The following is a 72,089-nucleotide window of genomic DNA, read 5'->3' on the forward strand; positions in this document are numbered from 1 at the left end:
TCACCATGAGATCGCTGGAGCGTCCTGTCTTTGACTGCGTGGACACGGGAGGAGGATTAGTGGCAGTGGTACCTTGCTGGCGTTGTGCCGTCACATCACCCTTAAAGGCATTGTAAAGCATAGTTGACAGCTGGTTCTGCATGTGCTGCATCCTTTCCACCTTCCGGTGAGTTGGTAACAGGTCCGCCACTTTGTGCCTGTACCGAGGGTCTAGTAGTGTGGCCACCCAGTACAGCTCATTCCCCTTGAGGTTTTTTATACGGGGGTCCCTCAACAGGCAGGACAGCATAAAAGACGACATCTGCACAAAGTCGGATCCAGTACCCTCCATCTCCTCTTGCTCTTCCTCAGTGACGTCAGGTAAGTCAACCTCCTCCCCCCAGCCGCGAACAATACCACGGGAAGGTTGCGCAGCACAAGCCCCCTGCGACGCCTGCTGCGGTTGTTCTCCTGCCGCTGTCCCCTCCTCCTCCTCCTCCTCCCCCAAAGAAACACCTTGCTCATCATCCTCTGAGTCTGACTCATCTTCTGCACATGACCTCTCTTCTTCCTCCTCCTCCCCCCTCTGTGCTGCTGCAGGTGTTGAGGAAACAGCTGGGTCTGATGAAAATTGGTCCCATGCCTGTTCCTGCCGTAACGGTTCCTGGTCACGCTCATTCGCAGCTTCATCCGCCACTCTACGCACAGCACGCTCCAAGAAGTACGCGTAGGGAATTAAGTCGCTGATGGTGCCCTCACTGCGGCTCACCAGGTTGGTCACCTCCTCAAACGGCCGCATGAGCCTGCATGCATTTTTCATCATTGTCCAGTTGTCGGGCCAGAACATCCCCATCTTCCCAGACTGTTTCGTTCTACTCCAGTTGTAGAGGTACTGGGTGACGGCTTTCTTCTGTTCTAGCAGGCGGGAGAACATGAGGAGGGTCGAGTTCCAGCGAGTGGGGCTATCGCAAATGAGGCGTCTCACCGGCATGTTGTTTTTACGCTGAATTTCTGCAAATCGTGCCATGGCTGTGTAAGAGCGCCTCAAATGCCCACAGAACTTCCTGGCCTGCTTCAGGACATCCGCTAAGCCAGGGTACTTTGCCACAAATCTTTGAACCACCAGATTCATGACATGTGCCATGCAGGGTATGTGTGTCAGCTTCCCCATATGCAAAGCGGCAAGCAGATTGCTGCCGTTGTCGCACACCACGTTGCCTATCTCCAGGTGGTGCGGGGTCAGCCACTCATCCACCTGTTTCTTAAGAGCAGCCAGGAGAGCTGCTCCAGTGTGACTCTCCGCTTTGAGACAAGCCATGTCTAAGATGGCGTGACACCGTCGTACCTGGCATGCAGCATAGGCCCTGCGGAGCTGGGGCTGTGTAGCTGGAGAGGAGAACTGCCACTCAGCCAAGGAGGAGGAGGAGGACAGCGAAGAGCATGTAGCAGGAGGAGAGGAGGTGGCAGGAGGCCTGCCTGCAAGCCGTGGAGGTGTCACAATTTGGTCCGCCGCTTTCTGCTTGCCATCGTTCACCACCAGGTTCACCCAATGGGCTGTGTAGGTAATGTAGCGGCCCTGCCCGTGCTTGGCAGACCAGGCATCCGTGGTCAGGTGTACCCTTGACCCAACGCTCTTCGCAAGAGATGACACCACTTGCCTCTCAACTTCACGGTGCAGTTGGGGTATGGCCTTTCTGGAAAAATAAGTGCGGCCTGGCATCTTCCACTGCGGTGTTCCGATGGCCACAAATTTACGGAAGGCCTCAGAGTCCACCAGCCGGTATGGTAACAGCTGGCGAGCTAACAGTTCCGCCACGCCAGCTGTCAGACGCCGGGCAAGGGGGTGACTGGCCAAAAGTGGCTTCTTCCGCTCAAACATTTCCTTCACGGACACCTGACTGCTGCTGTGGGCAGAGGAGCAGGAACCGCTCAAGGGCAGAGGCGGAGTGGAGGAGGGTGCCTGTGAAGGTGCAAGGGAGAGAGCGGCATAAGCAGATGATGCACCTAAAGGAGGAAGAGGAGAAGGAGGGTGACTTTGCTTTTGTGTGCTGCTGCTGCTTTTGCTCAGGTGGCCATCCCATTGCTGTTTGTGCCTTTTCTCCAGGTGCCTTCGTAAGGCACTTGTCCCTACGTGAGTGTTGGCCTTTCCACGGCTCAATTTTTGTTGGCAGAGCGAACAGATGGCTTTGGTCCGATCTGAGGCACACACATTAAAAAATTTCCACACCGCTGAGCCACCCTGGGATGTGGGCACTATGGGGACCTCAGCAGCTGATGCTGAAGGGCAAGTTGGCTGGCTGTACATAGGTGGCGAATCTGGCGATACATGGTGCCGGACTCTGCCACCAGCTGTTTCTGACGAAGAGCTGCCCCAGCTTCTTTCAGCAACTTCTATCCTCCTACTACTCTCTGACTCCCCCTCTGAACTGTCCCCCTCTTCATCTCCTCTATTGGGAACATACAGAGGATCCCTATCATCGTCATCATCGTAATCATCCTGCCCAGCTTCGCTTGCCTCAGAAAAATCCAAATGTGTAGGTCCTTCATCCTCCTTACACGTTACATCCATAGTGTTGTCGCGTAACGCAGACATATGAGCTGGTGAAAATTCATCTGGCTGTAACAATGGCTGTGCATCAGTGATTTCACCACCACTAAATAATTCTTGCGAAGTGTCAAATGCAGCGGAAGTGGTGCTAGTAGTAGCGCTGGTGGCTGAGCAAGATGAGGTGTTCTGTGTCGCTAAATACTCAACCACGTCCTGACAATCTTGGGAGGTGATGGGACGTGCCTTCTTCCGAGCACTGTACTGTGGGCCAGGTCCACACGAAATTACATTTACACGACCTCGCGCAGACCTGCCGGGTGGCCTTCCTCTGCCTCTGCCACTACCTCTTCCTCTTCCTCTACCTGTTTTGTCCATATCGGGTATGCACGGAGTGGTATATCACACTGCGTGCACTCACGTAGGTAGGTGGGTTCACTTAACTGCACAGGTATGCGCACTGATGCGGTGGGTTCACTGAACAGTACAGGTATACAGTGGCGGGTTCACTGAACACAACAGGTATGCAGTGGCGTGTTCACTAAACAGGTATACAGTGGCAGGTCCACTGAACAGAACAGGTATACAGTGGCAGGTCCACTGAACAGAACAGGTATACAGTGGCGGGTCCACTGAACAGAACAGGTATACAGTGGCGGGTCCACTGAACAGAACAGGTATACAGTGGCGGGTTCACAGAACAGGTATGCAGTGGCAGGTTCACTGAACACAACAGGTATGCAGTGGCGTGTTCACTAAACAGGTATACAGTGGCAGGTCCACTGAACAGAACAGGTATACAGTGGCGGGTTCACAGAACAGGTATACAGTGGCGGGTCCACTGAACAGAACAGGTATACAGTGGCGGGTTCACAGAACAGGTATACAGTGGCGGGTCCACTGAACAGAACAGGTATACAGTGGCGGGTTCACAGAACAGGTATACAGTGGCAGGATCACTGAACAGGTATGCAGTGGCAGGATCACAGTACAGGTATGCAGTGGGCTGAGGGCTCACTGAACAGAACAGGTATGCTGTGGCAGGATCACTGAACAGCTATGCAGTGGCAGGATCACAGTACAGGTATGCAGTGGGCTGAGGGCTCACTGAACAGAACAGGTATGCTGTGGCAGGATCACTGAACAGGTATGCAGTGGCAGGATCACAGTACAGGTATGCAGTGGGCTGGGGGCTCACTGAACAGAACAGGTATGCTGTGGCAGGATCACTGAACAGCTATGCAGTGGCAGGATCACAGTACAGGTATGCAGTGGGCTGAGGGCTCACTGAACAGAACAGGTATGCTGTGGCAGGATCACTGAACAGCTATGCAGTGGCAGGATCACAGTACAGGTATGCAGTGGGCTGAGGGCTCACTGAACAGAACAGGTATGCTGTGGCAGGATCACTGAACAGGTATGCAGTGGCAGTATCACAGTACAGGTATGCAGTGGGCTGAGGGCTCACTGAACAGAACAGGTATGCTGTGGCAGGATCACTGAACAGCTATGCAGTGGCAGGATCACGGTACAGGTATGCAGTGGGCTGAGGGCTCACTGAACAGAACAGGTATGCTGTGGCAGGATCACTGAACAGGTATGCAGTGGCAGGATCACAGTACAGGTATGCAGTGGGCTGAGAGCTCACTGAACAGAACAGGTATGCTGTGGCAGGATCACTGAACAGGTATGCAGTGGCAGGATCACAGTACAGGTATGCAGTGGGCTGAGGGCTCACTGAACAGAACAGGTATGCTGTGGCAGGATCACTGAACAGCTATGCAGTGGCAGGATCACAGTACAGGTATGCAGTGGGCTGAGGGCTCACTGAACAGAACAGGTATGCTGTGGCAGGATCACTGAACAGCTATGCAGTGGCAGGATCACAGTACAGGTATGCAGTGGGCTGAGGGCTCACTGAACAGAACAGGTATGCTGTGGCAGGATCACTGAACAGGTATGCAGTGGCAGGATCACAGTACAGGTATGCAGTGGGCTGAGGGCTCACTGAACAGAACAGGTATGCTGTGGCAGGATCACTGAACAGGTATGCAGTGGCAGGATCACAGTACAGGTATGCAGTGGGCTGGGGGCTCACTGAACAGAACAGGTATGCTGTGGCAGGATCACTGAACAGCTATGCAGTGGCAGGATCACAGTACAGGTATGCAGTGGGCTGAGGGCTCACTGAACAGAACAGGTATGCTGTGGCAGGATCACTGAACAGCTATGCAGTGGCAGGATCACAGTACAGGTATGCAGTGGGCTGAGGGCTCACTGAACAGAACAGGTATGCTGTGGCAGGATCACTGAACAGGTATGCAGTGGCAGTATCACAGTACAGGTATGCAGTGGGCTGAGGGCTCACTGAACAGAACAGGTATGCTGTGGCAGGATCACTGAACAGGTATGCAGTGGCAGGATCACAGTACAGGTATGCAGTGGGCTGAGGGCTCACTGAACAGAACAGGTATGCTGTGGCAGGATCACTGAACAGCTATGCAGTGGCAGGATCACAGTACAGGTATGCAGTGGGCTGAGGGCTCACTGAACAGAACAGGTATGCTGTGGCAGGATCACTGAACAGGTATGCAGTGGCAGGATCACAGTACAGGTATGCAGTGGGCTGGGGGCTCACTGAACAGAACAGGTATGCTGTGGCAGGATCACTGAACAGCTATGCAGTGGCAGGATCACAGTACAGGTATGCAGTGGGCTGAGGGCTCACTGAACAGAACAGGTATGCTGTGGCAGGATCACTGAACAGCTATGCAGTGGCAGGATCACAGTACAGGTATGCAGTGGGCTGAGGGCTCACTGAACAGAACAGGTATGCTGTGGCAGGATCACTGAACAGGTATGCAGTGGCAGTATCACAGTACAGGTATGCAGTGGGCTGAGGGCTCACTGAACAGAACAGGTATGCTGTGGCAGGATCACTGAACAGGTATGCAGTGGCAGGATCACAGTACAGGTATGCAGTGGGCTGAGGGCTCACTGAACAGAACAGGTATGCAGCCAGGAAGAAGTTAAGCCTAACTAATCTTTCCCTGAGAGACAGTCTGCAGCAGCTCGCCCTACTCTGACTAATGCAGGCACACGAGTGGCCGTAATGGCCGCCGCTGCCTGCCTTATATAAGGGGGGGTGGGGCTCCAGGGGCTAGTGTAGCCTAATTGGCTACACTGGGCCTGCTGACTGTGATGTAGAGGGTCAAAGTTGACCCTCAGGTGCATTATGGGGCGAACCGAACTTCTTCCGCAAAAGGTTCGCGTGCGGTACCCGCACGCGAACCACCTAAGTTCGCGCGAACCCCGTTCGCCGGCGAACCGTTCGGCCCAACTCTAGTGATCAGGGGGATCAGAAGTAATCAGGGGGATGCCGGCCACCACTACTAGCTAGCCTAGTGCTAGCTGAAGCTATTACAGGTATGCGATCGCTTAAAATTATACTGGGAGACTCTTGGCTGCAAACCCTCCGGTGTGCGTAACGCTCAGGAGGTTAAAGAAGATCTGTAAAGAAAAAAAGACCCCTCTGAGGGATACTTACCTCGGGAGGGGGAAGCCTCTGGATCCTAACAAGGCTTCCCCCATCCGGCAATCCAGCATGGCTGCCCCCAGAACAGCGGCGAGGTAAATATTTACCTACATCGATTCTGCGCAGGTGCAATAGCGGCTCTCCGTTTGGATTAAGGCAGAAATAGCCAAACCCGCTACACGGCACTGGCGCGAGTCCTTTGCGTCTGTGCAGTAGACGAACTTAACTCGAATAGAGAGCTGCTAGTGTGCCTGAGCAGGATCGCAGTGCGTAAATATTGCCTGCACTGTATTTGTCAGGTTTGCCGAGGCAGTTGCGGGGGGGGGGGGGGGGGGCAACGCTGGATTCCCCCAAGCTACAGAGGAGGGGGAAACCTCATTGGGACCCTGAGGCTTCCCCCTCCTGAGGTAAGTATCCCCCAGAGGGTTTTTTTTTCTTGCTACAGGGTCTCTTTAATTACAGCAGATTTTCTGCATTGTCTACACAGCTTCAAATTAGCTGAATACAATCTGATCATTTCAGTATGGCAACATATTTTCAATTAGCTTCTGAATGAAGTAAAAGTTTGACTATGAACTCTTCCTGTAGTTCAAAATCATCTATATCTTTTTTCCCCTCTATTATTTTTATGCTATAGACCATAGATGGAATTTGAGTTTCATCTCACTTTAAAGTGAATGGGAACCGCATTTTTAAAAAAATGAAGCAAATACTTACCTAAGGAGAGGGAACGCTCTGGGTCATATAGAGCCTTCCGTCTCCTCTCTCAGTGCTCTCTATCCTGTGCTGACTCCCCCCCCCCCCCCCCGTTTCAATCCCCCGATGAAAGGGTATTTGGAACTCTTCTGGAGCCGTGTCCCCCCGAAGACGTGCGGCTCCATACTGCACAGGCGTGAGTGTGCAAGAGAGTGTGCTTGTGCAGGCGCAGTACAGGGCCGCCCTTCTTCAGGAGCACTCGGGCTCCCTGAAGACTTCTGAAGCCTATTCGGCCGGGTAAAGCAGTATTTGACTAAATTAGTCAAATACTGCTACCGGGAGAGCCAGCACTGGAACGAGGGGACCAGAAGAGGAGCAGGGAGGCTCTATAGGACCCAGAGCCTTCCCTCTCCTTGGGTAAGTATCTGTCTCAATTTTTTAAATGCGGTTCCCATTCACTTTAAGTCATAACTGAGGCAAAACAAAACAAACAAAAAAAAAAAGATATTTACTTGACTTTCCTCCTTTTACTTTTCTCTAGCAAAATTTAAAGGTCAACCCCAAGGGGAAAAAAAAGTCTATTTTCATTTAAAGTGTACACGAGGTGAATCTCAGGTCAAAAAACACATACTTACCTAGGAAGAAGGAATCCTCTGGATCCTGTAGACCTGTAGACGCTTCCTGTGTCCTCCCTGCCCCTACTGCTGCCTGGGACCCTGTGTAGATCCACAAGGTGCTCTTCTTCATGCACGAGCGCGGCCGTGCTGCATTCACGTGAGCATGGCCATGCCTGCACAGCAGCATGGAGCAGCTGGTGCCCATGCAGCTTCAGCTTACTGCCATAGTCATGCAAGCACAGTATAGCACCTCTTGTACATGAAGAGGACTGTGACCCAATCTATAATCTGGCAAGCTCTTGTTGGATTTCTTTGAGGGGTCCATGAGAGGCAACTGAGGTCCGGAGTGTTAGAATGTAAGTATACTTGAATTCTAGGCCTCAGGTACTAAAGTCTAGTAAAGACTTGAGATGCAGGGTCTCTCATAGTATCTCGGAGAGAAATTAGGCAGTCATTTACATGAAGCATGTTCCTCTACAAGGACACATAATATGTTTTCAGGTCTGAATGTTCCAACGAAATGGTAAACAAAGCCAATATTTGGAAAACATTGCATTTCTTGCATCTAGGGCATAAAGCGCATCATTCCAGATGATGATGTGGGTCACATGCCCATGCCCGCCAATTACAGGCTTGGGGGGTATGGCTCGGGTGATGTCAGAATTTAACTCTTTGATGTTCATATAAAAGAGGGAGACAGGATGGCAGAGTTTTTACTTTACTTTGTCTTCTGCATGCTATCCTGCTCTCTCCGCTTGCTATTTAGAATAATAGCTTCATGCAGGGGCGTAGGAATAGGCCCTGCAGCCCCTGCGCCCGTGGGGGGGCCCGGCCCCCCCCCTGGGGCCCGCTCGGGGCCGTTTTGTGGGTGCTGGAGAGGTGGCAGCATGAGGGGAAAGCCTTGCCCACAGTCGGCGGGGAGAGGGGTAGTTCCCCCCTCTCCCTCACCTCAGGGCTCTCCCCTCTGCGCTCCCCTCCAGCTCGTAAGTGTCTGTGGGGCTGTGGTGGGCAGCGAGCGGCGGGCAGATACATACCTGCTTCCGTGTGTTCCATCGGAAACTTCTCCCTCTAGCGGCTGACGTCACTTCCGGAAGTGACCATCGGAGACTTCTCCCTCTAGCGGCTGACGTCACTTCCGGAAGTGACGTCAGCCGCTAGAGGGAGAAGTCTCCGATGGAACGCACGGAAGCAGGTACGATGCGTTCCATCGGAGACTTCTCCCTCTAGCGGCTGACGTCACTTCCGGAAGTGACGTCAGCCGCTAGAGGGAGAAGTCTCCGATGGAACGCACGGAAGCAGGTATGTATCTGCCCGCCGCTCGCTGCCCACCACAGCCCCACAGACACTTACGAGCTGGAGGGGAGCGCAGAGGGGAGAGCCCCGAGGTGAGGGAGAGGGGGGAAATACCCCTCTCCCCGCCGACTGTGGGCAAGGCTTTCCCCTCATGCTGCCACCCCTCCAGCACCCACAAAACGGCCGCGAGCGGGCCCCGGGGGGGGGGGGGGGGCCCGCTCAGAAAATCTGCAGGGGGGCCCGGTGGGGCCTAGTTACGCCCCTGGCTTCATGTCTGTATGCTGTAAATATATGGGCAGTACATAGGACATAGGAAAGACTGTTTATACTCTGAAGAAATCAACATGTAACAAAGATGCCCGATTGCTGAATAAACCCCTTTGAAAGGTGAAGGTGGCTGTCTCCGCTCTATCTCCTGTATGCTGTCGCTGTGAGTTGCAGCTCTTATGAGTTGCTGGTGCCGGAGTAAAAGGTGTGTTGTGCTGTAGCCAATAGCAACCAACGTATAGATTCTTGCACAGAGGACAGTGTGAGAAGTATCTACAGGATCTAGAAGCTTCCCTCCTCTGAGGTAAGTTTGTGTTTTTTGACCCGACGTTTGCCTTGAGTGCACTTTCACTCAACCAACTTCATCTGTTTCCTCAAATGAATTCTTGTTATACATTTAACCTTATATCATGTTGCACTTCTGAAAAAGTCTTACGGTTACATAATACTTACAGGATCTGTTTTCCACTCGAGGCGTAATGGCTGCAGTCTATGCCCCTGACAACGGGAAGCAAGAACAAAATATAAGCTATATTTAACATCTGTATATTCCTGCTAAACCAGTTATTTTAAAGAGACTCTGTAACATCAAAAACGTCCCCTGGGGGGTACTCACCTCGGGTGGGGGAAGCCTCAGGATCCTAATGAGGCTTCCCACGCCGTCCTCTGTCCCACGGAGGTCTCGCTGCAGCCCTCCGAACAGCCGGCGACAGGCCCGACTGTTCAATTCAATATTTACCTTTGCTGGCTCCAGCGGGGGCGCTGTGGCTGCTTTCGCTCCGAAGGAGGCGGAAATACCCGATCTCAGTCGGGTCCGCTCTACTGCGCAGGCGCCGGAGACTTGTGCCTGCGCAGTAGAGCGGACCCGACGACGATCGGGTATTTCCGCCTCCTTCGGAGCCGCCAGCTGCTAGAGCGCCTGCACAGGAGCCAGGAAGGTAAATATTACGTCACCGCTGTACGGAGGGCTACAGCGAGACCCCCGAGGGACGGCAGATGGCGTGGGAAGCCTCATTAGGATCCTGAGGCTTCCCCCATCCGAGGTGAGTACCCCCCAGGGGACGTTTTGTCGTTACAGATTCTCTTTATTTTAAATCCTCTTTACAGGGGCAGATGTAGTAATATCATCTAACTATAATCACAGTGCTCAAACCTTGCTGTGTAAAATGCCACTCCTGCCGTGTAAAATCATGTATTGAAATTTGATCATATGACCACAAGCGGCAGAGCTGAGTGAGTCAGCTTTAGGGCCGGCGCACACCGACGCCTGGCGGGTGTTTACCACCAGCGCCTGGGACTCATTGTTAAACACTCCCATTCAAGGGAATAGGAGTGTTTGTATTGGGCGGCGTGTATCGTTTACCGGCATTTGCACGAACGCTGTGTTCTGATCCTGATTTTTCCCCATCATTCCAGGCGACCCTGGGCGCTACATGCGGCATCCAGGGTCAATTATCGCCATGTCCTCATGTCTCCCTGCGTGGATGAAAAATGCCGATCACGACAGGAAGCTGCCGAAAGCCCCCAAACAAGACGCCAAGGAACAGGAGCCGCTGGAAGCCAGGCAGGAGCCCATGGGAACCGGTCCTTAGGAGGGACTGATGATAACTTCTGGATTGCATCATCCTGCTGTTCAGACTGAATAGGGGTAGGCAGTCTTTTTTTTAGCTGGAGGTGGTCTTTAAAGTTGTTTGAAACTCAGCAATTCTTTTTCGCTCTAAAAGATTCCTTACAGCCCACTAGCACAAATGAAATTTGTAGCAGAACAGCATTCAAACAGTTAAACGCAGCACTTTTTTCTGCAGTAGAAAGCTTCTTCAGCTTGTGATCAGTGTTGGAAGTGGAGATAACATTATCTTTTGTTAACATTCCTCTGTTGCTACATTCCTAGCCTATGAGCTCCCTCTGATTCTTCTAGTATGCACACAGTTTAGATGAGCTCACTCGAAGATGCTATCATATAATAAAAGAAAAAAATGAATTAAATGTAATGGCAGCTTTATAGAGCAGATGAACTGTTCTTTGGTAATTTGTAGACAGACAGTATTATTTGTGCACAAAAGCAAATATGATAACTGTATGAATAATAAAAAGTAGGAAAACATTTTCATTGATTGTTATGTCAGTTTCAGACCATTTTAAACTCAGATAAATGTCATTTTCCTGATTGATTTTTTTTTAAATCAATTGTTTCAAAAACTACAAGGTCCTTTTGAAAAATATTTATTTGTTTTCAAAACATTTTATTGGATGGTATAGCAGTTTACAATGTTATGCAATAAACTGCATGGTATCACAAAATTATTTATTTGACTTGTTCCCACTATTCCCCGTAAAATACATAGCAACGATGATAGAATGTACACGGGCTTTGCTATTAACCACTAAATTATGCAAAATTAAGTATATTTGTAAATGACAGTTCCTGATTACAGTCAGTGATGCTCGGATGCACCCAATCCTGCATTCGAGTGGTTTTGATCAAGTCTCCACCCACTTCCGGATCAGCCGTGATCATAATTATGGATGGAAATGAAGTTCCAAATTCGAATGCGGTCACGAGTCAAAATTACGCATTACATCCGTAAATACATCTGTGATCACGATTTGGAAGCCGCTGACTCTAACGGTAAATAGCCCCCATAGAAACACCAAATTTACATGGTATGGTAAAAAGAATCGCGGAACATGAGGGGAAAAATCGAAAAGACCAAGTTTGGTGTTTCTAGCCCATACAGGGACTTTGCTATTAACTGCTAAAGTCGGCAGCCAGGGAAACATTTCCCACACACTGCACTAAAACTTTAAAATCGATTTTTCAAAAACTATAAGATCTTTTTGAAAAAAAAATGTCCTCTTGTTCTCACTGTTCTTAACATACCCTGTAAATCTGGTGTTTCTAGCATGTACCAGGTCTTTTGCTATTAACCGCTAAATTAATCACAGATTTCCAGCTCATGATTACGGCCGTAAGCCAGGAATACAGGTCGAATGCGGATGAAATTACGGATGCATTTGAAATCACCACCCGTGATCACGGCTGATCATGAATTATGATTGTGAGCCCGCTATTGCTCAAATTGGCCCATAATTACAGGTTACCCATGATTCCCGAGGTCATGATGAGCATTAAAATTTCACATTATAATTGTAAATTATGATACAAAATTAAAATTATGGGAAACTTGCGCTCATCACTACTTACCAGCAGCCAATGTTATAAGGGAGAGCACCACACTATTCATCATCATTTCCATACTGGACATTATGTGTGCCGCTTAGAGTCAGTACTTGTATATATAGACTGTAGGCTAACAATCACTTCTGCATGACTGAAATAATTGCTGGTCTTCTATCTCCCTGTCTATACCTGTCATATTCAGTGTCACGCATCTCTATCACTACAATATGCAAGAATGAGGAACAGAGATGAAGGAAACTGGAAAACCCCCTTTGTTAAAACAATGGGATGGGACAACAATGGTTAATTTGCATATATTCAGCAGTGATGCACTGGGAGACATCCCGGAGCTCACTCCAACCTGAATTATTGCAATTTAAAATACTTTTAGTTTTAAGAGCGTTAACCACCAGCTTTTGGGACTCCTTGTTAAACACTACCATTCAAATGAATTGGAGCGGTATCAGGCGTTGTGTATCATTTACCGGTGTGCACGAACACGGCACTCCGATCCCGATTTCCCCCATTGTTCCTGGCGACCCTGGGTGCACCATGTGGCATCCAGGGTCGATTACCGCTGTGTCCTCGTGTCCCCCTGCAGGGACGAAGAATGCTGATCGCGATGGGAAGCTACCAAAAGCCCCCAAACAAGTCACCAAGGAATGGGACCCGCTGGGAGCCCGGCAGAAGCCCGTGTGAACCGGCCTTTAGGAAAGAGCGATGATAATTTCTAGATTGCATCATCCTGCTGTTCAGACTGAATAGGGGGTAGGCACAGTTTTGTTTTTTAGCTGGAGGTGGTCTTTAAAGTTGTTTGAAACTCAGCATTTCTTTTTTGCTCTAGTGTCCTTACAGCCTTAAACCTACTAGCACAAATGAAATTTGAAGCAGAACAGCATTCAAACAGTTAAACACAGCACTTTTGTTCTGCAGTGGAAAGCTTCTTCAGCTTATGATCAGTGTTGGAAGTGGAGATAACATTCTCTTTTGTTAACATTCCTCTGTTGCTACATTCCTAGAATTTTCTAGCTGTGCTAAATATGAGCTCTCTCTGATTCTTCTAGTATGCACACAGTTTAGCTGAGCTCACTAGAAGATGTTATCACATAGTAAAAGTAAAAATGAATTAAATGTAATGGCAGCTTTTAGAGCAGATAAACTGTACTTTGGTAATTTGTCATTTGTAGACAGACAGTATTACTTGTGCACAAAAGCAAATATGATAACTATGAATAATAAAAAGTAGGAAAAATTTTTCATTAAATGTTATGTCAGAGTTTCAGACCACTTTAAACTTAAAATGTAATTTTCTTTTGATTTTTTTTAAATCAATTGTTTCAAAAACTACAAGGTCTTTTTGAAAAATGATTTTTTTGTTGTTGGAAGGTATAGCAGTTTACAATGTTATGCAATACACTGCATGGTATCACAAAACCTTCCATTTAAAAAAAAAAAAATATTTATTTGACTTGTTCCCACTATTCCCCGTAAAATAGTTACATAGTTACATAGTTACATAGTTATTTTGATTGAAAAAAGACATACGTCCATCGAGTTCAACCAGTATAAAGTACAACACCAGCCTGCTCCCTCACATATCCCTGTTGATCCAGAGGAAGGCGAAAAAACCCTTACAAGGCATGGTCCAATTAGCCCCTAAAGGGAAAAATTCCTTCCCGACTCCAGATGGCAATCAGATAAAATCCCTGGATCAACATCATTAGGCATTACCTAGTAATTGTAGCCATGGATGTCTTTCAACGCAAGGAAAGCATCTAAGCCCCCTTTAAATGCAGGTATAGAGTTTGCCATAACGACTTCCTGTGGCAATGCATTCCACATCTTAATCACTCTTACTGTAAAGAACCCTTTCCTAAATAAATGGTTAAAACGTTTTTCCTCCATGCGCAGATCATGTCCTCTAGTCCTTTGAGAAGGCCTAGGGACAAAAAGCTCATCCGCCAAGGTATTATATTGCCCTCTGATGTATTTATACATGTTAATTAGATCCCCTCTAAGGCGTCTTTTCTCTAGACTAAATAAACCCAGTTTATCTAACCTTTCTCGATAATACATAGCAACGATGATAGAATGTACACGGGCTTTGCTATTAACCACAAAATTATACAAAATTAAGTGTATTTGTAAATGACAGTTCCTGATTACAGTCAGGCAGGGCCGGGCCGAGGCATAGGCTGGAGAGGCTCCAGCCTCAGGGCGCAGTGTAGGAGGGGGCGCACAATTGATTCAGCTGTCATTCCTAATTGTGTATGAAGCAGAAAGAAATAAGAAAAGGGTATACATAGCAGTGACTGCAAGCCAGATAACTAGATATTAAGGTGTTGGGGAGGTTGTGGGCCCTGTGGCGCCTTTTAGTCTAATAGCAATCAGTGTGTGACGGCTGGGGTGGGAGGGATGGAGGGGCGCACTTTGGTGTCTCAGCCTTGGGTGCTGGAGAACCTTGTCCCTGCTCTGCAGTCAGTGATGCTCTGATGCAATCAATCCTGCATTCGAGTGGTTTCGATCAAGTCTCCACCCACTTCCGGATCAGCCGAGATCATAATTACGGATGAAAACGAAGTTCCACATTCTAATGCGGTCACGAGTCAAAATTATGCATTACATACGTAAATACATCTGTGATAAGGAATTGGAAGCCGCTGACTCTAACGGCTAATAGCAAAGACCCCATAGAAACACCAAGTTGACATGGTATGGTAAAAAGAACAGTAGAACATGAGGGGAAAAAAATCAAAAAGACTAAGTTTGGCATTTCTAGCCCATACAGGGGCTTTGCTATTAAAGAGACACTGAAGCGAAAAAAAATATATGATATAGTGAATTGGTTGTGTACTATGAATAATTACTAGAAGTTTAGCAGCAAAGAAAATATTCTCATACTTTTATTTTCAGGTATATAGTGTTTTTTTCTAACATTGCATCATGCTATATTATGTGCAGATTACACAACACTCAGCATTCAAAATGAGTCTTTCAGAGCAGTCTGTGAAGTAATGACCTCTCCTCTAGCAGAGGAAGAGTAAATAGTCCAGGAACAGTTGAGATATTAAAAGTCAGATAACGGCCCTCTCCACGACTAACTTGGTCAGAGAGCTTAATGGCTTGTTTGCATAGAGATAACAACTGGAGTTTCTCAACTCTTCCTGTACTGGAAACAATTAGACTGATGTATCTGATCTTAATGTTTTATTTCTTAGCTGTGCTACACATACAAATCATAATATCATCATTTTTTTTTCGCTTCAGTGTCTCTTTAACTGCTAAAGTCGGCAGCCAGGGAAATATTTCCCACATACTGCACTAAAACTTTAAAATCGATTTTTCTAAAACTATAAGGTCTTTTGGGAAAAAAATGTCCTCTTGTTCTCACTTTTCTTAACATACCCTGTAAATCTGGTGCGTCTAGCATGTACGGGGTCTTTTGCTATTAACCGCTAAATTAATCACGGATTTCCAGCTCATGATTACGGCCGTAAGCCAGGAATACAGGTCGAATGCGGATGAAATTACGGATGCATTTGAAATCACCACCCGCGATCACGGCTGATCATGAATTACGATTGTGAGCCCGCAATTGCTCAAATTGGCCCATAATCACAGGTTACCCATAATTCCCGAGGTCATGATGAGCATCCCTGATTACAGTTAATAACAAAATTAATAGTGATTTTCTTTCTAAAATTTTACATTAAAATTTCACATTATAATTGTAAATTATGATACAAAATTAAAATTATGGGAAACTTGCGCTCATCACTACTTACCAGCAGCCAATGTAATAAGGCAGAGCACCACACTATTCATCATCATTTCCATACTGGACATTATGTGTGCCGCTTAGAGTCAGTGCTTGTATATATAGACTGTAGGCTAACAATCACTTCTGCATGACTGAAATAATTGCTGGTCTTCTACCTCCCTGTCTATACCTGTCATATTCAGTGTCAGGCATCTTTATCACTACAATATGCAAGAATGAGGAACGGAGATGAAGGAAACTGAACCCCCCCCTTTGTTAAAACAATTTAGAAAGGATGCCTGGGAAAGCCTCCTCAGTAACAGTTAAGGCATCTGATTACATTTATGTTTGCTAAAGAATGTTTCTCCTCTGTATGTTAGTGTATATAAGCTGTGTTTTTCAGTTCTGGTCAGGAACCAGTCCGACGAAGGCTTTTTATAAGTCGAAAGCTCACTGTTTATCCATCTCTAAGTTAGCCAATAAATGGTATCATCCTGATTCAAAACTTCTTGTTAAAACAATGGGATAGGACGACAATGGGTAATTTGCATATATTCAGCAGTGATGCACTGGGAGACATCCCGAGCTCACTTCAACCTGAATTATTGCAAATACTTTCAGTTTTAAGAAAGCAAACTTTTGTTTATTAAAAGCCAACAGGAGCACATATTAAAGGGATACTTAAAGAGTACCAGAGCTGAAATAAATAAAAAAAATGTATACATACGTGTGGCTTCCTCCAGCCCCATCTGCTTGGATTGCCCCCACGCCACTGTCCTCCGCTGCCCGCAGCTTCGGGAACCGGGTCCCATCACTTATGTCAGTCGGCTCCAGTCTACGCAGGAGAAGTGCGCCCTCTACGTATCTCTATAGCAGCCGCTGGAGAGATACACAAACAGCGCACTTCTCTTACGTTAGACTGGCTCCAACTGACGGAAGTTTGTGGACCCGGTTCCCGAAGCTGCAGGTAGCGGAGGACAGCGGCTTGGCAGCGATCCGGGCGGATGGGGCTGGAGGAAGCCCCAGGTATGTACAATACTTTTTATTTATTTCAACTCTGAGTCACTTTAAGTGAGTAAATTAAAAGTGGGTTTTACTTACCTGGGGCTTCTATCAGCCCCCTGCAGATGCTTTGTGCTCGCGCCAGTACTCTATGATCCTCTGGTCCCCCGCTGCGGCTCAGCTTTGCTTTCGGCTATTGAGCCTATCGCCAGCCATTGCCAGGGCCAGTTCTAGATTTTTTGCTGCCTGAGGCAAACTTGTGAGGATGTCTCCCCCCATCCCACCCCCCGGCATTGGAATGATCGCACAGCACCCGACAATGTGCACCACATGTTATAGCTGTGGTGAGCCCCCCAAAAAACACCCTCAGTATAGGTAGGGAGCCAGGTATAGGTGCCGCCAGTGTTGGTAGCTAGGTACAGTTGCCCCCAGTATAGGCTAGCCAGGTACAATTACCCCCAGTATAGGCTGGCCAGGCACTCTTTTCACTTCCTGGTGCTGCCCCCAGACTTCTGCAGCCAGAGGAAGTCGCCCTCACTTGGTATCATGGGCGGACCGGGCCTGGCCATTGCTCCTGAGCGGCCCTGGCTGCACGCGCCCTCATTCACGCTCCCATAGTTGTACTTTTACACATTGCCATCTAAACTTTCTTGTGGCCAGTGCACGTGCAAATGCATTTAGTTGAGGTTTGCTGTAAAGCAGGAGCGTTGCTAGGATCCTAAGAGATCCGGGGAACTTTTGGGCACTCCAGCCGGAAATGGGTGTGACCATGTACCAGAATGTGGGTGTGGCCATGGGTGGAGCCAAATTTACATGAACTTAACAGCGGTCTAATTAGGCCTGCTCAGAAAAATGTTGGATAAAGCCCCCTCTACATTAATAAAAAATCTCCCACCCACCCAAAAATGCAGTGTATCACATAAACAGGCAGTATCACTTAAAGAGAAACCATAACCAAGAATTGAACTTCATCACCATCAGTAGCTGATACCCCCTTTCCCATGAGAAATCTTTACCTTTTCGTAAACGGATCATCAGGGGGTTCTGTATGGCTGATATTGTGGTGATAGCCCTCCCACAAGAAACTCTGAGGACCATGGTCCTGGCAGTTTCCTGTCTGTGAACCTTGTTGAATTGGCCTCAATTTACTAAGCAGTTTAGACTAGTCTACAGATGGTTTTTAGTCTACTCATGGTTTGGTGTAATGTTTTAGACCTGTTTTTAGACCAGGTCTAACATTCAGTAAATACACAATTCACAAAAGCAAGCAAGGAGTAACCACGCCCAATTCTTCTGACAGAGATTAGACCAGCTGATTTATGTCGGTAAAGTCATTCTGTGAGGTATTTTAGATGTGAGGATGGAACCTTTTGAATTTATGCAGGAGTTCATTTGCATGTAGAGGAGAGCTCATCAAAGGAGAAGGATGTCAGTCATAGCTACTCATTTGTGAATTGCATCTTTTGATCTTTTCCCCTGTTTTACTGACCTAATTACCAAATGGTTTAGACCAGGTCTAAAAACAGGTCTAAAACATTTGGTAATAGTGAATTCCCCTTTGATGCAACTGACCAAACCATCAGTAGACTAAAAACCATCAGTAGACTAGTCTAAACTGCTTAGTGAATTGAGGCCATTGTGGGAAATAGCTGTTTACAGCTGTTTTCAACTGCCAAAAAAGCAAGCAGCAGCTACATCACCTGCCAGCAGTAAAAATGTCACCATGTGATAAAAGTCAGAATGTAAAGCAGGGAGAGGGAAGCTTTTACAATGGGCAAACACTGATTAAATCATTTATACAAAATTATTGTAAAAATGAAGCACTTTTGTTTTACATTATTTTTACTGGAGTTCCTCTTTAAACATAACTAGGCAGAGTTACCTGAATTCTGTGCTGGCTAGTTTGGCTTTCTACTGGGTGGGCGGGCCTGCTGCCAAGTTATCTGACAGTTCCCCCATTGAGGCACCACAACTCCCAGCATGCCCCATAGAAGAACCACAGCTTCCTGCATGCCCCCATGAAGACATCACAGCACTCAGCATGGAACCACAGCACCCAATATGCCCACATAGAAGCACCACAGCACCCAGCATACCCCCGACTGATGCACCACAACTCCCAGCATGCCCCCATAGAAGAACCACAGCTTCCTGCATGCCCCCATAAAGACATCACAGCACTCAGCATGGAGCCACAGCACCCAGTAGGCCTACATAGAGTCACCACAGCACCCAGCATACACCCGATTGATGCACCACAGCTCCTAGCATGCCCACCATTGAGGCACCACAGGTGACTCTGCCTGGGGGGACATCTGGGGTACCCCAGAATAGATCCGGGGCACGTGCCACTGGTCTTTAGTGCTAGCAACACCCATGCTTTAAAGCAAACCTTGAAGAAAACATTAAAGCAAAAAGTTAGATACTTACCTATAGTGAAAGCTCTGGATCCCATAGACAACTGGCTGAGACTAAATGCAGATAAAACTGAAGTCCTTCTGATTGGAGGGCAGAGCATGACAACAAAACAACTTAACTTGCAGTCTTCACCACTGGGAATAGGAGGCACGGATCTACGCAGCTCTGATCATGTGCGTAGCCTGGGAGTTCTAATTGATGGGGATTTAAACTTCAGAACTCAAATCTCTGCTGTGGTGAAATCATCGTATTTTCACCCAGTGGCGTAGCTAAAGAGTTATGGGCCCCCGGTGCAAGTTTTACATAGGGCCTCCAAAGCACTCTCTATATAACAATTGACACGGCGCACCAAAACCAGCCAAGGTTTTCCAGTGTCAGAGGTGCAATTAGGGGATAGGGAACAGTTTGTTAATGATTACTACTATTTAAAGCATCTATAGAAGTAATTATATTAGCAGCACAGGGCCAATAGAGAGCTAATATTGTGCTTGAGGGAAGGCCCCTTGGGGGAAAGCAGTAAAAAAATTCACACAATAAAGCAATTACTAAGGATGGTCTTAGGGTTAGCACCACCAGGGGGATTTAGTATTAGGCACCACCAGGGGAGATTTAGGGTTAGGCACCAGTGCTGCTCGGATACCCCTTTTCAAAATCCGGATGAGATTCGGATCTGGATACCCCGCTATCCGATCCAGGTCAGATATCTGAGTTCAAAATTTCCCAAATCCGAATGGGATATCCGACCCTAGTATCCGGCGGATTCGGATATCGGGGTAGAAAACCGGAAGTGGCCTTTAAATTGCTTTAAAAACGTTTTTTAGGGTATATGAGGCACGTAGCTCATTATTTTGTAAAGAGGAACACTAATTGATGATGTGGGGACTTAAAATCCCCCCCCTTCCCCCCAAAAAAATGGCTGTCAATTAACATTAGGCCTAGGTTCCAAACAGCGGTCGTGCAGCCCACATTGTGTCCAAAATCCAACCGCACAACTTGGACATGGCAGTTTTCAGCCAAGACACCTCCAAAAAATTACGCAGCACCCTGGCCTGGCGGTGGGAGCTGCACAGGCAGCAGGAGCAGGGCAGTGCAGCAGCAGCAGGTGTAATGTGTGCCAGGAGCATGCCGGACGTGGCACGTTGCAATTGGCACTTCGCACGTGTCACGTGGCACTTGGCACACATCACAGGAAACGTGCAAAGTGCCATGTGACATGTGCCACGTGACACGTGCCAAGTGCCGAGTGACAGTCATACAGCAGAGGAGAAGACACTAGTGCACACTAACTGTCACACTGCCATTGCTCACAGCACAGCAGTTCTGTAGAAAGTAGTACTACTACTCTAACAACTACTAGCACACTGACTGCAGGACTACAGTACTAACTACACAATAACACAGTAATCCTATCCCCTAATCCCTAACCTAACCTATACCTAAGGCTAATAGCTGGCCAGCAGGCAGCAGCTGGCCTGGTCTGTGCAGAGCACACACACAGACACATAGCAGCTGCCTGCAGCACACACTCTGTCACACAAATGACAGCAAGCAAATTAATGATTTAACAATAGTGTAGTGATAGTGAAGGGGTTAATCACTGAACAGCTTTCGGTTTATCACTGCTAGGCCAGCAGCACTGGAGCACACACTCTGACTGTCATACAATGACATCAATTAAGCTAATTAACGATTTAACAATAGTGTATGCCTGTTGCATGTACGCCCCTTGGGGCCCCTCTTACCCAAGGGCCCCATTGCAGTCACTACCTCTGCAACCCCTATTGCTACGCTACTGCTTTCACCTGAAGAACATCACAAAAATCAAGCACCTCATCCCCCTAGAAGATCTGCCAACCTTAGTTCATGCCTTCATTTCATCCCGACTGGACTACTGTCCAGCCTTCTAGCCTACAGCTTATGCAGAATACTGCTGCCAGACTGTTAACCAACCAGCTCTGTCACTGCCACATAACACCAGTCCTGCACTCCCTTCACTGGCTACCTATAAAATGTACAATCCTATTCAAGATTCGCCTACAGACTGACATTTAAATCACTTCATAATCAGGGCCCTGGATACATGAAGGAAATGTTGCAGCTACGTAGCAATCCCCGCAATCTCAGATCCACAGGTTCTAATAATCTAGTCATACCCAGAGTCCACCTGGAAACTTTTGGTTCCAGAGCCTTCTGTCATGCCGCTCCTACATTATGGAACTCCCTACCTCAGCAGATCAGGACAGCTCCACCTCTAGAGGTGTTTAAATCCAGACTGAAAACCCACCTTTTCAGTTTGGCATTTGTAGAAATATATTTTTATTGTGTTAATAATTCTTCATTTGCGTGCATGAAAAAAGGGCGCAGTGAAAAAAGGGCCCAGCTGGATAACGAAATGGCGTCGGTGGATAACGAAATCTGACAAAGATAAACATTGTTGTCAAACTTGGTTAACGATAAATACTGTTGTAAAAACAGACAGGTAATAATAACCAAAAGATATTAATGTTAAAAATCTTTACATAATTCAACAATACAGCTTAACCCAACGCTACTCTCACACAGAACCCTCCCCTGGTGGAGTCTAAAACGAGCCACTCCCTTGATGGTGCCTAACCCTAACCACCCCCCTGGTGTTGCCTAACCCTAACCACTCCCTCTGCAGAAACATGCTTTTCCACATAGAAAGGATAATATCTTTGACAATGTAAAATCTGTACATACAAATGAAATAATATGATAAAAACTATAATGTTGCAAGCTTCTAAAATGATAACATACTTAAAAACTTTAATGTTCTGATGTTGTTAACGATATTTATTGTGTTGCCCTTTTTTCTGCTTTTTTCGCCGTATTAATGTTGATAATTGCATTAGAGTTTATGGCGGCGCCATTTTTGTCCACCCTCAGCCGGCGCCCTTTTTTCCTGCTACCCTTCATCCTACTACCAATTACTGAATCTCAAAGAGCCTTAGCGCTTTGAGTCCTATGGGAGAAAATTGCTATAGAAATGTTATTGTTATTGTTGAATCAAATTTGCATTTTACTTCATATGCTCTGTCCTCGTCTCCTATGGTTTCCAGGGGCGTAACTACAAATCATGAGGCCCCCTAAAAAAACATTGATGGGTCCCCCATGTTCACATCACCTTCCCCCTGCTTGGGAGGAATGGCTTCCTGTGGGAAGGAGAATAGAAAGTTAAGCTGCTGGGGCCCCTTAGAGCCCTAAGCTTTGCTCTAGGTGCAGGAAGTACTCCCCCTATAGTTATGCCTCTCAGAGGGGCGACCAGGGTACAAGCAAGGCAAGCCACTGCTTGGGGTCTCCCTTTAGCGGCAGCCTCACTGTCCTTGGCGGACTGCCCTGTGCTCCCCCACCCCTTCTGCTGCCTGTGACTTACATACCCTGATCTAGCACCGAATCTTACCGCTCTCCTGCCACCGGCATCACATCCCATCACCATGGTTACTTCCGGCCAGAGCCTTTCATGATGTCAGAGGCAATGGACGGAAGTAACCATGGTGACTGGAGCTAAGTGGCTGGCAGTGGAGCGGTGAGTTTCAACGCTGGAGCAGGCCATGTGAGTTAGAGCAGGGGAACCAGAGGAGACACACAGGGGGACCAAAGGTGACACTGACACAGGGGGACACAAATTACTTGTCACTTGGGGACAAAAAAACCTCAACAGCACCACTGATGCCTCTGATATGGGCCTTAAGAACTGGCATGGTAAAAGTTCTCCACCTGTATGCCCAAGCTTGAATACCTGATAAATAGCACAGTTCCCATTCATCACTTTATGACCATTGTCGTCCTCTAGTATCAGTTACTCAGCAGCCACCATTTTTCCCAAAAAGCTCCCCTGCCCTTCACGAGTATATGACCCCCAACAATGTTACCACAGATACACGGTTTAGTAAGGATGGGAAAGGGTAGAATGCAGTATTTAAAAGATAAAGGCATTTCCTGCCATCTGTACCTCTTCTCTTCTTCCTCCTCTTCCTCACTTTTGGCATCCTTTTCCCAAAAACACGCCCTCTGCATTGTGACCTTCATTTGGACCTCAAAAGCAGAGCATACAGTGCTGCACAAACAAAATGGTGCCACACGATGCATTGTTGGCCTACACATTCCTGACCCACCTCTCACTAGAAACTGTGGCTACTAATAGCTGTTGATGGTTAAGGTTAGATGGGGGGAAGGTGGGGGTTAAAGCGGTATGGTCACCATAAAAATCAAATTTCAGCAGCAACTGGTCTGAGTGTATTACGTGATAAAGATGCTAATCCTACATTCAAAACTTTCAAAACTTTTTCTGCTGTTATGGTTTGGAGTTATCACATTCCTTAGGAGCACTGGCCCTTTAATTGCCATCGCCATTGGCTGGCAAAACAGTTGCATGCTAGGGGGGGGGGGGCTTTTTATCTATAATATATTCCTTCTCTTCCCTTTATTTCCCCCTCCTTCTAATGACATAAGACAGTGCACTTCCTAGTATAGACCTCAGTGGGAGTGTCTGAAGTCTCTGGGAGGAGGGCGGGGAACAAATACACAGTTAGCAAGAGGAGAAAAAAGAGTGAGGGAGGAAATGATGTCAGGATTAGCCTTATTCAAAAGTAACCAAGATGGAAACTGTCTAGAATAGGATTCTCTGCTTTTCCTTTATAAAACACACAGGAATCATAACGTGGACAGTGCAATATATCTGTTATGTAAGTAGAACTAGTATTTATCTACTTATATATGTATTTTTTATTTCTAGGTTAGCATGGGTGTCACTTGTTCTTTAAGGGTAGGTGGCCATGGTGGTTGAGGTTTCTTGTCCTCCATAAAGTAGGATGTAAATGTTAAAGACCCACTGGGAAGGGGGTATTATTATTATTTTTTATTTATATAGTGCCAACATCCTCTATAGCACTGTACAGAGTACAAAACAAATATTGGGGAACATGTATACATGAGAAGTTCAAGACACTGTACAATCATGGCATTCAATGGTACAAGTAAAATTAAATACATAGTTAATGTGTATTGCGTTTAAGATATCTTTAAAGATGGTACATGTTCATGTGGTAAATTACAGCAACATAAGAAACAATAGGAGAAGGTCTCTGCCCTTGCGAACTTACAATCTTGAGGGTAGTGGGCTGGAAACAATAGGGTAGGAAACACAGGGGATGCTACTTATAGCAGACTATAGGCTTGTCTGAACAGGTATGTTTTCAGAGTACGTTTGAAGGTTTTCAGGCTCGGACAGGCTGTGAGGGAGAGTTCCAGATTAGGCGCCCACTAGTGGAAGGGTTGAGGTTAGGCACCACCCGGGTGTGTATGTGTGTGTGTGTGTGTGGGGGGGGGGGGTAAAGTTAGGCACAGTGGTGTAACTACAATTCATAAGGACCCCAAGCAAAACTTTGATCCACCCCCCCCCCTTTCAAGAGAATCTGTACTGTGAAAATCTTACATAAATAAACATACCAGCCTGTTTGTTTTCTTGTCCTAGCCCCCTCTGTAACATTTCCGCCCCTCCCGCTGCTTTAGTGGTGATAAAATCACTGTTTTATTCATTGTTTTTGTAAACAATGAAGATGGCCGCCAAACCGGAAATATATCATCAGAGCAGGCGCCCGTTTGCAGAAGCTCCTCTCAAATGTGACTTGATTGCTGGAATGTTACTCCCATGTGTTGCCTTAGCTGCTTGTCTGAGCTCTGCACTTATCTGTCTGCTCTCACAGCTGTTTAAAATGTCTCTGCTCCACGAGTCTTGCAGAGACGCTGGCTGTGAGCAGAGACATTGCCTGTGACTCATGCACACACACAGAGCCTGCAGGGGATGTGCATAACTTCTCCCTATCACAGCAGAGACAGTGCATTCCTCTTTGTCTCGACAAGGCTTGACAAGAAAAGATTAGGTCTATTACAGAGACAGTGCACTGGAAAAGGCTGCAGTAATCCAGGCCACATTAGAACAAATATAGGAATTTATAGAATAGAAGAAATAAGGCTGACAATTTTGTTACAGAGTCTCTTTAATGTTCACACCCCTTCCCTTGCCTCCACTTGGAGCCCTTCGAGGCCTGTGGGCTCATCTCACAAGGGTCATAAAACAAGTGTGGCCATCATGACATTTACACCCATAACAAGTGTAACAACAAAACCACCTGATCGGAAGTATTGTCCCCTGTATCAGAGGAAGAGCAGATTAGTAGTTAGGGCCCCAAAATAGCTCTGCCCCCCCCCCCCATCCCTTGCAATTGCAGTGGATGCCTTCCTCTAGTTACGCCTCTGGTTAGGCACCACCAGGGCTGTTCCACGTGAGTACCGAAAGGCTAGGTGTGAGGAAACACGGAAAGACAGCCACCTCTGTACAGTGTGAGGTGGCTGTCCCCGGGAAAGGCATGGCAGAACGCAGAGAAACCGCCGCGTCTGACGCGGCAGTTAGCGCGCATGACCCTGCCGCCGATACTTTGTTCCAGCGTGGGGAGGCCACCACCAGTGCCGCTGGCGGGGCGACCAACCCCGCGCATGGGGCATCAGGTGCAGGGCAAGACAGTGTTGGTGTGGCTGAGACCCATAGTCCCTCTAGGCTTAGAATGACGCGCGTGCACGTGGAGAGGCAGAGTTTATATGGCAGCCAGAAAAAGGTCAGCTGACCTGGTCGGTCAGCTGACAACTCTGCTCTTTCTCATTGGTCCAGCACTTAGGGAGGTGCTGGAAAGGATCTGTGTATATATACTGCTGGCTGTTCAGTGGCTGGTTGTCTGGCGTTGTGATCACTATGTGGTAGCACTCAGACCTGAGTCAGATCCTAAAGTGTGCTGGGACCAGCTGGAGCTGTAATCCTACACTTAGCTAGATTCTATTGATAGTCTAAAGTACTAGTTTGATTGTGATTATCTGTTATGACCTTTTGCTTGCCTGACAAATCTCCTGAACTCTGATCATGTACCTCGATATCTCTGCTACTCTGTTACCGTACCTCAGCTAATCCTTAGACTCTGCTTCTACCTCCTGATTTTGTACCTCGATATTTCTGATACCCTGTTGCCGAACCCTGCCTGTACTTTAGACTCCGCCTCTGCCTTTTTGAATCTGTACTTTGTCTGTCCGTGTGGTTACAACCTGGCCTGTCCGACCTCGAGAACTGACCTTATTGTTAGAGGCAGTTCTTAGATCTGTTAGTGACACCCCCTCCTGGGTGTCACTCCTGCCCTGTCCTTCCTACCTTCAGCCTGACTCCTCCCCCCGGGAGAGTCCAGGCCTACGGAAGGAATCTGTATTTGTACAGTGCTCTTTGCTGTACAGAACTTGTTCCTGGGACTCAGTCCTCAAAGTATTACTGTCGCACCAAACACGTTCACTCTACTCAGGTGTCCAGAGGTTAGCTTATATATCTGATTATCGGTGATACTGCAGATCATCAATAATTTGGTATATATCTGATTATCAGTGATACTGCAGATCACCGGAAATCAGACCCTCTCTGTGTTACACCGATCATTACACTAGGAGAGGCAAATGTATTTTTTTTTGGGGGGGGGGGGGGGGGGAGGAGCCCATGCCCATGCCCAAATTAGCTTGCATCACTTTTAAATGTACGTGCAGCAAAATGACAACAATCTTTGTTTGTTTGTCTATTTTATCAGAACTAACAGGATAAGTTTTTTTATTTCATCTTTGTCTCTGCTTCCTTTTTTAATCTTAAAGGTGATCTGCTTGCCTTACATTTCTTTATGATGCTGTGAATTGTCTATGTTTCTGGCCATTGTGTACTCTGCATAAAGCTGTCAGTGAGAATTTCCAGGCAACAAGGTAACAGGCAAAGGTATGTCGCAAAGATATGGTTGTCATGTGATGCAATAAGAAAGACAACTTTCAGGTTTCTTAAACCTACTTGTGCAGGCTTGTGGTTTTCTATGCGTATTACCATGCTTTTCCCCCAAAATAAGACAGGGTCTTATATACGGTAATAATTTTGCTCCAAAAGATGTGTAAGGGCTTATTTTCAGGGGATGTCTTATTTTTCTATGAACAAAAATCTACAGTACATTTGTTCAATAAAATCAATCTTTATCGAAATATACTGAAATCATGACATTCTGGAACATCCAATCCCTGAATCAGGGCTGTTTCCAGACTTTTTGCCACCTGAAGCAATACATTGTGAGGATGCTACCCCCACCCCGGGCGTGTGTGTGATACAGCGGTGCCTCATGTGACCTGGCAGCACATAACAGGTCACATGAGGCACCTCTGTAGCCATGGATACAGGACCCTGGACAGACAGATGGAGATCCCATCACTGGAACGCTGAGAGCAGGTAAGTGAAGTGGCGCCACAAATCTAGGCAGGGGGAGACGGGGGAATGCAAGGAGGGCTCACATTGCTTCCAGGAAGAACATCCCCTACTCTGAATTCCATCATGCATTTTTTGTGACATGATTTACTTTTTCCTTGTACAACAATCTACATTTACAGAGAGCCCGACACTTGCCAACCCTTGTTGTTTTGGGTCTTGTGAGGTCTTTTGAGTGCAATTTCCCTTGGGGTTATGTGCGTTACTTGGTGAAGGGTCCATCTGCCCTGCTGCATTCTATTGCCAATTGATTTTTTCTTTTTTATTTGTATACTGTAGCTGCCTGGACACTATTTTACATTGACTTTTTTTATGGTCTGTAATTAGGGTTTATTTTTGAAGTACGGCTAATACTTCGAGAATTGAAGATTCTTTTTATGAGCAAAAGCTATGGCTGAGTTTTGTTTATCAGAAGGCAACCCCTAAGGGCCTGTACACACTGCTTTGCTTGCGCAACGTTTTTAAAATCGCATTCGATTTTTAAATCGTAAAGCCTTCATGAAAATACAAAAATCGCATCGCACCAGTGTGTACAGATCTACATGATTTTCATGTTTTTTTTCAAAAGATCTTGCGATTAAAAAACGCATGCGATTTTAAAAGCGCAGCAGTGTGTACAGGCCCATTTGCATAGTGTCACATGGGGGCGGGGTTTACACTAGATACTCACCTCCTCCAGGCTCCAGCTGCTAGGGGTCCCATCTGTCTCCTGCAGTGCTGCCTACTCTCTACTTCAGGATTGTCAGATCGGAGTCAGAAAGCGGACGCCGGACGGCAATGTAGAAAAGCCGGGAGGTGGTGAATAATGCCCTTGCAGGCCTAGCCAGGCCCCATACAGCAGTACTTGTCCTAGTGCCCTGATGCTGCTGCTGGCATTGGGATGAAGCAATGCACATTCATGGCTCTGTGCCCAAAGGTGCCTCTAGGGCCTCTGCCTCAGCCCAGCCCTGCCTTGGAATGATCATGTAAAGACATTACCAGTTAACATTTTCTTTTCAGCAATTGACTATTACATGCCCCACAAGTTTAAAAACAGAGGGCGACAGAAAGAGGTAATTATTGAATTACATTTTTTTAAAGTCTTTGAGATGTTATTTATTATTTGTCCTGAGATCGGGGCTATTTTATCTACAGTGTCTGGAGTACAGAAGGTGAATTCTTCTTCAGGATTGTAAATAAAATCCCCGATGACCAGGGCAGCCTTGAATGAGTGCCGTATTCACTGATCGATATTGCCAGTAGTGAAGTACAGATCTTCAGTGAGGAACGGCTTTGGTCTTGCCAGTTTAACTCTGTAAAGGTAGAATCCTATTAAGGTGACAATGATGATAACTAGGACCCCAATAGTGACTCCTCCACCGACGTACAGATCAAGCTTGGCTATTCTCCCCGAGCACTGAGAAGTTGAGTAAATGTAAAGGTCGGTTCTGGAACAACTGCAAAGTAACAGAAACACAATGTACCTGATTATGGATGGGCGTAGACTTCACCAAAGCCATTTTCACCTTTGCATTTTTCCTGACTTGATGGATTTTTGAAAAAATATGATACACGTGGAGAACTTTCTTGAAATTGTATTGTCTCAAGCCCATTGACTTCAATGCCTTTGGTGAAAATGTGTTTTTGCATGCATGTCCATACTTTTGCACAATATACACATTCTCATATGACCACAGTCTTCAATGGATTTGGCAAAAGTGTTTTCTTGCTTTAATATTTTCCTTACAAATCATACCCATGTCAAAAAATGGGAACTGTGCTATTTATCGTTTTTTTTATTTTAATTAAGCTGAAATGAAAATGGCCATATTCACTCAATATATTGCATGTGGTAATTTGGGTGCATGATGAACAGAGGCCCTTATCTGTTTGATTTCATGAATTATTTGTTTCCTTACAGTTACTGTATCCTTACAGTTGAGGTAAAAATAAGTAGGCAGAAAGAATTTCTGAGATATGTTTTGTGGGTTAACCCCAGTGTCTCTTTCTAACATAAGCAGCAATGATCGTAATGTTAAATTATGGTTTCATGAAATTTCATGTAATTTTCGTAATTTCGGTTGGAATATATAAACTGTAATCACAAAAAAATGACACAAAATTATGTAATTAGGAGGACCATGTAACAACATGTGTCCAAGAGCACCAATAAAGGCACAATAAGAGGGTGTGCCAAGGTCTTTACCCCCGTACCAAGGGGTCACCACTGCAGAAATTCTTCAAAAGAACGGCACCACGCTGAGTATTTATAGCTCTGTAAGTTTATTGCAGCATCAAAATAACAGCAACATCAGCCCACTGTTTCGGCCAACTGGCCTTTGTCAAGTTGCTCAAGTGATGAACAGTGAACACTTGAGCAACTTGACAACGGGCTGTCGTTGCTGTTATTTTGACGCTGCAATAAACTTATAGAGCTATAAATACTAAGTGTGGTGCCGGTCTTTAGATGTAATTAGGACCGTACATGGATTTTCCGTAATTACAATAGTTTCCGTAATTACTATAGATTTTGGGACACATTTCCATGTAGAACACAAAATTATGATTTTGTTAGCCACAATGTCCTAATTTCATGTAAAACACAAAAATTACGATTTCGCGTTACCTGTAAATTCTGTAGTTTTGTGTAAAACACGAAATTACAATATCAGTTTTCTGTAATTTTCATAACTCCGATAAGTTACGGAATTGCGAATGAAACAAGAAATTACAATGTAACACAAAATAATGACTTCAAATTACAAAATTATGAATTACGATTTTTCTGATTATTATAAATTACAGTTTTGTGTCGTAATTGCAAATTTTGTGTCGTTATTACGAAAACGCGAAATTACGGCTGATCCCTGAATATAAGCACAAATTGCCTCTAAAAAAAGAAAAAAAAAAGAATTCATACAAAGCATTCAAATACTCACAAGCACTGTGGGCCAGTTGCCCTCTCAACTTGACAAACACCATCGTTACAGTGCAGGTAGTTTGGAGAACGTAGATGACACCTAGATACACAGCTCAGACCATCAGAAGACAGGACGGGACTATAAAACTCTGTGTAACCATCTGGAACCAGCTCCCTACAAAGTTCTGATAGTATAATAGAGAACAAAATGATACATCCTGACTGCACATGCACTGATACTGCAAAATATAAACATAAGAATCTATTACCTTCCTCACTTCGCGGTGGTATTGCAAGAACGTGAGGAATGTTACCGTCCATGCACATCGGAGCTGTAGATACAAATGAAAAGCAAGTTTTATCTAACTTAGACATCTAAACAGTTTGATGCACTCTCCAAACTACGTTCTGCCAAGTGTGATGTAAAAAAATGTAAAAAAAGTTTAAAAAGGTGGAGGAGTTATGACTTACCTCCTTCCTAAATCAGGCCACTATGTGAGGGCCAGGAAATGTTTATTAAAACACAAAAAACCCAGACAACGCGTTTCATGAGATAAACACGCTTCCTCGGGTCAAACACAGTGTCAAGTTATGATTTGTGTAAGAGCAGAGCACCGTTTTAGCCCTCACACTGTAGATTGCTTTGGAAAAGAGATAAATCACTACTCCTACTTTTTAACCTATTTAGCAGTATTCCCATCCCAGGATCAGAGTGAAAAAAGATGTTGCTAGTGGTAATTCTGAGTAACCTCTGGGAGGAATATGCAGAATGCGGTGGTGCAGCATTTTAGAGCTTACCACCCCAGATCTGGACACTTGCAGCCCATCTTCTTCTGGTTCTCTAAGCCTCAACTGGTCTCAGGTGAGATCGTCATCTGTCACATGACAACAGACAGCAATCTCACCATAGAGATAGAGCACCACCCAGAGGACAGGAGAAAGATACACAGAGCTGTATACTGGGAAGGTGTTCTGTAGAAGGACTGCTGGAGAATCTCTTCTGGATTTTAGGGTCTAAGAGCACACAATAAAAATTGTACTGCTTTTAGACCCTAAAATCTGGAAAGAATCATACTGCCAAGCCAAGCAGTGTTGTTTGAGAATTTTTGCCAAAGTCATTTTTCAATGTTTCAAACATTTTTATTGAAAAACATTGCAACAATGAACACAGTGTAAGTTTTTGAACCATTATACTGAAACATAACCAATGAAGTTCTAGATGTGCACAACACCTCACAAGGGGCCATATGCAATTCACTTTTTCACCTGAATTTTCTCCTAGGAGATAATTTTTAATTTTCAATTTAAAATAACTTTCCAGCACTTTTCAACTAAAAATGTACCCAAAAGAAGTTGAAAAAGTACTATCAAAATTATTTTGAACATTTTACTGCTTTATGGTGGCTTAAAAGGCATTTTATTGACAAGTTTAAAAATGTCAACTTGGTGAAAACTAAGGAGGAAAAGTGAATTGCATATGGGCCAAGGTGAGGTGGTGGACTGGTGGTCATTATTACAAGTATGATGCATAAATGAATCCCAGCAGCAACAAGGCATCATGTCACAGAAAAAAACACACTACCAGTATATGCTGTTCAACCACCTGATGTTTTTAATTATCAAAATTGGTAATCCTTCATATGATTGCAAAAAAGCCGGTCAATCAGATTATAATAGTTACATATAATTATATGCACACAATCACCATAGAACGGGCAATTACCGTGACTTGTCTCAGCTGAATACCTATCACGACCGTGCGCGATGAAAGCGATAATTCATACAAACTGTATTACTGTACCAAAGCTGAGCATGGGGGAAAGTGGGCACAGACCTATATAAATAACCGTAAGGGCACCTATTGTGCCACCCACTTCTATATAGGTGCCCTTACGGTTATTTATATAGGTCTGTGCCCACTTTCCACCATGCGCAGCTTTGGTACAGTAATACAGTTTGTATGAATTATCGCTTTCATCGCGCACGGTCGTGATAGGTATTCAGCTGAGACAAGTCACGGTAATTGCCCGTTCTATGGTGATTGTGTGCATATAATTATATGTAACTATTATAATCTGATTGACCGGCTTTTTGCAATCATATGAAGGATTACCAATTTTGATAATTAAAAACATCAGGTGGTTGAACAGCATATACTGGTAGTGTGTTTTTTTCTGTGATTTTGTTTTTGACCAGTGCTTGTGCCCACTTGAGTTGCATATGCTTGCATGTACATTTAAGTACTAGTTTATGTGACAAGGCATCATATACTGGCATTCAGGTGGGGTATCAAGGTTAGAGCAAAAAAAAGTCCAACGAGCAGCAGAGAAGGACATAATGGAAAGACCATGAGTACTGTCAGTACTAAAACTCCTAAGGTGCGGTATCTAGGTGGCATTAAAGGCGCACCAGTGCCGCCCCACTGGGGCTGGGTGAACAACCCAGCATTATAGGGTTAAAAGGGTGCCAAAGTCATTTTTACATAAAAAAAAATGCCATTTTTGAGTTTGAGAAAATAAATGGTTTTGCGCTTTTCATGAATTTTTGCGGAAAAATACAGTTAGAAGATCAGCTTGGATTGCATTGTTAAGAAGGAGTCAGAAATGAAAGTGTGAATGAGTAAACGGAGTTGTCAGGCAAAAATTAAGAAAATAAGGTATACTTACCGGGGGCTTCCTCCAGCCCCAAGCTCCCAGCACGTCCCTCGCCGCAGCTCTCCCTGCAGCCGTTCGCCGGAGCTCCGACCCGGTCCCCGGCGATGACGTCAGAGCGACCTGGAGGTCGCTCTGTACTGCACCTGCACGATCGGCGCTGTCAATCACCACCACGTGGGCCGGAGCGGACTGCGGAGGCGCATTAGTTCTACACCTTTGCAGTCCGCTCCGGCCCACATGGCGGTGATTGACAGCGCCGATCGTGCAGGCGCAGTACAGAGCGACCTCCAGGTCGCTCTGACGTCATCGCCGGGGACCGGGTCGGAGCTCCGGCGAACAGCTGCGGGGAGAGCTGCGGCGAGGGACGTGCTGGGAGCTTGAGGCTGGAGGAAGCCCCTGGTAAGTAGTGTTTATTTTCTTAATTTTTGCCTGACAACTCCTTTAAGGTGCCTTCAATAATTTCAGGACAGCCAGGATATACAGAAAGAGTGAATTCTGTTCAATAATGCATGCTTCTCCAATAACCTGTTATTTCAATAAACTTGCAGCAATCCTCATTATGTTCTCATGTCATCCAAATATGAGTTACAGACTTTTGCCACCTAATAGTAGACAATAGTTTTACAAAATGCATTTGGAGTTTGCTGAGTTATTTCTGTTCTGGGGAATCAGGCCTGGCGTCATAGTGGCACAACACTTACTGGTTCCGTAGGTACAATTACTTGACGTGAGTTCTTCCAGGTGTCTTTTCACAGCTTGAAGTGTCCGGTCGTACTGGCCAGTGATGTTCTCATCAGACTTGAACTCAATCTCAGCAACAACGTCATGTTCTACAATCACGCTGCCTTGCCTGACAGATAAACAGAAGTCTGATTTCAGTATCAGAGCCTTGTGTCTGTTAGAAACATTCATCTTCCTGCCTGAAATTGTACTTCTGTCCTTCACAGCAATCCTGTAATTAAAGAGGAACTGTAACCAAGTACTTAACTTCATCCAAATCAGTAGCTGATACCCCCTTCTCACGAGAAGAAGTCTTTATCTTTTCTCAAATACATAATCAGGGGGGTCTGTATGGCTGATATTGTGGTGAAACCCCTCCCACAGTGTGATGTCAGCACCTAGGTCCTGACATCACACTATGGGAGCGTTGTTGCGTTGTGGGAAATAACGTCTGTTTCCAACTGCTAAGCAACCAGCATCGCTGCATATGCAGATTTATAAAAAACAAACAAACAACCTTTTAGCCTATCACATTATTAGGGGGTGTGGTTATAGATAATAGCAGTTGGTGCTGTCTGTTTTTTTTTTCACGTCTGCCAGTAGTAAAGATGATTTTACCGAAGCACTGGCAGCACCCAAATGACCTGCTGCGCCAACAGAATAGTGGTGGATTTTAAATATGGTTAAGTTAAAGGTCCCCTTACCCATCGGTATTGCAGCTGCACAAAACTCCCCAGCAAAAGCAGTAAACCCCCCAGAGGGGCAAATTTCAATGCTTTTGCTGTGGTTTACTGTACAGTAGCAACAGGACTGAATAGGAATCCTTGGCAAATATACTATAAGTTTCTTTTTTTTTTTTTTTTTGTAAAAGCAAACCAAAATAGAAGTAAAATGTTCTTTAAAGAACCACTGCAGTGAAAATAAAAGTAAGCAGTTAGCATCTGACAAGTTTCGGACAAGTCCATCTCCTCATGGGGGATTTTCAGGGTTTTCTTTTTTTTCAAAAGCATTATCTAAATGGTAGTTACTAAGTCTAACTGACAGAATAGTGTGCAAGTGAGTAGGGAGGCCGGCTGGTATCTTATTATTTTGGCAGTTAAACTGCCGTTCAGGAAATGATTTTGAAAACAAAGAACACTCTGAGAATCCCCCATGAGGAGATGGACTAGTCCAAAACCTGTTGGTTCTGTCAGACTTTAACTGCTTACTTTTTCACTGGAGTGGTTCTTTAACAGAATTGTATTTGCTTCGATTCACCATTGTTTTTCTAAACTGAATGTGCCAGTTTCGCTAAGCTGATTCGCAAGATTCTCGCAGACCAAACGGACGTTCCGTGAAAATCTCGCAAAACTGCCAGCAATGGTTTTCCGTATACCTATTTCCCAAAACAACAGTCCCTGCTGTAAGATTAGAAGATAGACATATAAAAAATAACAGTGGTCTCCTGGGGTATATGTACAACTTGAGAGTAATACATAATAATAAGAAAATATAGTAAGAAGCTAATAAAATAGTACTTAGATATGCAAAAAAAAAAAAAAAGAAAGAAAGCAAATTAGCATCATTTTGTAGCATACAGGGCAACCCGAGAAAAAAAGTGTAGCTTTTTAGCCGCTCCTTTATAATCAAGATCTCAAACTCAGGTTGAAAATTTGTTTGGAACCGAGATAAATGTTTACTCATTGCATAATTTTGTTCCTTTCATACAGTTTATAGGGCATTCCTCCAGCCAAATACTTTGTTTTTTTGTTTTAATACTCTTAATTCTCTATAAACTAAACAAGCCTCGCCCACAGCTACTCCAGAGAGCCTTGGCACTGTAGCAAGGGTTTATGGGAGCTCAGTCTGGGCAGGAGGAGGAGGAGGTTACTAGCCAGATATTTCAGAGGCAGAGGGGAGGAGGGATAGGAAAAGGGAGTGAATTTGTCGCAGGCTGAGGGCTGGAGATGCTATCAGCTGTCCTGTGTGTAATGTGACAAACAGAACATGGCCGCTCTCGTTGTATCACAGGAATAAATAATCATAAACTGGTGAAGCTGTTTGCAGCTAGATTTGCTTTGTAAACTATCTAAACTTTAGATAAGATATATAGACAGGTTACTTGTTAGTTTTTCATCTCGGATCCACTTTGGCCCTGTTCACACTGCACGCGTTTCCAGCCGCGTTTTGGAAACGCGTGCAAGTGGTCGACACGCACGACATCAGACATTGCATAGAGTGCAATGTCTGATGTTCACACTGCATGCGTTCCGGACCTGTGCGGTCCGGGAACGCATGCTGCACGCATTTTTTGTAAAAACGCATGGCTGTCCCATTCACTTTTCAGTGATGGGATCAGCCACGCAACGCATACGAACGCGGATGGCGTGCGTTCGTACGCGTTGCGGTCCGCATGCGTTGCGGTCTGCGTTCTGTAGTCTGAACGGGGCCTAAGTATGTATTTGGCTGGTGTTGGCTCCACCCACTTTTTCTAACCCTAACACACAATTACACAATTACTCAATGACCTAGTGTGTGAGCTTTGCGGTCTTTGGCATCAATAATTTGCATTGAAATGAAACACATCTGATTGGTTGTGGCTCCACCCCCTTTTCTGAATTTGAACCCCAATCACCCAATGGCCAACTGTACCAGGTTTGAGCCTTGTGCCATTAACAGTGCAAGAATGGCAGTAATTACATATTCCCATTGGAAATCAATAGGTGAATTTTGATTGGCTTTTTGTAAGCTCCACCCACTTTTATCAATCCCAGTGACCCAGTGACCAACTGTGGAAAGTTTGAGAACGTGCCATAAACAGTAAGAATGGCTGCAGTTTACATTTTCCCAGTGAAATTTGTATTTGTTTCCGACCACTTTTTGGTTATGGAGATAAAAAGTATCCTATGTGTTATTCCGGGTAATGTACTATGTGTGTGGCAAATTTCATTCAAATGCTTTTAGCCATTGTTGTGTGATTGAGTAACAAACATCCAAACGTACGCATTTATAAAATTAGTAAGATAAGATTTTGAAAACTGTACATACAATGGGTGGACTAAGTATCAGGTCTGACCAGCAGGTGGCGCAGTACACATGAAAAGTAGATTGCAGATTCCTATTCCTACGAAGACTACTGAAACGTATTATTTGTGATAAAGCAGACAGTAATTGTCTTTGAGACTCACACCTGATACTGCGGATTATTACATCTTTATATCCGGGAACTGCAGACAAGCCAGAATAAACTGTTTTCATCTGTAAAGACAAGGAAGAAGTTATCATTATTACTGATTTATAAAGTACCAACATATTCTGTGGTACTGATTTTTTCATTTAAGGGATAAAAGAAAATTCTTAACATAAAAAACAAACAAGCCAAAAACTCGCTAACAACTGGTAAGCGATCCATGCAATAATATTGTAAAGATTTTGCACACAGAAAGTAAAAGCAAGCCTGCTTCACGGTAGTGCCGGACTGTCTTTCTACTAATTGTCCAGGAGTGGACAATAGGTGCCTACAGTTACCGGATTGGGTGCTGCGCAGTGCTTGGCTATAAGCTCAGTTGGTGTTAGGTGTAAGTGGGGAAGGGGGGGAGTTACTGGAATAGGTTGGGAAATTAGTGTGAGGTATAGATAAGGGAAGCCAATAACAGAATATTGGTAACATTATCTAACTATTGACAAGAGCTGATGCCCAGTTTAACAGGGGCTCTTTTTTTAATGTAAACAGCTAGTGGAGTGAACAGAATTGTACACCAGGCCAACGGAGCGGTGGAGAGCGGCGTATATGGCGGCTACTTGATCCACCTAGCCCCCAGGATCAGGTAGCATCGTTTTTTTTTTAATTATTATATGTGCCCACCTAGGGCTCTCTTTAATCCACAAAATATTTTTTCCTTTAGGGGTACTAACTTTTCAAACATATTTGTGGCACAGGCTTGCTGTGATATTCAATATCACTGCAGGAGTAAAGGTCCCCACACAACCAAATCACTGGATTTTTGGTAATTTTACAGAAATATTTGTTTCAACTCAGACAGAAATTTGAATCTTAACCAACTTACATGTACTGTAACTGACAGCAACATGTGAAAAACGTACTTAATAGTGCATTTTGCTTTAGGAGAAAGGCTATTGTGTTATAATGTTATATGTATGCATAATACATTTTACAATTTTTCATGATGGTTGTCTGTTAAAGAGAATCTGTATTGTTAAAATCGCTCAAAAGTAAACATACCAGTGCGTTAGGGGACATCTCCTATTACCCTCTGTCACAATTTCGCCGCTCCTCGCCGCATTAAAAGTGGTTAAAAACAGTTTTTAAAAGTTTGTTTGTAAACAAACAAAATGGCCACCAAAACAGGAAGTAGGTTGATGTACAGTATGTCCACACATAGAAAATACATCCATACACAAGCAGGCTGTATACAGCCTTCCTTTTGAATCTCAAGAGATCATTTGTGTGTTTCTTTCCCCCATGCACTGAAGTTTCAGGCTGCTCTTTTCTTCCTGCAAACAGCTTTGCCCTTGTTTGTAATTCCTCAGTATGTAAAAGCCCAGCCAGCTCAGAGGACGATTTATCCAGCTTGTAAAAGATAAGAGAGAGAAGAGAGAAGCTGCTCTAATCCTAAATAACACACAGGCAGTGTGCATAAAGGGGAGTTCATAGCAGAACCACAACACTGAAGAACTTGGCAGCCTTCCAGACACAGGCCGACAAGTCTGACAGGGGAAAGATACATTGATTTATTACAGAGATGGTGATAGTAGAACGTGCTGCAGTAAGCCAGAACACATTAGAATAGCTTTTGGAACGTGTAGGATGATAAAAAACAGGATGCAATTTTTGTTACGGAGTCTCTTTAAGGTGAAAAATAGGTAAGGTTAGATCATTTGAGAAAAAAGCTTTGTGAAACAACCCCTTTGTTCTTTAATAAGAAATTGCTCACCTCTGATTTAAATTTTGCATTAAACTGTTTGAAGTCTTCCGTCATGTGATCCAGCAGATTTAATGTCATTTCCACGTTAGTGAATTTTAGTTCCACTTTCACATAGACTTCCAGTGTCTTCCCTGTGGAATAAGACAAGCATACATAATAGTGAAAGGAAAGGATAAAGAGGAAAAGAAGGAGGTTAAAGAGGCACTGTAGTGACATATAGGCTTGATTCAGTAAGCTGCGCTGCTTTATGTGAGGAGCGCAAGTTGTGCAGTGCAGCGTAGCGTGCAATGGCAACTTACGCACGCTCCACTGATCCCGCCCTGAGCTCCATCGGGTCCAGTGGCTTTATAGGACGTGATCCCCGCACTTTGATTGGCCCAATAGGCTGCCTGTCAAGTGACAGGCAGCCTATTGGGCCAATCAAAGTACAATTGGGCCAATCAAAGTACAATTGGGCCAATCAAAGTACAATTGGGCCAATCAAAGTAAGGGGATTACGTCCTATGAAGCCACTGGACCCGACGAAGCTCAGGGCGGGATCAGTGGAGTGTGCGCACGCTACGCTGCACTGCCTCTCGTAGCAGGTGCACAACTTGTGCTCCTCACAATAAGCTGCACTGCTTTAGCAACGCAGCTTAAAGTGAATCCAAGACTAAGCACCCTCATGTATTCTACCATATATATCAGTGGGAACATTAGAGAAACACCTACCATACTCTCTGTTTTATTCTTCACTGCTCAGCCTGCTTCTTATCAGCCCTGATAAAATCCCCAACTGAGCATTCAGTCTGGCTTTGCTCAGGAATCATTATAGCTGATTCTGTCTTCTCTGATGTCTTTTCAAGCCCAAGCCTGCCCCCTTCTGACTCAGCTTTCCTGTTCTGTATATTTGCAGCATCACAGAGAGCAGTGATGAGATGGGAGGAGCTGCTAATGTAAGGGCATATTGAATAAGAGTTTTTTTTAGAAATGGTGATTTCACTTTGCACACAGCCCACTAAATTATAGGCTTTTCTGATGAACTGTGTTTTGTATGGAGTTTTAGTAAAAAAAAAAAACACACAAAAACGGCACACCAGAGCGGCAAAATTACCAGGTATAATATTTATTTTGTAAAATCTATCGGGGATATGTTTATTTTGTGCCAAAGCGTTCATCTCTGGTTTCCTTTAATGAATCAACCCCATAGTACAATACAATACATTATTTAAGATGCACACTTTTACATGAAATACCCTGGTTTCAGCATCAGACACACTTCTTCTATCTATATATTGCTGTATATTGGCAGGGACGGATTTCTGGAAAGGCCAGAAAGGCCACGGCCTAGGGTGATAAAATTAGATAAGATAAGAAGGGCGGCATGACTTGGAGAGAGAAGAGGTCATATGTCAAAGTAAATCATCTCCTCTGTTCCCGCAGCGCAGCCATCCAGCGCCCTGCTCTGCACTAATAGCTGAATTCCAGAGTTTCCCAATCCCTGCATCTCTCTCTCACTTCCTGATGTGTTAAAACAATCAGGATCAATCATAACGGTCATATGATAATCCATTCCTTTCTTTGTATGATAGACTTACAGATCGATGTGAGAAATACCAGAGATTTACGTTACAAAGCAGATAGAACTAAGTTCCGCTGAGTTTTAATGCAGGCATTCCCAAACATCAGTGAGCTTTGCAGTTTCTTCTCCTCTTTTTACAACTTTGACACTGACCTCAGCAGATGTTAATTTATCTAATTCTAATTTATGACTGTTGTTAAAACTTTTTTTTCCTAGCTAGCAGTGGTCTCTTCTGTTCCTTAGTTAACTCTTTCCTGACTCATTTTCTGTGCTCCAGCTCCTACCATCTATGAGACTGCAGGATAAAAAATGCTGTTTTCTTCCCTTTCATTGCTAAATTGTCATTTTAAATGACACCTGAGCAGTGGTGCTCATCCAATATTTGGGTATCCAAACTATCCAGATAATCTGAACTTTTTCCACTATCCGAACTTTGAATAGCAATTCGGATATTTTTAAAATCTGAATAGCACTATCCGAGCAAACTCGGATTTCCCATCTGAGAGAGAAAGGGGGATTTTAAGTCCCCACATCATTAAAAAAACATGATGCTACATGCCTCATTTACCCTAAAAAAACGTTTTAAAGGCAATTTAAATAAGCCTTCTTCAGACTTTGTTCCCGTATACTGTCAATATGTTAGAGCACACCACCATATGTACATTCAGCATTCAAAAGAGATGCATAGATTTTTCAGCAAATATAAATAAATGTCATTCAGATGCTTTAAAGTGAAGCTGAACTCTTGCACAGGACAGAAGGAAAACAGAGAAATGTACCCTGTATGTATTTAGAGAGCCTGTCTAATTCCCCCTCCTCTGTCTCACAAGTTGTAATTTAATCTCTACACTGTGTCACCTGACTGCCAAAACAGCTAAGCTCATTTGAAAGCACAGGATGTTAAAAATATGTCTGCTTCCATAAAAGCAGGAAGTGGACACACTGCAGATTTATTGCAGGATTTGTATCAGCTGTAACAAAGAAATGTTTTTATTTAAAGGTTATGTTGTTGCGTATCTTTTAGAGCAGAGAGGACGTTCTGAGTTCAGGTCCACTCTAATTACAACAGAACAGCCAAAGTGGGTCTTGTCAGGATGTTTGCTACTTACCTGTTCTCTGTTTTGGATGGGCTTCTCTCCATTGCACTGCCCTGCCACCTGTTTGTGGCTCTGACTGCAGCCAGTCGCACAGAGGACAAAGAAGCAGCGCATGCTCTGGTCACTCGCGCTCCCTGTCACCTGTCTGTGGCTCCAACTGCAGCCAGTTGCACAGAGGACAAAGAAGCAGCGCATGCTCTGGCCACTCGCGCTCCCTGTCACCTGTTTGTGGCTCTGACTGCAGCCAGTCGCACAGAGGACAAAGAAGCAGCGCATGCTCTTGCCACTCGCGCTCCCTGTCACCTGTGTGTGGCTCTGACTGCAGCCAGTCGCACAGAGGACAAAGAAGCAGCGCATGCTCTGGCCACTCGCACTCCCTGTAATTTCTCGCTCCTGCCCAGATGTGCACAGCAACCGAGGCCGGTACAGTGTTATAATAATCTGAACATTTGTATAGCGCTTTTCTCCTGTCGGACTCAAAGCGCTCATATGTATTCTTGACAAGTACCAGTCATACATCAGCGTCATTTCTCAAGTATGCATGTCCTGAACACTATCGGCTGCTGTGCACATTCGGGCAGGAGCGCAAATTACAGGAATTATTTGTTGAATGGGGAGCAGAGCAGCACAACTGAAATGAGTCCATTGAAACCAATGATCGCTAGTCAGTGTTGGACAATTTTTTTGTAATTTTTTTTCGGGGGGGGGGGGGGAGGGGGGCGCTTGGTGACTGCAGGCCTAGGGCACTGGAAAGTACAAATCCGGCCCTGTATATTGGTGTGTAGCCACGCCCTCCCAGTGATGCTTAGCCTTAGGGTATGATGTCACGCAGCCTTCTCCCGCTCAGTACTCTGGGAGATCAGGTTTTTTTTCTGCCCACTATGGAACACACAACAAATAACAAGCAAACATTGCACAGCGAATGCACCTTGCCAGCAGTAAAGGTGTCGCCATCTGCACTAAATGTATCTGTGATAAATGTACATCTCTTCCTCCTACATGCACAGCAGATTATTTTTCTTGCACTCGAGTCCTTTGAACAAGTTTGACTTATAGTCAAGGACATACGGTAGTTTTAATCTAAACGTCAGTTTCCTTGTGAAACTGGCTGTATGTCAAACAACGACTTATCTTTAAAGTGGACCTGAACTCGTTCACAGGACAGAAGGAAAACAGAGAAAAATGCACCCTGTATGTATTTAGAGAGAACAGCCTGTCTATTTCCACCTCACCTGTGACTAAGCACAAGTGTAATTTGATCTCTCAGCTGTGTCAGCTTAGGGATCTCCTCTGCCATGGCAAACCAGCTAATATGTAAACACAGCATGTTAACAATATGTCTGCTTCCATGAAAGAAGGAAGTAGACACACTGCAGATTTATTGCAGGATTTGTATCAGCTGTAATACAGAAATACTATTTAGGTAAAAGAGGCGCCCTGGTATATGATAAAAACATTTAAAAACAGTTTAAAATAGATAGGAAAATGAAGTAGCTTACCTCAGTGACAAAAGTACAAAATATTTTACTAGTAATAGCACAGGCAACGCGTTTTGCGGGTCTGAGCCCACTTCCTCAGGCCGATAACAGTGCCAAACTAAATAATAAGTCCAGCAGAGGGTGCCTCTCTATAAAATAATAAAGAAATGTTTTTTTTTCTTTAAAGGTTATTATGCTGTTGCTGATCTTTCAGGTGCGGATAGTAAGTTCTGAGTTCAGGTGTGCTTTAACAATAACTTCCACTTTTTCAAAACTCTGACAACTTCAGCTTCTGTTAATAAGTACTTAAAAAGAAGCAGCATGAGCAACAAAATGTAAACGTACCCAATGTAATCCCATCAGCGATAAACTCACATAAGAGACCAAAAAAATAAGCGGGACAGACACATCTGATTCCATCAAAGGTGGCTCCATTCTTACAAGGCACTAAGAGAAAATAATTAATGTCATCAATAAATGCATTCTGTCTGTCAGTGACACTTCTGGGGTACAAAAATGACTAATGACTTTACATTAGCAATATCTGATGAGGAAATATTTTGTAAACATTTGAATTTTTTTGAAAATGCATTAACCACCCTGGCGTTCTATTAACTGCGCCAAGGTGGCGGTGCAGCAGTTTTTTTTTAATGTATTTTTTTAAATCATGTAGCTAGCCTAGCGCTAGCTACATGATGCCCCCCTCCCTGCGGCGTCCGCCCATAACTTTCTCCGTCGGCGGGTACTCTCCTAAGGAAATCTTGTTCTGAACGGGATTTCCTTGAGGGCTTCCCCCGTCGCCATGATGATGATCGCGATGACGTCATCGACGTCGTGACATCAGACAGAGTCTCGATCCACCCCTAAGTGCTGCCTGGCATTGCTTGGCCAGGCTGCGCAGGGGTCTTGGCGGGGGAGGGCGTTACGCGGCGGGTAGTGGCGCATCGGCGGTGAGCGGCGAGGATCGTCACCAACACGCAGCAAGCAAAGTGCTTGCTGCGTGTTTAAAAAAAAAATTGTGAAAATCGACCCAGCGGGGCCTGAGCGGCACCCTCCGGCGGTCATGGACGAGCTGAGCTCGTCCATACCGCCAAGGAGGTTAAAGTCAGGGGTGCACAGGAAAAAGCATTTTCGCTAAAATACACTTTTTTTTTAGGAAAACAACAAAGCTAAGTTTGCAAAAATATGTATAAGACCTGCTGGAACCCCCTAGCAGCACTTTTCTAAGCACTTGTGGTTGCTGTGAAATGCAGAAACCGTTACCACATATCAGAATCAGAATAATTTCTTTCACCAAGTACAACACGAGTTGTAACTGCTATTTGGAAGGGTTGGTGACCATGTATGCAGAGGTGGCATGGCTGAAGCTGGAGCGGGCTGCTTGCTCAAATTGATCTGGATGGATGGGTGGGCAGGTCGCTGTGGCCCTGGTTGACAGGGAAACAGGCTGGAAAAGCAGCGGTGTGCGTCCAGCAATTAGAGCGGTCCGCGGCCTCTGCAACCAAGGCAGCTGGTGGAGCGGCAAGAACAGATCACCTACCGGCCGCCATATCTGGTGGATCAGAGATGGACAGACCTCGGCAGTGAGTGGTGCACCTATATCCTAGCATCCTCTGTGCCACCCGGACAGTGGCAGCAGCGCGTGGTCTGGAAGAGCAGCGTGGATACCACACGGGTCCTGACCACTCGGTCAGCTGGCCGCCCGCAGCTCAGTTGCAGAAGATCATGTGCAGAGCCGGAATAAGGCTAAATGGGGCCGTAAGCAAAGTAACTGATTTGGGCCCCCCCCATCATGTCGTTTCCTCTGTGGGTGCACAATGCAGGGAATAGCAGCGGCAAAATGCAGAGTGAGAGATGAATGGCTGGGGCATTTACACTCAGGGGCTGGGGCACCCCTGTGAAGAGGGCGCCAGATATCACAGCAGCAGCACTTTCCCCCTGCATCTCCAGCCTGGCAGTAGCAGAAAGTTCTGGACACCGCCAAACCAGAAGCCGTTCCCCAGACAAAATTACATAACCACCCCCACCACCGAACAACCGTTTTCCTCCCAAACTAGACAGCCACCATGCAGCTTTCACCCCAGTGAATACGATAGTCCAGCAGAGAAGGTAGCCGCAGCGGGGGAGAATGAACGCACCAGATTACTCAAATTCACCTATTGCGATCCAAGCAATAGAGGTCCCGTCATCCGGAGCCCATCTGTCTCCTCTAGAGTGCTGCCGCTCTGTTACTACTACTCTTACTACTTCCTGTCTGATCTGAGAATCAGAAAGTTCAGAGCTAGCGGCAGCACTGTAGAAGAGACAGATGGGTTTCAGATGACGGGATCTCTATCGTTTGGATCATGGATAGGTGAGTGAGCGTTTGCCATCTGCTGCTATCATTCTTGCTGCAGCTGTGGTTCTCTGTGGGAAGGGAGGGAACTCAGGCAGAGCGCACAGTAGCAGGAGGGGGACCTAGGAGGAGAGCCTGGCTCTGAAGACAATCAGCAGCGCACGGCATCATTTGACAAGACAAGACAAATAACATTTATATCCCGCTTTTCTCCTGGCGGACTCAAAGTGCCAGAGCAGTGCCTGTGGGTATGCCTTTAAGCATACTCACAACTAATTAATTACATCCTCACACCTACCAGCATGATGTTTGTAAATATATCCCCCTGGGTTCCTTATATTTCATTGCATTGTGCTGAATCGAGCTGCCGACTTTGGAGAAAAGTTGTCTCGTGTAATACAATGTAACTATGGAAAGATGCATATCATTTTGAAGCTCTCTTTCTCCTCTTTTCAATGATAGATAAACTGCCACCCTACGCCTTTTAGTTTTCGCTATTTTCGCGATCGAAATTGCCGCGAAACTAAAAGGCATAGGGCGGTGGTTTATATATCATTGGAAAGAGGAGAAAGAGAGCTTTAAAATGATATGCATCTTTCCATAGTTACTGCACTGCTCAGGGTCCCTTTAACCATTATACCATCCAGCCACTGCTGACAGGATGGCGAGGTCTGGTTTATGTGCTGATGGGGCCCCTTTGACTCTGAATGGGGCCCCAAGCGACTGCTTTTGTTGCCTGTCGGTAATCCGGCCCTGATCATGTGCCATGGACCAGCACGTGTCCTTGCCAGTTCCCCGCATCCTCCCCTGTAGATTAGGGTGGATTGGTGGGATTAGGGGGAAAAAACAAACAAAAAAAAGAAAGAAAGAAAAGAGAAGAGGTCAGAGCCCTGTGGCCATGGCTACCGGTGGGGGGCCAATGCAGACACCATTACCACAGATGCAAAATGCAGAAAACATTATCAAAGATGTGATATTTAGAAAAAGCTACCTACACATGTGAAATGCACATATTACTCCATATATATGAAATACAGCAAATGTTACCTCAAACATAAATGCATGTCTTGATTCAGACATAAATGCACATTTCTCCCCCGCTGGGTGCTGGTGGGGTGGGATGGAGGGCTAAGTGCTTGGTACCAGTGGGAAAAACTCTAGTGGGAGAGGCAAACACTGGTGACTGGTAGAGGTGGGTGGGAAACACTGGCGGCTGATGGGGTGGGAGGGTGGTAATCACTGGTGCCTGATGGGGTGGGTGGGTGGGAATCACTGGCAACTGATGGGGTGGTAGGGTGGGAATCACTGGCAAATAATGGGGTGGGAGGGTGGGAATCACTGGTGCCTGATGGGGTGGGAGGGTGGGAATCACTGGTGCCTGATGGGGTGGGAGGGTGGGAATCACTGGTGCCTGATGGGGTGGGAGGGTGGGAATCACTGGTGACTGATGGGGTGGGAGGGTGGAAATCACTGGCGGCTGATGGGGTGGGAGGGTGGGAATCACTGGCGGCTGATGGGGTGGGAGGGTAGGAATCACTGGCGGCTGATGGGGTGGGAGGGTGTGAATCACTGGCGGCTGATGGGGTGGGAGGGTGGGAATCACTGGCGGCTGATGGGGTGTGAAACACTGGGAATCACTGGCGGCTGATGGGGTGTGAAACACTGGGAATCACTGGTGGCTGATGGGGTGGGAGGGTGGAAATCACTGGCGGCTGATGGGGTGGGAGGGTGGGAATCACTGGCGGCTAATGGGATGGGAGAGTAGGAATCACTGGCGGCTGATGGGGTGGGAGGGTGTGAATCACTGGCGGCTGATGGGGTGGGAGGGTGGAAATCACTGGCGGCTGATGGGGTGTGAAACACTGGGAATCACTGGCGGCTGATGGGGTGTGAAACACTGGGAATCACTGGTGGCTGATGGGGTGGGAGGGTGGAAATCACTGGCGGCTGATGGGGTGGGAGGGTGTGAATCACTGGCGGCTGATGGGGTGGGAGGGTGGGAATCACTGGCGGCTGATGGGGTGTGAAACACTGGTGGGGTGAGAGAAGAGGGTGAAATATGCTGGTGAGGTGGGAGGGTGTGAAACGCTGGCAGCTAATATAAGAATAATGAATTAAGAACTTCCTTTATTTCTGTGAATCAGTAGAGAGCAACATACAACTTAAAAAAAAAAACACCAAGTGACAATTCCTCAATTCCTATTGTCATTTTTATTATCTGGGGCTGCAGGAATCACATCGTTTTTAATGTAGTAGGTCACGTGAATGCCTTCCCAATTATTAGCATATTGACAGACAGGACGCCTCCACTTGTTGCCAGAAGCAACCAACAACTTTCTGTCTGCTAGGTATGCTGTAACAGCAAAATTCAAATTTGTGAATCAACCCTCCCCCCCCCCCAAAGCATTTGAGATTCGGGGATGTGCAATTCTCTTTCCCTAATAACGTGCCTGATGCTCATTGTATGAAAGGTGTACCAGAGATTGGAATTCAGAAATGCATTGCCTGTGGTGACACAGAAGTTTGGTGACCAAAAAGGCGTGTCATTACCAGTTATAGAAAACATACTCAGACTATGAAACAAGAGGCGTGGCACTCTGCAGCATCTACAGTATCTACAGCATCTACAGTATATGCAATACAACCCCACATTCTGCATCCTAATACAGCTCACCGGACCATGGCCAAGACAAAAACATGAGCCTAGATAGAGCTATTGCAAAAATGCAGAGATCTTGGGAGATGAGCAATACATCGTTTTCAAATGCAGAAAACTGCAGCAGCAGCACTCCTTCTCCACACAGATACTTACATGGTCTTGGATTCTGGACAGTAGATGTAGGACTTTCAGTTGTTCTTGTTGTTGTGGTGGGGATTCTGGTAGTTGGTGCTATTTGGGTTGTTGAGACAGAAGTAAACAAGGTGGTTGTACATATTGTAAGAGATTTTGTAGGTGTGAACATTGTGGTAGCTGTGGAAGCTGTGGTAGGTTTTGTAGTGGTAGACATTGTCGTGGCGAGAGGTAATGTACTAATTATTGTGCTGGTGGGACGTATTAGAGCTGTGGACATTTTTGTGATGGTGGGAGGTAATTTTGCTGTGGACATAGTGGTGGTGGGAGGTGTAGTTGAGAAATTTGTGATACCGGTAGAAGGAATTGTCATGGATATTGGGATGGTGGTAGGAGATGTAAGTTTGGATGTTATGGCAGTGGTGGGAAGAATTGGAGTTGTGGACATTGTGGTGGTGTTGGGAAGTATTATGGTGGGCTCTGGTTTAGTTGTAAGTGTGGAAGTAATGGATGTAGCAGTGGTTTGTGTTGTGCTTAAAAACCATTCACTGGTTGAAGTTGTCATAATTGTAGCTGTTGTCGTTAAGTATGTATGGGACTTGTATTCAGTGGTTGAAGTTGATATTGTTGTAGCTGCTGTTGATGCTAAGAATCTATGGGCCTCGTGTTCAGAGGTTGAGGCTGGCCAGACCACTGTTGTTGGGGCAGCGGTGGGTTGAGAGACTGCTCCGTCATCAAACACTGGAAAAATAAAAAAGACAAGGGCACAATCTGAAAGAGAAATTGGCAAGAACCTCAAAAAGTTTAACCCTTTAGTAGTTTCAGAAAAGTGCACTGCTATGACCTCAGTCGGCAGAAATTGTTGTGCTGTTAAAATTTTTGGAATGCTTTGATGCCTCTCTGCTTGCAGAAAATATAGAAACTGAAAGCAGAAGTCATCTGTCATTGTCACACATTACAGCGGTACCAGTTAAAAGCAAGGAAATGTAAAAAATAAGAAAAGTAAATGTGCTAAAATAATTTGGCCTGGAGCACTTGCAAGCCTCTAAATAAATTGGCTGCTAAAGGGTTAAATAAATCAAGATTTTGTGTGTAAAATCAGATTTTTATATATTTTTTTACAGTTTCTTTCCATTGTTTTCAGGTCAACATAAAGGGTGAACATCCTTTTCTTTCCATTTTGAAAAAAAAGCCATTGTCATGCTTGGAAAAGCCTCTCTCCATGCCTCCCACTGTCAACAGAGCCAAATTATGGAATACTAGGTAAAGGCCTTGCCTAAGGTGTAAATAATCTCACTATGTATAGGTAAGTATGTATAGGTAAGAGCTTCTTACCTTATTCTGGTCAAAATTCAAAGATTGCGAATTTCTCATTAAAAGTGGACAGATTTTAATATGCACATCAGACAATGCGTTTCGCGGATACAATCCGCTTCATCAGGTCAATTTCAAGTGCCTTAAAGGGGTTGGCTGTACTGGTAATCCTGGGCGCCTGTGCGTGGCCGCTGTAGGAGCTGGGGTTTAAATCAAAATTATTTAAAGCAGATTAAAGCTATTAAATAACATGAGCAAAATGTTGTGCTAACTTAGTGGCCACGCATTTATTGAATAACAAAAGAGGAGGGACACAGAGCCAACAGATCCTGAGTCTTGTGTTTGCCTAAAATGTCCTTGGTATTCCGATTACCGCTGTAAGATTCTGCATTCTCTGATTGGTCCACTACTTCAGAGTCAACTCGATAGTATTTGGTCAATTAGAGAAGGCAAAAAATGACAAAAAAATAAAAAATCTGGAATTGGCGGACATTGGATTTTTGGGGAAATCCCTACGGCGTGGGGCCTCGTAGCAGGTGACTGCTATAGGTACACACTTGAATATCAGACAACAAGTCACCTCAATTCACTTAGTGGGGCACAAATCCTAATGCCCTGCCCAGGGGCGTTGCTATCCCCAAAGATCAATGGCGGGCATGCTGGGAGCTGTGGTGCATCAATCGGGTATTAATGGGTACTGTGGTGCTTCTATGTGGGCATACTGGGTGCTGTGGTGCCATGCTGGGCGCTGTGTTGTCTTTATGGAGGCATGCAGGAAGCTGTGGTTCTTCTATGGAGGCATGCTGGGAGTTGTGGTGCCACAATGGCAGTCCGGTAGGAGCATGGGAGGGGGTCCACTAGAAGGTCAGTGAATGTTATGGGGGACCTGCCAGATAACCTGGTGGCAGGCCAGCCCACCCAGCAGAAAGTCAGACCAGACAGCACAGAAGCCAGGTAACTGCCTAGTTATGTTTAAGTGACACTGCCTATTTATGTCATATGCTGCGGTTTTTTGGATGGTTTTTTTTTGTATTAATGGAGGGGGGGTTTCATCCAACATTTTTCTGGGCAGGCCTACTTAGACCGCTGTTAAGTTCTTGTAAATATGGCTCCACCCACGACCACGCCCACATTATGGTGCGTGGCCACACCGATTTTCCGTCTGGATTGCTCAAAAGTGCCCCAGATCTCTTAGGATCCTAGCAACGCTCCTGGCCCTGCCAAATGCTTGCGTCAGTATCTGGAGGAAGCTAATGAATGCACCAGTGCATTTTTTTTAGGTTGTGAGAGAAAATTGCAGCACCCAAAGTAAAATCAACACAGACACAACAAGGATAACAGACAAACTCCACGCAGATAGTGTGTCCGCAGGTATTTGAGTCTGTGGCCCTTATTCAATGCACGTTTTCTCCTGAGTTTTCCCCTAACTGATATTTTCACACCTCATCAAAAACATTACTTTTAAGCCACCAGCCAGCAAGACAATATTTAGAATAATTTTCACAGTGCTTTTTCACTTACTGTGTAGTACTTTTTTCAATTGCAGAGTGCTGAAATGCTGAAATTTTAACCCTTTCGGAACTGGCTGCCTTACCCCCCTTAAGGCCCAGGCGTTTTTGCTGAAAGGGGGGGGCGCATTTGGGGGGTCAGGCAGCCGGCTCCCCTCTGTGGTGTGCTGGGCTGTGTGTCCCCTCCTTTAGCCAGATGTCCTTCCTGCACGCAGCAGCCATCACTCACCTTCCAGGCTCCAGGGATGAGCCGCAGTAACCCCCTCCGCTCCGGCCGGCATCTATGCTCCTACTGCAGCTCAGTTCCGGGTCGCGGCTTGATGACGTCATCAAGCCGGGACCCGGTGCTGACGTCAGAAGGAGCAGAGATGCCGGCAAGAGCGGTGGGGGGCGCCGATCACCGCGGGAACGGCAGGGAGTTGAGTGGATCCTCTTCTTTCCCCCCTGCTGCTGCAGCTGTTAAATTGATCACCACAATCTACCGGCGATTGTAGTGATCACGTGATCAGCAGGCGCGATGGCTGCTGATCACTGAGGGGAGATGTCAGCTGTCGTATGACAGCTTAATCTCCCCTCTCCGATGCACACGATCGTGTCGGGACAGTACGTTAGCGCGGACGTTGAATCAACTTCCAGTCAGGACGGCAGCACCACCTGCTGGACGTAGATTCAACCTACGTTGGTCCCCAAAAGGTTAAACAGAAGATAAGACTTACTGTATATCCTAGGAAAAAGAGTGAATTAACTCATAGGCCAAATTCATTTAGATTTAATATAACACTGATACAATATTTCAGCCAAATGAATGACTTACCAGATGACAGAATGACAAGACTGAGGAGAGAGGAGCCGACCATCTTTCTCCAGCTACTGCAGCATTTGCTACTAATGCAACAGCTCAAAATATCCCTTCAATGCAAAGCCAGAATGTACACTTCTGTGATTTACATGGGTTATAAAGAGGTGATGTATTTATTGTTCTACACATAACTGTGAGCTCAAAGGGCCTCAACAGTCACTTCCTGCCTCTGGCTGAGGAGTACAGCATAAAAGTTCAAAACTAGAATATTATCAACTTATTAATACTTTCCCAGAATGCTATTACAGTTGTGCTCATAAGTTCACATACCCTGCAAGAATTTGTGAAATATTGGCCTTTTCATTTTTTAGCACATAGGATTAACCATGCTCCTAAATGTTCTCTTCAATCTGTAGTTAGTTAATGGTTGAGCAAAGCAGAGATGGATCATCCATCAGGCAAGCCCAGGCAGTTGCCTAGGGCCTGGAGAAAGTCTAGGGGTCTAGTGGAAGCTAGCCTCCACGGAGTCTTCCTATAAAAGCCAGCTGACTATCAGTGGTTGGCAAAAACTGCTATCTTGCCTAGGCATACCTATGAAATAGCCACTGGGAGATTTGGGTGCAGGGTAAAGCCGATAAACAGCTCACCCTGCTCCTGCACAATTTCCCCTCCAGGTCGCCGTGGATGGTGGGGATGATGTAATTTAGCTTCCAGCTATTGCTGGTGGCCACTGGCCCAAAACAGTGTTTTAAAAGTAATTAGAGCTTCATCTTTTGACGGATTCCTATTTCCTATGACGGCCTATGGTGGCGCTGGCTGAGCCCAAATCATCAGCACTCGTTGCTTAGGGCCCCATTTCGTTTTAGGCCTCCTTCACACTGGAGTTTTTGCTGGCGATTCACGCTTTGCTGATCAGCCAAGCACTGCAGCATAAGTAATGCTGGGATTACTCTCACTGCAGCGATTGTGGCACATTTGTGATTTCGGATGATCACATATGTGATACATGTAGCATTTTCCTGGCGATTGAGTCACCATTTTTACTAATTGGACTGAGAGTTGCAAAACACAGTCGCCAAAAAATCGCTGAACACCTCAATCCAAAATCCTGATTGTCTAATGATCGTAATTGCAAATAACAAAATGTTTTAATTTGGTAGCTATGGGGTAGCACCGGAAGGAATTAATAACTTTCTTATATACGGTAAATACAGTATATCTCACTAATATTATACATGCGAAAGTTTGGATGTTTGTTACTCAATCACGCACGGATTTGAATGAAATTTGGCACACACATAGTACATTACCTGGAATAACACATATGATACTTTTTATTCCCATAACCGAAAAGTGGGCGGAGACAAATACAAATTTCAGTGGGGAAATGTAAACTGCAGCCATTCTTACTTTGTTAATGGCAGGGTTCTCACACTTTGCACAGTTGGTCACTGAGTGAGTAGGATACAATTTCAGAAAAGTGGGTGGAGTCTACAAAAGGCAATCAAAATTCACCTATTTTCAAGGGGAATATGTAATTGCTACCATTCTTGCACTGCTAATGGCACAAGCCTCAAACCTGGTACAGTTGGTCATTGGGTGACTGGAGTTCAAATTCAGAAAAGGTGGTGGAGCCACAAACAGCCAATCAGATTTGTTTTATTCCAATGCAAATTATTGATGCCAAAGACCGAAAAGCTCACAAACTTGGCCATTGTGTAATTGAGTAATTGTGTGTTAGGGTTAGAAAAAGTGGGTGCGGCCAACACCAGCCAAATACATACCGGGCAACACCAGGTCATTGGTGGGCGGAGACAAATAGAACTTTCACTGAGAAATGTAATCTGCAGCAATTCTTGCACTGCTTTTGGCAAGGTTCTCAAACTTTGCACAGTTGGTCACTGGGTGACTGGGATTAATATTTAGAAAAGTGGGTGGAGCCTAGAAAAGCCAATCTAAATTCACCTATTGATTTTCAAGAGGAATATTTAATTGCTGCCATTCTTGCACTGTTGATGGCACAAGCCTCAAACATGGTACAGTTGGCCATTGGGGGACTGGGGTTCAACTTCAGAAAAGGGGGTGGAGCCACAGCCAATCAGAATTGTTTCATTTTAATGCACATTATTGATGCCAAAGACCGCAAAGCTCACACACTTGATCATTGAGTAATTGAGTAATTGTGTGTTAGGGTTAGAAAAAGTGGACGGGGCCAACACCAGCCAAATACATAACTGTGCAACGCCTTGTGAACAGTACACAGGAAGTGTTGTGTATGTGGTTTTTGCTTTCACTTTGTGAATAAACACCGGAATCTCAGTGATGTCGGCTTTAATTTATTACAGGCAATGTGATTGGCTTTGGGAACACATATTCCCATTCACTGATCACAGACCGGTGGGATGGCGACAAAAACAAACAAGAGCATGCCTGTGATCACCTGCGGATGGGTAAATTACCAAATATGCATATCTATACCCTGGTGCACAAGTGAAGTTTTAAGGGGCGTAGATATGTGTAGTAGTGGTGGTGAAGCACCAGTTGCCTGGCAGCCCTGCTGATCTCAGTATTGTAGTGCAGTAATGTCTTAATAACATCAAACACAAGCATAAGGTCAATTTAGGCAGATTTTTGTCAGAAACACCTGATCTTCATATGCTTGTTCAAGGTCTATGGCTAAACGTCTTAAAGGCAGAGGATCAGCAGCACTGCCAGGTAACTGGTATTGTTTAACAGTAAATAAATATAGCAGCTACCATATCCCTCTCACTACAGGTTCCTTTTAAGGCTAAACAGATAATAATTACTTGTTTTGTGACCTTTACAACAAAAGTATCTACTAAGAGGAAGTTATTTTAGATTTATGATGAAGGAAAACCCAGGACTGAAACAGGAAGAAGAGTCCAGAAATGAAGTTCACCTGTTATGACAGAAATACCATTGTGTGCTAGTATAAGTCCATGCCATGAAAGTGTTTGATACTTTCAATAATGGGGTATTACTCAGAAAGTAATAAGAGTGAGAGGTATTTGAGACAGTGTTACTCACAGTAGGGGTGACATGAGTAAGGGGCTAATGCTATAATAATAATATTTATTTATTTTATGTATTTATTGTATTTATAAAGCGCCAACATATTACGCAGCGCTGGACATTAGTTTAGGTTACAGACAATATTTAGGGGTGACATACAGCAATATGACAATACAGGAATACAAGAAAGCCAGATCACACAGCATAGTATGAGTACAAGGTAATGCTTAGTCAGTCACTGGATGGAGCATGGAGATTAGGCAAGTTTGGTTCACTCAAATGCATAGCATGGGTGCACAGTAATGGAGGTACATGATCAGGTAGGACACAAAAGGAGGAGAACCCCGCCCAAAGACTTACAATCTAGCCTTTGGGCAGGGTCCTGAGACAACAACAACAGGCAACATTTGTAAAGTGCTTCTCTCCTGTAGGAATCAAAACTCATAAGCATGGCTCAGACCAGTATTCGGATGATTGGTAATTTTCGGTACAGAGGAAGAATTCTACAAGTCCGCAAGTGCCAGGCTAAACAGGTGGCTTTTGAATAGCTCCAGGGTTGGGCTGTCTTTACTGGGTGTGGTAGGGAATTCCAAAGGGTAGGGGCAGCATGACAGAATGCTCTGGTTCTGGTTTTGAGGTGCACTCTGAGAGTGACCAAGTTTATGGATTCTACTGATCTGAGGTTGTGAGTAGAGATGTCGCGAACCTCCGATTTTCAGTTCGCGAACTTCCGCGGAAGGTTCGGTTCGCGCGATCTTTCGCGAACCACAATAGAGTTCAATGGGGAGGCGAACTTCAAAATTTTAAAAAATTTCTGCTGACTGGAAAAATGATAGAAAAGATGTTTCATGGAATCTAATACCTGAAGGAAGACATGGTTGAGTAAAATACACATCAAAAGTCCCAGAAAAAAATCTAGATTTAATACAAAGCAGTGTTTTAAGGTCAGAAATATCATTGAATTCAATTGCAGGCCTACACTGCTTTATGACATCAGGAATACCTCCCTCCTCCCAGAGGGTGGAGGGTCTCATCTTCCAGGGAATTGTAGTATTTCAAAAGCCAGCTTACATACCGTGGCTGGGAATTGAACCCAGGTCTCAGTGTGCGGTAGGTAACTCATTTAACCACTATACCACCAACAACACTACATGCTGAAGCCAGCCTAGCATGTACTATTGTGATATACCCAAGAGAAAAATGATCTCTCTCTCTCTCTAGGACTTGATGCCATTGAAGTGAATTTTCATCTTAAAACCATCAACGGATACTGGCAGAATTTCACAGGCAATTTCAGATTGAAAAAGCAATTCTGTTCCGACCAAACGGAACGAAATGACCAATTTCTGCCTAAAATTGCGGAAAATACAATTCCGCAGAAAGCGGTGACCATCCCTACTAGAGAGAGAGAGAGAGAGAGAGAGAGAGAGAGAGAAAGATTATTCTACCTGGCTATCTGGGGTTCTCTTCGGACAACTGTTGAACACAAAAGGCAAGGCCATGCCTGGGTGGGCTTGAACCACCAACCTTTCAGTTAACAGCCAAACACACTAACCAATTGTGCCACACAGACTGTGTACCACAAAGACTGTGCATGCAGTTGCTGTTGAATGATTTTATGGGGATGTATGTGTGTCTTTTGGAGGGAGGAAGTAAGTCTGCTCCAAGAAGTTTCAGTATGTAGTGTTGTTGGTGGTATAGTGGTTAAATGAGTTACCTACCACACACTCAGACCTGGGTTCAATTCCCAGCCATGGTATGTAAGCTGGCTTTTTCATATAGTACAATTCCGTGGATTAAGCAAGCTAATTTTTCTCTTGGATTGATCATAATGGTACATGCTAGGCTGGCTTCAGCATGTAGTGTTGTTGGTGGTATAGTGGTTAAATGTGTTACCTACTGCCCACTGAGACCCGGGTTCAATTCCCAGCCCAGCCTGGGTTCAATTCCCAGCCACGGTATGTAAGCTGGCTTTTGAAATACTACAATTCCCTGGAAGATGAGACCCTCCTCCCTTACAGGAGGAGGGAGGAAGGAAGGAAGTATAAGGAATAACAATCAGCTAGGAACAAACCTACAAGATCCTAAGTAAACTCTCCCTAGCAGAGTCTGTCAGCAGCTGTCCCTTAACTAATTACTGGAGGCAGACGAGTGAGTAAAACGACTGCAGAACCTTGCCTTTTATAAGGGGGGGGGGGGGCTCCAAGAGTGAGTGTAGTCTGATTGGTGACAATGTGCCTGCTGACTGTGATGTAGAGGGTCAAAGTTCTGCTCAATAGAGCATTATGGGGGAATAGAACTTCCACAAAAGCTCGCCTTCGCTGGCGAACGCGAACCACCCAAAGTTTGCCTGGAACCGTTCGCCGGCGAACCGTTCGGGACATCTCTAGTTGTGAGATGTGTGGTGCAAGTCCTTCATGTATCCATGGCCCAAATTGTGTAGGGATTCTAATGTCAACAGTGCAATCTTGAAGAGTATTCTCCCTTTTACAGGTAGCCAGTGCAGTGAGCAAAAGATCGATGTAATGTGACAGTGGTGAAGTTGATTTGTTAGTTATCTGGCAGCAGCATTCTGTACTAGTTGCAGGCGGTACAGGTCCTTGTTTGGAAAGCCTGCATAGAGGGCATTGCAGTAGTCCAGCCATGATGTGATGAAGGCTTGGTGTAGAGTATAGAATATACACTAGTGTAATAATGTAATGTTATATATATATACATATATATATATATATATATATATATATATATATATATATATATATATATATATATATATATATATATATATATACAGTGGTTTGCAAAAGTATTCGGCCCCCTTGATGTTTTCCACATTTTGTCATATTACTGCCACAAACATGAATCAATTTTATTGGAATACCATGTGAAATACCAATACAAATTGGTGTACAAGTGAGAAGTGGAACGAAAATCATACATGATTCCAAACATTAAAAAAAAAAAAAAAAATAACTGCAAAGTGGGGTGTGCGTAATTATTCAGCCCCCTGAGTCAACACTTTGTAGAACCACCTTTTGCTGCAAATACAGCTGCCAGTCTTTTAGGGTATGTCTCTACCAGCTTTGCACATCTAGAGACTGAAATCCTTGCCTATTCTTCTTTGCAAAACAGCACCAGCTCAGTCAGATTAGATGGACAGCATTTGTGAACAGCAGTTTTCAGATCTTGCCACAGATTCTCGATTGTATTTAGATCTGGACTTTGACTGGGCCATTCTAACACTTGGATATGTTTTGTTTTAAACCATTCCATTGTTGCCCTGGCTTTATGTTTAGGGTCGTTGTCCTGCTGGAAGGTGAACCTCCACCCCAGTCTCAAGTCTTTTGCAGACTCCAAGAGGTTTTCTTCCAAGATTGCTCTGTATTTGGCTCCATCCATCTTCCCATCAACTCTGACCAGCTTCCCTGTCCCTGCTGAAGAGAAGCACCCCCAGAGCATGATGCTGCCACCACCATATTTGACAGTGGGAATGGTGTGTTCAGAGTGATGTGCAGTGTTTCCACCACACAAAGCGTTTTGCAATTTGGCCAAAAAGTTCCATTTTTGTCTCATCTGACCAGTGCACCTTCTTCCACATGTTTGCTGTGTCCCCCACATGGTTTGTGGCAAACAGTGATGAGCGAAAATGCAAATATTCTTTTCGCTGTATTTTCGCCGAAATAAGTACAATTTTCGCTTTGACAAGCAAAAATTTTCCCGAATATTTTAGTGTTTATTTTCGCCTAATGTCCATGATTTTTGCGGTAAAAAAGCCCCCTTACAAGCTAGAATCACTAAATTAGCAGAGTATGTTAAGGAGAACAGAGGGTATAAAGGGAAAAAATAATTTTTCAAAAAGACCTTATAGTGTTGGAGAAAATCAATGTTAAAGGTACAATAGGAAAAAAAGTATACATGTTATTTTTTTTTTGTTAAACGCCTCAATATACATGGTGATTTGAATAAAAAAAAAATTATTATATGACGTTCACGTGTCAGTATTATTACAGAGGCAGAGGGGAGCAGCAGCTCAGTCAGAGTGACCATCAGCCCCGTAAGGCAAGAGAAGCAGGCAGTATACATATCCCTTAAAATGACAATGGCGGGTGTAGCAGAAGCTCAGTCAGAGTGACAATCACCCCCATAAGTCAGGAGAAGCAGGCAGTGTACATATCCCATACAATGACAGTAGTGGGGGGAGCAGCGGCTCGGTCAGAGTTACCTTCACCCCCATAAGTCAGGTCCAGGAGAAGCAGGCAGTGTACACATCCTATAAAATGACAGGGGCGGGGGGAGCAGCAGCTCGATCAAAGTGTCACTGTCCATCACCCCCATAAGTCAGAAGAAGCAGGCAGTGTACATATCCCAGTTCCCTGGCTATCTTGCCTCTAACGCTTTTAGCCATAGACACAGAACAAGCATGCAGCAGATCAGGTGTTTCTGACATTATTTTCAGATCTGACAAGATTAGCCGCATGCCTGTTTCTGCAGTGATTCAGACACTACTGCAGCCACATTAATCTGCAGGACAGCCGAGCAACTGGTATTGCTTAAATGGAAATAAATATGCCAGCCTCTATATACCTCTCACTTCAGGTGTCCTTTAAAAAAGACTTTTGTTTTAGAATACAACTACAATCCAGCCTGCTGTAGCTTGTATTTGTGGAGATTTTCAAACCCCAAACACACAGTAGACTGCAAATAAATAAACAGTAACTAGCCGTGGCATAGCTAGCTGAGTGTTGATGATCTGCAGTATCACCGATAATCAGATATATCTCTAACCTCTGGACACCTGAGTGATAAGAGTGTTTGGTGCAACAGTAATACTTTGAGGAGAGCACCCGGAGAAGGGTGCTAAACAGTGGGAGATACTGCTTGAGAGATCAGGTTCCTTCCACAGGTCTGAAACTCCCCAAGGGGCGGAGCTAGGCTGAGAGTGGGAAGGACAGAACGTGAGTGACACCAATGAGGAAGTGTCACCGACAGATCTGCGAACTATCTCTTAACAGGAGAGAGAGTTCTCGAGGTCGGACAGGCCAGGTAGTAAACACACGGACAGATAAAGTACAGAGACAGTATACAGGGGCAGAATCCTAAGATCAGCAGAGTTTGGCAACAGAGTATCAGAATGACAAAGATACAGAATCAGAGATCAGAAGAATGGTCAGAAAAGCAGAAGGTCATAACAGATAATCAACAATGCCTAGGCTTGAGTGTGAGCTCCTAGATTCTCAACACTCCTGGAACTAGACTAGATAATAATAGTGATACAGATGGTACAGAATTCCTAGACTAAGGTGTGAGTTCCTTGGCCATCAACACCTTGGAAACTGGTCTAGATAATAACACAGATAATAATACAATTCCTAGGCTAAGGTGTGAGCTCCGTGATCATCAACACCTACGAAACTGTCTAATAAACACAGATACTGACAAGGTCTGAGTGCTACCACGTAGTGATCGCAACGCCAGACACCAGAGAAATGACCAGCACCCAGTATATATACATCAGCGCTCTTTAGCGCCTCCCCTAAGTGCTGGACCAATGGAAGTTGCTGAAATTGTCAGCTGACCGGCTTGGTCAGCTGACTCCCTTCTGACTGTCATAAAGGCCCTGCCTCTCTGCACGCGCGCGCGTCCTCCTGAGCCAGTGTGGACTATCAGTCCCAATCACACCAGACATGTGTTGTAATGTTCCTGCTGTGTTGAATGCGGAATCCGCCGCACCGCTGTCAGTGCGTGCGGCGTTTTCTCCGCATTCCGCATTACTGACAAGAGTAGGCCTATGCGTGCTACCTGCCGCGTCGGACGCGGAATCCGCCGCCCTGTTGTCTGGGCATGCGGCGGTCTCTCCGCGCTCCGACTATGCGCCAGCTGTCATGTTGAACGTGGAATCAGCCGCCCTACTTTGAGTACTAGTGGCGGCTTTTCCGCGTTTCCTCACAGTACCCCCCCCCCCCCTCCCCTGAGGAGTGGACTCCGGACAACTCCTACCCGGTTTCTCAGGATATCAAGTGTGGAATTCCCTTCTTAATTTGTCCGCATGCATGCGACACTCAGGTACCCATGTTCTCTCCTCCAAACCATAACCCTTCCAGTGCACTAGATACTGTAGAGAGTTCTGCACTACCCGTGAGTCTAAAATCTTTTCTACTTCATACTCAGGTTGGTCGTCTACCATCACAGGAGGAGGAGGAGTGGCACCCACATGGACTGCTGGCTTAAGCAGGGATACATGAAAACATCTTACACCTGCTGCATGCTGGCAGGAAGATCAATGGCATAAGTAACATTGTTGATCTTCCTGGTCACAGAAAAAGGGCCCACAAACCTGGGACCTAGCTTGGGCGAGGGTTGTTTCAGGTTTAAATGACGTGTGGACACCCAGACCAGGTCTCCTGGTCGGAACTTCCACTCTAAGGATCGTTTCTTGTCAGCTTGACCTTTCTGACTTTGATAGGCCTTTTCCAAATTACTTTTCACGATTCCCCAAATGGCTTTGAACGACTTTTGCCAAGCCTCCAGAGCTGGAAACGGAGTGGAGGCTACTGGCAATTGGGAAAACTTGGGCAACTTTCCAGTTACCACCTGAAACGGAGAGAACCCAGAGGAAGAGCTTTTCAAATTATTGTGTGCAAATTCTGCATATGGCAAAAACTTGATCCAATCACTTTGTGCTTCTGCAACATAACACCTCAAGAACTGTTCCAATGATTGATTAACCCTTTCCGTCTGACCATTGGTCTGTGGGTGGTAGCCAGACGAAAATGAGAGTTCCATGCCCATTTGATGGCAAAATGCCCTCCAAAATCTCGAAACAAATTGAACTTCCCGATCTGACACTATGTTATCCGGAATGCCATGAAGTCGGAAAACGTGGATGATGAAAAGATCGGCCAACTCCTGGGCCGAGGGGAGTCCTTCCAAGGGCACAAAATGGGCCATTTTACTGAAACGGTCGACTACAACCCAAATGACCAACATGCCTTCAGACCTAGGAAGCTCGCCTACAAAATCCATGGACAAATGGGTCCATGGTTCACTCGGGGTGGGCAAAGGCTGCAACGTTCCCACAGGTGCCAGACGGGAGGGCTTGCTTTTTGTACACACTGCACACTCTCTAACATACTCCTTGCAGTCCGTTGCCAGAGAAGGCCACCAAGCGCATCTAGCAACCAAGTCTTACGTTCTGGAGGCCCCTGGGTGCCCGGGAATTTTTGTGCGAGTGGAACATCTGCAAAATCTGGAGACAAAATGGTAGTGGCACAAACATAACCCCTTCAGGCTTTCCCTCAGGGATATCCTGCTGAAAGGGACCTAACGTCTCCGTCCAGTCTTTCCAAGTCTCTGTGGCTCCCAGCAGCACTACTTTCTGTGGAACAATGGGTTCTGGTTCTGAGGGCTGTGCTGTCTCCGGCTCAAAACATCTGGACAAAGCATCCGCCTTAATGTTTTTACTACCCAGAGTGTACGTAATTACAAATCTAAATCTCGAGAAAAACAGTGACCACCGAGCCTGACGGGGACTCAATCTCTTAGCCCCTTCAATGTATTCCAAATTTTTGTGATCAGTGTAAACTGTAATAGTATGTTCTGCTCCTTCTAACCAATGACGCCATTCTTCAAAGGCCAACTTGATGGCTAGAATCTCCCTGTTACCTATATCGTAGTTTTTCTCTGCCGGTGAAAACCTCCGAGAGAAATAGGCACACGGGTGTAATCTTCCCTGCAGCCCAGAGCGTTGAGACAACACAGCCCCTACCCCAACTTCTGAGGCATCAACCTCTACAATGAATGGATAAGAGGTGTCTACGTGTCTCAATATGGGTGCAGAGCAAAACAATTCTATTAAAGTGGAGAAAGCGGCCAGAGCTTTGGAGGACCAGTGGTTGGTATCTGCCCCCTTCTTTGTGAGACTGGTGAGGGGTGCTATGACTGTGGAGTACCCCTTTATGAACCTTCTATAGTAATTCGCAAACCCTAAAAATCTCTGAAGAGATTTGAGTCCTACTGGTTGGGGCCATTCCAGGACAGCAGAGACTTTGGCGGGATCCATAGAAAGGCCTAAGGTGGAAATTATGTATCCCAGAAAAGCGACAGATGTCACCTCAAAAATGCATTTCTACAATTTAGCATAAAGCCTGTTTTGTCTAAGCTTGTGCAGCACGAATTTGACATGAGCCCTGTGCTCAGAGAGGTTGTCTGAGAAGATCAGTATATTGTCCAGGTATATTAGGTCAAATTTGCCCAACACCTCTCTGAAAACTTCATTAACCACCCTGGCGTTCTGATTAAATCGCCAGGGTGGCTGCGGGAGGGTTTTTTTTAAATAAAAAAAAAACTATTTCATGCAGCCAACTGAAAGTTGGCTGCATGAAAGCCCACTAGAGGGCGCTCCGGAGGCGATCTTCCGATCGCCTCCGGCGCCCAGAATAAACAAGGAAGGCCGCAATGAGCGGCCTTCCTTGTTTTGCTTATATCGTCGCCATAGCGACGAGCGGAGTGACGTCATCGACGTCAGCCGACGTCGTGACGTCAGCCGCCTCCGATCCAGCCCTTAGCGCTGGCCGGAACTTTTTGTTCCGGCTACGCTGGGCTCAGGCGGCTGGGGGGACCCTCTTTCGCCGCTGCTCGCGGCGAATCGCCGCAGAGCGGCGGCGATCAGGCAGCACACGCGGCTGGCAAAGTGCCGGCTGCGTGTGCTGCTTTTTATTTCATTAAAATCGGCCCAGCAGGGCCTGAGCGGCAGCCGCTGGCGGTGTTGGACGAGCTGAGCTCGTCCAGACCGCTCAGCTGGTTAATGAGTTCCTGGAAGACGGCAGGGGCGTTACACAACCCGAAGGGCATCACCAGGTATTCGTAATGCCCGTCGGGTGTGTTAAAGGCCGTCTTCCATTCATCGCCCTCTCTGATCCGCACCAGATTGTATGCACCCCGCAAATCCAATTTCGAAAAAATCTTGGCATTGGTGACCTGAGTGAATAAATCGTCTATTAACGGTAATGGATAGCGATTTTTAACTGTGATTTTATTCAGTCCCCGGTAATCAATGCATGGCCGAAGGCCTCCATCCTTTTTTTTTTACAAAAAAGAAACCTGCTCCGGCAGGTGACCGGGACAGATGAATAAATCCCTTAGCCAAGTTCTCACGGATGTACTCTTGCATGGCCACCTTTTCTGGCCCAGACAAATTGTAGAGATGGCCTCTAGGGGGCATACAACCTGATCGGAGATCAATCGGGCAATCGAAAGGGCGATGTGGAGGTAGTTTATCGGCAGCCTTGGGACAAAATACGTCCGAAAACTCAACATATTGTTCCGGGACACCCTCCACATGAATCCTGGTCTGGCCTAAGGTCACCTTCACTAAGCAATGACGAAAACAGTGGGCTGACCAGCTCGTTAGCTGACCGGTAGCCCAATTTATCTGACGGGAGTGAAGGTGTAACCATGGCATACCAAGGATGATTGTGGAGGTTGTCATGCACAATACAAAAAACTGCAACTTCTCTCTATGCAGTACCCCTATAGTGACTTCCACCTCTGGTGTCTGGGACAGCGGATGGTTACGCTGTAGGGGGAAATCATCCACTGCCGTAACCTGGAGGGGTGGTTTAACCGGAGTGAGCGGAACACCTAATTTCATAGCAAATTCGTAGTCCATAAAATTAGCCGCTGAGCCTGAATCAATGAACGCCTCAGAGAATTCAGATTTATCTTCCCATGTAATCATACAAGGGAAAAGTAATCGCTTATCCTCTAGGGGTAAGAGCTGTACGCCTAGGGTATTACCCCCAACTACTCCTAGGCAGTGGCGTTTCCCGACTTTTTAGGGCAATTTCGTACTCTATGACCCCCCTCTGCACAATAAAAACACAACTGCTCAGAAATCCTGCGTCTCCGCTCCACTTGGGACAGTTTTGACCGACCAATCTGCATTGGCTCTGGAGGAGGTGAAACTGGAGGAGGTGGAGTCACCGGAGGCGCAGCGTAGGACACCATTTTAACATTGTTTCTACCCTGCTTTTGATAACGTAATCTGCGATCAATCCTGATTGCCGATGAAATGGCCTCATCGACGGTTTTAGGTTCAGGCTGACTTAACATAAGATCAGAGACCTCATCTGATAATCCAGATAAGAAACAGTCTAAAAGAGCATAGGTGTCCCACCTGGCTGAAACTGACCACCTCCTAAATTCAGCAGCATACTCCTCGACTGGACTCTTGCCTTGACGCAACAACTTGAGCTTCCGCTCAGAAGTTGAGACAATGTCTGGATCGTCATAAATTACTGCCACAGCCTTAAAAAATTTGTCTACGGAGGTTAAGACTAAATCTCCAATGGGTAAACTGTATGCCCAGGTCTGGGAGTCGCCCGATAACAAAGTCTTAATAAACGTGACCCTTTGGGTCATGGTTCCTGAAGATCTAGATCTCAACTCAAAATATGAGAACACTCTACTCCTAAAATTTCGAAAGTCAGATCTGTGACCAGAAAAATTTTCAGGTACAGGCATACGTATGTCTGTGCTAGGAGGAGATCGCACCTCGTCCACTGCCATCTGGAGGGTACGTAAAGAACCGGACAAAGCGTCAATCATAGCTTTGTGGTTACCCAGCACTTGATTGATGGAGTCCATCGAAGTGGTAAGTGCGCCCAGACGGTCAGTGTGTGCGTCCATTTGCATTTTTGGTCTGGCGTTCTGTAACGATCGGTGTAACACAGAGAGGGTCTGATTACCGGTGATCTGCAGTATCACCGAGAATACAGATATATACCCAATTATTGATGATCTGCAGTATCACCGATAATCAGATATATCTCTAACCTCTGGACACCTGAGTGATAAGAGTGTTTGGTGCAACAGTAATACTTTGAGGAGAGCACCTGGAGAAGGGTGCTAAACAGTGGGAGATACTGCTTGAGATCAGGTTCCTTCCACAGGTCTGAAATTCCCCAAGGGGCGGAGCTAGGCTGAGAGTGGGAAGGACAGAACGTGAGTGACACCAATGAGGAAGTGTCACCGACAGATCTGCGAACTATCTCTTAACAGGAGAGAGAGTTCTCGAGGTCGGACAGGCCAGGTCGTTAACACACGGACAGATAAAGTACAGAGACAGTATACAGGGGCAGAATCCTAAGTTCAGCAGATTTTGTCAACAGAGTATCAGAATGACAAAGGTACAGAATCAGAGATCAGAAGAATGGTCAGAAAAGCAGGAGGTCATAACAGATAATCAACAATGCTTAGGCTTGAGTGTGAGCTCCTAGATTCTCAACACTCCTGGAACTAGACTAGATAATAATAGTGACTATGCGGAAGAAAAAAGGGGCGGAGATCCGGGCACCTTCCGTTTTTCTTTATTGTGCAGGTTCAAGTAATTAGAGGCATTAACATATCGATGTGTCCATCAACAGTGGTGGCAGTGATGGTGGGATGGAAGTGGGGGTGCCGGGCACCGAATGGGGCTTGCGACGGCCGTCTTGCGTCGGCTGGACGCTTGGTCACGCAGTGCACCTCGTAAGACGGCTCGGCGCTGACATCCGGTATAACGCGGGGGAAGACCCGCCTCCTCCGGGTGTCGCGCCAGCCGATTGGTGTGAATGGAAAAGAGGAGGCGATAGAGGGCCAATAGCGGGGCGCCACGTTATGAGACTACAAGGTCCAGGATTCAATGCGAGCGGGGACGGGCAGCCAGCCGGAACGCTCATCCGAAATGTAAACTGCCAATAGGCAGCCGGCATCTTGTCCAGCCCCGCCCCCGAATCCCAGGAAACCAGCGTAAATTTAAGCCGGCTTCTAATGACCTGGTTTGCAGTGAACTAATATTATAAAGGTCACCGCACACGTCGCATACCAGCGCCTCCCTACCGGACGCCCACCACGTCCTCCAACCAATATACAAATCCTATAAAAGGACTTGAAACAATTGGTCAACTGGGTGGTACAGACCTAGCTGCAGCCAAACCAAACATTCAGCTACGGTACTGCCCATAACTATTAACAATTATCATAATTTAAGGAGCATTTAGTCATCTTTTCCCAGACTGGACCAGAAGAAATAGGGGCTACTACAGTCCCCCACCATGCCAACCACAAATACAACCCTGGCATACAAAATAATTAACATTCAGAATGGCACTTTGCATCAGAACTCATCAGAGCTAAAAAATTATTATGGGTCGAGCATGCAGGACAATTCTATTTTATCGTTTTTGAGCCTTTTTGTACACTCACACTAGCTCATTTAATCGCATCAGGAGTGCCACTCACAGAACTTTTTCTCTAACATATACCAACCTAGATAATAATAGTGATACAGATGGTACAGAATTCCTAGACTAAGGTGTGAGTTCCTTGGCCATCAACACCTTGGAAACTGGTCTAGATAATAACACAGATAATAATACAATTCCTAGGCTAAGGTGTGAGCTCCGTGATCATCAACACCTACGAAACTGTCTAATAAACACAGATACTGACAAGGTCTGAGTGCTACCACGTAGTGATCGCAACGCCAGACACCAGAGAAATGACCAGCACCCAGTATATATACATCAGCGCTCTCTAGCGCCTCCCCTAAGTGCTGGACCAATGGAAGTTGCTGAAATTGTCAGCTGACCGGCTTGGTCAGCTGACTCCCTTCTGACTGTCATAAAGGCCCTGCCTCTCTGCGCGCGCGCGCGTCCTCCTGAGCCAGTGTGGACTATCAGTCCAAGCCACACCAGACATGTGTTGTAATGTTCCTGCTGTGTTGAATGCGGATTCCGCTGCACCGCTGTCAGTGCGTGCGGCGTTTTCTCCGCATTCCGCATTACTGACAAGAGTAGGCCTATGCGTGCTACCTGCCGCGTCGGACGCGGAATCCGCCGCCCTGTTGTCTGAGCATGCGGTGGTCTCTCTGCGCTCCGACTGCGCGCCAACTGCCATGTTGAACGCGGAATCAGCCGCCCTACTTTGAGTACTAGTGGCGGCTTTTCCGCGTTTCCTCACACTGAAAAGTGGTGGCCCCAGTGCAAGTTTTGGATTGGGGCCCCCCAAGCTCTCTATACATAGCAATTGATACGCCACCCCAAAACCAATCAAGGACAACCACAGTGTCAGAGGTGCAAGAAGGGGATGGGGAACTGTGTATTAATGATCACTGCTATTTTAATCATCTATAGAAGTGAATATTATCAGCATAGGACCAATAAAGAGCTAATACAAGGGCCCTGATGAGGTGGCTACCTCTGCACCCCCTATTGCTACACCCCTGGTAGCTAGCTAAGTTCTCTCTACTCCTATCACATCCACTAACTCTTCCCAACAGAGGCCGGTGTGTCAGAGGCTAGTCTTCTCAGGGGGCTGTCTGTTGTATGATTGGTTGTAGTTATATGGTTCCTGGGTCAATTCTGCAGCTAAGAATCATGGGCAACCTAATATGGAGAGAGAAGACATTACTTCCTATGAATTTTCGAATTTTCATGTTATAGCACATATCGAATATAGCAGTTATTTTCGAAATGTAGTATTTGGGTCGAAAATATGTCACTTTCCCTTTAAATTTCGCTACTAGGCGGAAACGCGAAAATGTAAGCTAATTTTCGTGAAAATTCGGCAAAAGCGAAAACAGGATTTTCGATGCGAAAATGACTTTGGCGAAAATTTGCAAGCAACACTGGTGGCAAACTGAAAACAGGACTTCTTATGCTTTTCTGTTAACAATGGCTTTCTTCTTGCCACTCTTCCATAAAGGCCAACTTTGTGCAGTGCACGACTAATAGTTGTCCTATGGACAGATTCCCCCACCTGAGCTGTAGATCTCTGCAGCTCGTCCAGAGTCACCATGGGCCTCTTGACTGCATTTCTGATCAGCGCTCTCCTTGTTCGGCCTGTGAGTTTAGGTGGACGGCCTTGTCTTGGTAGGTTTACAGTTGTGCCATACTCCTTCCATTTCTGAATGATCGCTTGAACAGTGCTCCGTGGGATGTTCAAGGCTTTGGAAATCTTTTTGTAGCCTAAGGTCATAAGGTCAATATATACTGTAGAACGAAGGCCCCGCCCCCATCATGCAATAACGTCATGGCATTTTTTCTGGACCCTAGGTTACCTCCTCCCTGGCCCAGTCTCCAGCCCTGTGAGAAGACTAAACAAACAAGCTTGTGAGCAACCAGCACCACCTTGTGGTAAGCTGCAAAAACAACATATGCTTATACAGTCGTACCTGAAGAATGATTGTATTCCAATACTAAAAGTTTTCCGGTTTCAATATTTTTTATTGGATCTTTAAAAATAAGTTTATACGAACATTCAAAAATGTATAAAAGTGAAAAAAAAAACAGTAATATACTTACATAAATACAGAAAAGAAACTGCTTTTAAATTACAGTAGCAGTAGCAAAACAAAACTGATGAGAATAAATGAAAGTTATATCAAACAGAAATAATAAAAATAATGTCAATACAATATCAATACAAATGAAAAACTGAGAATGTAAGGCAGACAACAATAATTCAACAAACACCACAAAACTAACCAGCTAACTAAATGAGCCCAATATATGCATGTTTATAGCAGTATGCAGTACAAAATCATCAGAAAGTAGATACAGTGAAAGGCAGGATGCAAAGAACAAGGTCAGCGAGACAACAAACAGATACAAGATACAGGAGCAGGTTGTCCCTAACTCAGCAGCACACTTAAAGGGACACTTAAGTAAAAATACAGACTAACCAGCAAGCTCATGGTGACCCAGAACTCATTGGAGTGTGTAAGGGACTACAATGGTCCTAAAAGCCCCCAATGGTTAATTTGCATATATTCAGCAGTGGTGCTCTGGGAGACATCTCGAGCTCACTCCAACCTGAATTATCGCAAATTCTTTCTGTTTTAGGAAAGCAATTTTTTGTTTTTCTTAAGTAAAAATAAAATGAGTTTTACTCACCTGGGGCTTCCAATAGCCCCCTGCAGCTGTCCGGTGCCCTCGCCGTCTCCCTCCGATCCTCCTGGCCACGCCGGCAGCCACTTCCTGTTTCGGTGACAGGAGCTGAAAGGCTGGGGACGCGAGTGATTCTTCGCGTTCCTGGCCACAATAGCGCCATCTATGCTGCTATAGCATATATCATATACCATATAGCAGCATAGAGGGTGCTAATGTGTCTGGGAACGCGAAGAATCACTCGCGTCCCCAGCCTGTCAGCTCCTGTCACCAAAACAGGAAGTGGCCGCCGGCGGGGCCAGGAGGATCGGAGGGAGACGGCGAGGGCACCGGACAGCTGCAGGGGGCTATTGGAAGCCCTAGGTGAGTAAAACTCTTTTTTTTTTTTGACTTAAGTATCCCTTTAAGTTTATCCACAAAATACTGGCAAACTACTTAGGGAAGGTGGAACTCTTATAAAGGAAGCTCATAGGTGCCGCACAATTACATCCCAAGCTAATTAGGAACACCTGCTGGAAAACAGGTGCGACTTCACAGTGATCCAAGCTCCTGATACCACCCACAGGCAAATTTGTGAATTACAAGTCTGGTCCAAGTCTCTAGGATACCACCTGTTGGTATCAGTTCACTACAGTCCAGGCAGATGCTGCCACCAGTGTGTGATACAAGATATTACACTATTACTGACACTCAGAGTAGAGGCCTGTAGCGGGTCGGGTACCCGCGGGTATCCGCGGGTAACGCGAAATGCGGGTCGGGTTCGGGTACTCGAATTGATTTAAGCTGCGGGTGCGGGTCGGGTGCGGGTAGCGAGTTGCGGGTGCGGGTAGGGTTGCGGGTAGCGGTCTGCGGGTGCGGGTACGGGTCGCGGGTAGTGAAAACAAACAAGTTAATTCTGACTGTGTCTTTTGCTTACTTTACTTTAAATGTTACTTTAAAATGTGCACTTTAGAAGAGAATGTAAAAAAGCGGGTCGCGGGTAGCGGGTCAAGTAGCGGGCCTGCAGGTCGCGGGTCGGGTGCGGGTAGCGGTTCTGCGGGTGCGGGTCGGGTTGCGGGTATCAAACTCATCAGAAAGCGGGTCGCGGGTCGGGTGCGGGTAGCGGGTCGCGGGTGCGGGTCGGATGCGGGTATGAAAAAGTGGACCCGCGCAGGCCTCTAACTCAGAGTACAGGCCGGTAGCTGGTGGTTTATTGAACGAGCTGCGTCCTTAGTCCTATAACTATTATGTGATTCATTTCTTCATTAATTTCATAAACGTCAACTCTTCTCATCTTCGTTCAGTGCTCATCATAATTGTTTTTGCTCAATTCAATATTGTGGTGGCGGGATATCAGACAGAGGAACCTACTGGGTGAAAAAGTCATTTATCATCTCAAAGTTTCTATAGAGTTTTCATGAAACTCATTTTCAGTGATGCTATTTGACAGTAGAGTAATATGTTTCTTCTGTGAGGAGAGACTTTAGAGTTGATCTCTTCTTAATATTGTGAAAGTAGATTCCCAAGGCAACAATGATGATGACCAGAACTCCAATGGTTACTCCTCCGCCTACAAACAGGCCAAGCTTGGCAACCTTCCCTGAGCACCTCGAAGACGTGTATATATAGAGGACTGTCCTCGGACACCTATGAGGTAAGGAAAACATATCATCATCCCATTAAGTGCATTGCCTGTTGCTTAAAGGATACACAAAGTGTCATGTGACATGATTAGATAGACATGTGTATGTACAGTGCCAAGCACACAAATAACTATGCTGTGTTCCTTTTTTTCTTTTCCTGCCTGAAAGAGTTAAACATCAGGCATGCAAGTGGCAGAGTCGGACTATAGCGTAACCCTCACTGATAAGGGATTACAACCATAAAACACTTTCCTAGAAGAAAATGGCTTCTGAGAGCAGAAAAGAGATAAAAAGTGTCAATAGTTCATACATTTTAGCTCTGGCATACTTCAGTGAATGTGTCATTGAGCAAAAACAATGAAAAAGTAGAAAATATAAAAAATAGATTTAAATATAAAATAAAACTGTGGTATATCTAAAAAAAAGTATTTTTAGGAGGAGATAGATAGATACAACAGTTTATCTAAACAATTAATTTTCACCTTGTGTTTCCTTTAAGACAAAACTAAAAGGGAAATAAAAACTTGGGATGCTAACATTACACTGCCCCTGTTTAGCTCTCTAGTAAGGCTGCATCTGAAATATGGAATTTAGTTCTGGGCACCACATTACAGGAAAGATATTGCAGTTTTAGAGCAGGTGCAGAGACAAGCAACAAAATTGATACGAGCGATGGAAGGTCTCACTTACCAAGAAAGGTTAGATAAACTGTGCTTATTTAGTCTGGAGAAAAGACACCTTAGAGAAGATCTATTTACATTGTATAAATACATCAGAGGGCAATAT

At 45.4% G+C, this 72,089-nt stretch overlaps 1 protein-coding gene across 1 annotated transcript; it reads right to left on the minus strand.

Annotated features, from left to right (window-relative positions):
* Positions 1-28,847: 28,847 nt before the first annotated feature.
* Positions 28,848-44,524, minus strand: LOC137562079 (mucin-3A-like). Its single transcript, XM_068273416.1, has 7 exons — positions 44,515-44,524; positions 38,848-38,969; positions 37,083-37,150; positions 33,895-34,043; positions 30,809-30,871; positions 30,559-30,724; positions 28,848-29,076 (listed from the first exon to the last, which is right to left on the minus strand). Exons 1-7 carry the CDS (start codon positions 44,522-44,524, stop codon positions 28,860-28,862), a joined length of 795 nt encoding a protein of 264 aa, XP_068129517.1. The 3' UTR covers positions 28,848-28,859.
* Between the last annotated feature and the right edge of the window lie 27,565 nt (positions 44,525-72,089).

This window comes from Hyperolius riggenbachi, chromosome 3, assembly GCF_040937935.1.
Source record: "Hyperolius riggenbachi isolate aHypRig1 chromosome 3, aHypRig1.pri, whole genome shotgun sequence".
NCBI classification, from domain to species: Eukaryota; Metazoa; Chordata; class Amphibia; order Anura; family Hyperoliidae; genus Hyperolius; species Hyperolius riggenbachi.

Bases quoted from the DNA above. Each gene is read 5' to 3' on its own strand.
- LOC137562079 (XM_068273416.1), bottom strand. The intron at 34,044-37,082 runs GTGTGAGTCTCA...TTTATCTGTCAG, and splicing joins GTAATAATCCGCAGTATCAG to GCAAGGCAGCGTGATTGTAG. The intron at 29,077-30,558 runs GTGAGTATTTGA...GTTACTTTGCAG, and splicing joins GCAACTGGCCCACAGTGCTT to TTGTTCCAGAACCGACCTTT.